The 72,089-nt window shown below is 34.6% G+C and overlaps 1 protein-coding gene and 1 pseudogene across 1 annotated transcript in view; one reads left to right on the top strand and one right to left on the bottom strand.

Annotated features, from left to right (window-relative positions):
• Nucleotides 1-586, bottom strand: part of LOC120184469 (protein LNK1-like) — a 5,341-nt gene extending 4,755 nt beyond the window's left edge. Inside the window, exon 1 of the mRNA XM_039188930.1 lies at nt 1-586. This exon is cut by the window's left edge and continues 54 nt beyond it. The gene's annotated coding sequence lies outside the window, so the exon portion shown is untranslated.
• Nucleotides 587-41,436: 40,850 nt separating this feature from the next.
• LOC120184467 lies at nt 41,437-59,007 on the top strand (annotated as a pseudogene).
• Nucleotides 59,008-72,089: the final 13,082 nt, after the last annotated feature.

The following is a 72,089-nucleotide window of genomic DNA, read 5'->3' as shown; positions in this document are numbered from 1 at the left end:
CAAATCCAATGTTTTGATCTGCTTTCATGTTTGTGGCAGACATTTATGTCTGGTTTAGCTTTCCCACACAGAAACAGAGTAATTATAACAGATCAGGAAAGCCCTTGAAAGAATTAAACCAGCTCAAATTTTTGAACCATAATTAAGTTTAAAATCTAAAGGCTGTGAAGACAAATCAAACAAAAATTAAATTATTTTAATCTGCAACTCTTATAGCATTGAATATATAATAATCTAGCATCTTCAAATTAATTATTTTTCATGTGCAAATCTATTCTAGCAACAATATATTTTTCCTCAACAACCAAACCGCAGAAGAATTGAGAAAAATAAAAATTCTAATTTAATTAACACAAAAAAGTAATAAAAATTGTAAGCGCGATAAGTGTCAGTTTACTTACCTTAACTTCTAGTTAAAAATATTAAATTCCGGTTCATTTCTTGCATTTTCTCGGCAACCACACAAAAACATATATCTAAAAGAAATCCAAATCTAAACAAATCAATTAAAACAATAAGTTTCAAAGAAAAAAAATAAATAAAACAGAAACGATCTCCGAACAAAGTCTCGTCTGAAACTGATAATTTTCACCTGAAAATCAAATACTCCAAAAAAAGAAGAGATTATTTCCACAACAAAGGTAAAACTTCACTGTAAAAGGAAGGCTCCGTGTTAGGTATGGCTCATAAATATACCAGTAAAGAGGACAGGAGATGGAGCGGAGTGAGCGAAGCGAACGCAGCGAACATCAACTGTCCTTACAAAGAAAGTCTCGTTGTGGGGTTACAAATTATGTGGGTTGGGGGTGCGGGGCGCAGCCCCCGCGGTACGATACAGGGTTGATTTTGTAATTATGTACCAGGGTTTTCTATTATAAATAGAGATGTAACCTAGACCTAAAAAAATCATTGAATAAAATTCTAGCGCCGCCTAGGCACCGAGGACGTAAGCACATTGCCGAACCTCGTAAAATTCTCGTGTTCTTTCGTTTTCTTTACCCGTTTTCGTCAACAATTGGTATCAGATGTCAGGAGCAAAATTCGAAGTCGCGAAATTCGATGGTCAGGGTAACTTCGGATTATGGCAAACGAGGGTGAAGGATCTATTGGCGCAGCAAGGGATCTTGAAGGCTTTGCGACCTACAAAGCCGGCGTCGATGGATGAGGAAGATTGGGAAGAATTGCAGCAGCGAGCGGCAGGAACCATACGATTATGCTTGGCGGACGAGGTCATGTATCACGTCATGCATCTATCGTCTCCAGACGAAATTTGGAGGAAGTTGGAAAGTCAGTTTATGTCCAAATCCTTAACGACAAAACTGTATCTGAAGCAGCGGTTGTATGGGCTGAAGATGCAGGACGGTCACGATTTGGCGCAACACGTGAATGTCTTCAATCAAATCGTTTCTGATCTGGCTCGGCTTGATGTGAAAATTGAGGATGAAGACAGAGCGATGATTCTGTTGTGTTCGTTGCCTCACTCTTACGAACACATGGTGACTACTCTTACATATGGGAAAGAGACTATCAATGTTGAGGAGATTACTGCAGCCTTGTTGGCTCACAACCAGCGGAAGCAGAATGCAGGGGAAAGCTCTCAAGCCGATAGCTTATATGTCAAGGGTAATCGAGATCGTGGACGGAAGCCAGAGAAGGCAGGGTCCGGGAAGCGGAATTCCAGATCCAAATCCAGGGATAAGAAGACGATTCACTGTTACAAGTGCAAGGAGGCGGGACATATGAAGCGAGACTGTCCGAAGTTGAAAAAGCAGACTGATGAGAAGCGTGATGGCTCATCCAAGTCTGTGAACGTGGTCGAGGATGATACTTCTGATTGCAGTGAGGGTGATATGCTTTCTATTTCAACGACACAATTGACAGATGCTTGGATTCTTGATTCTGGATGTTCTTATCACATCACGCCAAATAGGGAATGGTTTTTGACATACAGGCCGGTTAATTCTGGTTCGGTTTATTTGGGTGATGACCGATGTTGCAATATTGTTGGTATTGGTGATGTCAGAATTAAGATGCACGATGGCTCCGTTCGGACGTTGAGTGGTGTTCGACATATCCCAGACTTGAAGAAGAATTTGATTTCCTTGGGCACTTTGCACAAGAATGGTTTTATCCCTAAGGCTGACGAGGATAGGGAAACCATTCGGATTGTTAAAGGAGCATTGACTGTGATGAAAGGCAAGATGACTGCAGGGAATATCTACAGATTGTTAGGGAGTACCGTTGCAGGTGGAGTTCACTCTGTTGAGTCCTGTGATGATACGACAAAATTGTGGCATATGCGCCTTGCTCATCTTAGTGAACGTGGTATGGCAGAATTACACAAGAGAAACTTGTTGCATGGTGTCAAAAGCTGTAAGCTCGACTTTTGCAAGTATTGTGTTCTTGGTAAACAGACTAAAGTCCGTTTCAAGACTGCGAAGCACACAACTCAAGGGATTCTTGATTATGTGCATTCTGATGTATGGGGGCCTTCCACGACATCGTCTTTGGGTGGATCTAGGTACTATGTTACTTTTATTGATGATTTTTCACGGAAAGTTTGGGTGTATTTTTTGAAACAGAAATCTGAAGTTTTTGAGAAGTTCAAGCTGTGGAAAGCTGAGGTAGAAAACCAAACAGGACGAAAAATCAAGTGTTTGCGGTCTGACAATGGTACAGAGTACACAGATTCACAGTTCCTACAATTCTGTAAGGAGCATGGGATTCAGAGGCATTTTACAGTGCGCAAGACACCACAACAGAATGGTGTTGCGGAACGAATGAACATGTCGTTGAATGAAAGAGCCAGATGTTTGCGGTTGAATGCGGGGCTTCCCAAACAGTTCTGCGCTGAGGCTGTTAACATGGCGTGTTACCTTATCAACAGATCGCCAAGGGCATCGCTGGCTGGGAAAGTTGCAGAAGAGGTATGGACTGGTCATGATGTTAGTTTTGATAACTTACGGATTTTTGGTTGTCCTGCTTATGTGCATGTACCTGCTGATGAGAGATCCAAACTTGATGCAAAATCGAAGGAGTGCATTTTTCTGGGTTACAAGAAAGGTGTCAAAGGATTCAAGTTCTGGGATCCAGTTGCGAAGAAAGTTGTGATTAGTAGAGATGTCGTTTTTGATGAACAATCTATGTTGCAGCAGAAGCAAGACACGACAGTGGTAGATTTCGAGCAGTTTCCAGTTGAGAAACCAGAAACTTCTCAACCGACTTCTGGTGGTTCCACTACGGATGATTTGCAGGATTATAGTCTCGCCAGAGACAGGGTGAGACGGACGAATATAAAGCCTCCGGACAGATTGGGTTTTGAAGACTTGGTATCTTTTGCACTTACTGTTAGCAATGATGATCCAGTTACTTTTCATGATGCCGTTACTAGTCAGGAAAACGACAAGTGGATGGCAGCCATGGTTGAGGAGATGAAGTCTTTGAATCACAATCTCACATGGGAGTTAGTTCCCCTTCCTGAGGGTAAGAAGCCGATTGGTTGCAAATGGGTGTATAAGAAGAAACCAGCAGTAACAGAAAAAGATGGGGAGAAGTTCAAGGCTCGTTTGGTAGCGAAGGGTTTTTCACAGCAGAAAGGAGTTGATTATGATGAAATCTTTTCTCCTGTGGTCAGGCACACTTCAATCCGAGCAGTACTTGCATTGGTGGCTAGTTGGGATTTGCATTTAGAGCAGATGGATGTTAAAACTGCTTCTTTGCATGGTGATTTAGAGGAGCAGATCTACATGCGGCAACCTGAAGGTTTCACTCAACCTGAAAACGAGCATTTAGTTTGCAGATTGAAGAAATCTTTGTACGGGTTAAAACAGTCTCCGAGACAGTGGTATAAACGGTTTGACTCCTATATGATCAAGATTGGCTACAACCGATGTGAGTATGATTGTTGTGTCTATGTTAAGAGCCTTGATGATGGTTCTTTTATTTTTCTATTACTGTATGTTGATGATATGTGATTGCTGCGAAGAACATGGATGATGTTATCGGTTTGAAAACTTTATTGAGTCAGGAATTTGATATGAAAGATTTAGGTGCTGCAAAGAAAATTCTTGGAATGGAAATTTGCAGGGACAGAGACTCAAGGAAACTGCGGCTATCTCAATGGGGTTATGTTGAGAAAATGATAGAAAGGTTTGCGATGAGCAGCGCGAAACTAGTTAGCACTCCATTGGCGAATCACTTTAAGCTCTCATCAGAACAGTGCCCTAAGACAGATAAGGAAGCTGAAAATATGGCAAAGGTTCCGTATTCTAATGCTGTTGGCTGCTTGATGTATGCGATGGTATGTACTCGTCCTGATTTAGCTCATGCTGTTAGTCAAGTTTGTAAGTACATGTCTAAACCTGGTAAGCAACATTGGGATGCAGTCAAGTGGATCTTTCGGTACTTAAAGGGTACTGTGGGACATGGAATTGTTTTTGGGAGTCAGCGGGATAATCCTTTGGTTGTAGGATATGTGGATTCAGATTATGCAGGTGACTTGGATAATAGAAGATCTACGACAGGGTATGTGTTTACTCTTGGTGGAGGGCCTATTTGCTGGAAGTCTACTGTTCAATCTATTGTGGCCCTATCTACAACTGAAGCTGAGTACATGGCAGCGGCTGAAGCTGCAAAAGAAGCTTTATGGCTTACTGGTTTAGTGAAGGAGTTGGGTGTTCAACAAGGTGGAGTTCAGTTGCTTTGTGATAATCAAAGTGCTATTCATTTGGCTAAGAATCAGGTGTATCGTGCTAGAACTAAACATATTGATGTAAGGTTCCACAAGATCAGAGAGTTGGTTGCATCTGGAGAGGTTTTGTTTCAGAAGGTACATACTGATGAAAATGCCGCTGATATGTTCACTAAGCCAGTTACGACAGACAAGTTCAAGCATTGCTTGGACTTGTTGAATGTTTCGAGTTGTTAAAGAAGCAAGGTAACCCAACCCACATTGAAGTTTCCAAGGGGCAGGATATTCGCCAAGGTGGAGATTTTGTAATTATGTACCAGGGTTTTCTATTATAAATAGAGATGTAACCTAGACCTAAAAAAATCATTGAATAAAATTCTAGCGCCGCCTAGGCACCGAGGACGTAAGCACATTGCCGAACCTCGTAAAATTCTCGTGTTCTTTTGTTTTCTTTACCCGTTTTCGTCAACACTCCGAAATCCACAGCACAAAGCTATTTAGCAGTAAACAAAAACCGATGAGATTTGTTGGAGGTTCTGGGCAACAATCCAACAAAATAAGCACTCGTCTTATTTTTTTATGTATTGATTTCTTTGTTTTCTCTTCAGAATGGGAATAAAATAATATTTTAATTAATTTAATTTTTAAAGGATGAAACGTGGCGAGGAGATCCAAACAACGGCTGCACTAAAACGGGTAGCTATCAGAACTAGTGGACGAGAGTAAGGCGATCAGTATATTTGACGTGATTGGTCCACGTGGGCGTAAACTTCGGGATATCGACACGTGTCCGAAACACTTGGCGAGGAATTTTGAGAAGATGGAATTCACCGTTCACGTGGTTTAGCGAGAGAGATTTGCGTGGTTTGACAATTCTTTTTAATTACTTTTGTATGCCGACCCTTCAATTTTTCGATACTAACAAACTGCTGAATTTTTAGAATAATGCAATTGAAAAAAAATTATTGCTCGAATAATGGGCTGAAATTTTTTAATAATGCACTTGAAATAAATTATGGTGAATGTTATAGAAATCCCGAAGACGCGCTATAGTCTCGGCGTCCCAGTCGTGCCCCTCGAAGACGCATTGTCGTCGGGTAAGGGGGAGTTGCATGGCTTGTCATGCATCTCCCCGGGTTGCCACCGTCCCACATGTGCATGGTCCCCTTGCGTGGTCGAAAAAATCTAACGTGTCACCTTCTCGCATGGACGACAAAGTCACATGGCATGCCATTCACGTAAGTGCAGTAGGTAGAAGACATTCGAATTATAAAAGTTTAACCCATACCCCTATGCTATCCTAACTCATACCCTGTAATAACAAGTTGAACATTAAGAAAAATTTCCTTTCAACTATATATATAAGTGAAGACACTTAATTCCACCCGTTTAAATTAATATTATACAATATTGTTGAGTTAATTGATTGACTGAATCAGGCAAGAGGGGGTGAATTGGCAATAAAAATTTTGGTGGAAGCTTTTGCAGAAAATTGAAAGAAATTGCACAGCGATTTAAAGTGGTTCGACTTTATCAACCAAAGTCTACGTCTACTACCTTAGCTATCCACACTAAGGATTTTCCAACAAATTCACTAATTTGTTCTTTCTTTTGAGGCCAAAGAGATAACCTTACAACTCCCTCGAGAATATACCCCAATTCTTGAGAACACTCTTTTCTCAAAGAGAAATACAAATTTGCAAACTTACAAGAAAAACCTCACAAGGCAAATATGTTTGCACAATTCTAGAACAAAGAAAGAACACTCAAGAATAAATACAATTGAGCACAATAAGTGTTCTTGAAAGCAAATTGAATATTGAATGAAAAATAGGCTTGAAATGCTCAAACTTGAGGTTTGATGCTTTCTCTTTGATTCTCTCTTGATTCTAATTGCTTGATGTTTCTTGTTGTTGATCAATGGCTTCTAAGCTTGCTTAAATACACCTTGAATCACTTCTGAACGTTGGGGATAATTAGAGAAAATAATATAGCCGTTTTAGTGTGAAAACAATTAATAAAACAGTTTGGAGCGTGGGGGGAATCGGTACCCCCTATGGGGAATCGGTTCCCTAAGTGTAAAATTCAAATATTTCGACCGTTATACAAGGGGGGAATCGGTACCCCCTGGGGGGGAATCGGTTCCCTCCAAGCATACTGGAATTCTCGGAGCCAAACCATTCAGAGGGGGAATCGGTTCCCTCTAAGCAATCTGGAATTTTTGGCTTTGAAATGGTTCAAAATACTTTGTAAAATTATTTTGAAATTGTTTTAAGATTAAAACTTAATTTTACACTTTGAGTAAGGATTAAAATGATCTTTGAAAGATTTGGAGTAATGTTTTGATATTCGAATAATTCTATCGAATATACTTAGAAAATCATTTGGAAAATCTTAAAATTCATTTAACTTAATTTGTTATATCGAAATATCAAAATGTTTTCAACAATCTCCCCCTTTTTGATATAACAAAACATTTTAGTAATTTTAAGATTTTGAAATCAAGTTTTGAAATTACTCCCCCTTACTTTAACACTTCTCCCATTTATCATTTAAAAACACTTTAACACTTCTCCCCTTTTTGTTAAATCAAAAAGACATTTTAAATAATTTAAACAAGGTTTTGAAATCATTTAGCCAATTGATTATATATAATATAAGCTGCTAAGATCACAAGCAAGAGAAACGTTGGCCATTAGTTTCATAATCAATATTCATAATTAATGTGAAATGGCAAAATTGGTCATATATCTAATCATGAAGTAAATGATGCAATAATGAATAAATTTAATCACACCAAATAGATAATTTCTAACCATTCATAAATCCAAACAAATTCAAAGTCAATCAATCCACAAATTTAAACATTCCAAAATATTCAAAATGTTAAAACAATAAGTTTGGAGTTCAAAGCAAAACATTGAATCACATATCCGGATTAGGAGGAGGAAAACGAGCTCGCATAGCGGCCATTTCGTTAGTGAGGTCATTAATACGTGCGTTGGTTGCTTCATTATTTGCACGCATTTCCCGAAGAATTTCTAATTGTTGAGCTCCCATTGTGGATAAATAGGACTCTATAGAAGTAAAGCACGAATCCATAGTAGCGTATCAAAAATCGAATGTCTCCATAAAGGATTGGAAATATGGAGGCATTGGATGCATTTGTTGTGCTTGCTCTTCGGGCTGCTCAGGCTCATCTTCGGCTTCATCGATGTCTCGCATTAATTGCTCAAGCTTGAGATCTTCGTCAGCTTCGGGTGGAGCTTGTGAAGAACTAGCTCCCGGAGTATTTGCAGAAGATCGAACCCATTCACCGGTTTCCTTATCCTTAATCCATCCCGCTCTCGTTAAGGAAAGAAGGTTAATTTGTTTCTTAAGGGGAAAAACGGCATCTAGACCGACTCTAAGCCCAGCTTCGGAAAACAGATTACTCAAAATGCAACCGTAAACAAGAGATGAATAGAGTTTTTTGTTAGGAACAAGATTTACGGTTTCAACAATTTCAGCAAAAATAATCTGAGGTAGGTTGATTTTAATATTATTTTCGAAACAATGTAACCACCAAAGATCTAAGGCTCTAAGAGTAGAATAACGACCTCCGGATGGTCGAAACCAGCAAGAAATCATTAGATGAAGAAAACGTTCATGAAGGTCTAGGACACTTGCACTATCTCTTCTTTTATAACGAGATCCTAAAACCTATTTTTCATTTGAAATACCATCATTATCTAATCCGAATGTATTAGCCATGTAAGCCGAGTCAACATATAAGAATTGTCCTAGAAGGTAGGAACGAATTTCTATGGTTTCGGTTTCAGTTTGGTTTTTAACACAAACGGCATTAGAATAGAAAATACAAACAAGTTGATGGTAAACGATGGGTTCAAGGTCAAAGAGTTTATCAAATTTCCACTCTTGTAAAAGAGGAAGATATTTAAAATTGATAGCTAACATAGCTTGACGAGAAGGAATACGTTCTTCCCGGATTTTGTAAGAGTCAAAATATTGATAATACCAAAAACGATGATTTCTAGGACCAGGATGATTGAAACACGAATTTTGGATAGTCAAGTTAGGATCAATGGGATTAGGATTAGAAATTGGAATAGAAGGAGGATTTGGAGGTGGATTTGGTTGACGGTGTGAACGACTAGATGAAGACCTTGCACGTTTAGGATTGGACATGGTTTAGGAAATCAGAATAGAATTGATAACCTGCAATTTAGAAAACACATGTATGCAATTTAATCAATCCCAAAACTCAATTGAGTCCTCAATATTTCAAGGTTCTCTAAATCAATCCTAATGGGCAAAGTTTTTGAAAAACTTTTGAAAAATATGGTTTCGAGAAACAATATATGTATAGTTTTCATAATAACAACATAAATTAATCAAAACACAATAATTTGAAAATTAATTTTTTTTATTTCGAAAATTTAGAAAATTTTTGAAAAAATCTTGTGTTTTTGATGAAATTAGTTGTAATATCTAGTTTCTAATCACTAAATAATCAATGCCCGATCAAAAAATCAACCTAGAACTAATTAAAGCTAGTTCTATGTTCATAAATTGATAAAAAGAAGTTTTGGAAAAATACCTTGAATGATTTCGGATTTGAGTGAGATTAGATGAAGTTTGCACGTTTTTGATGATTCCAACAGGTTTAGAGGATGATATTTGAAGTGAATTCTGATTAAAAATGTTGATTTGAGGCAAGAATGGAGATTTGAGAGAGTAGAGGGAAGAAACGGCGTGAAGGAATAAGAGAGGGTTTGAGCAAATATTAGGTTCTGCCCGTGTTAAAACCAGAACCCTAGGGGGTATCGATTCCCCTGTGGGGGGAATCGGTTCCCCTTCAAAGGGGGAATCAGTTCCCTCAAGGGGGGATCGATTCCCTCTGCACCAAAATGCTAAAATCTGATTTTAAACATCCAAAATGCTAAATTAATTTCCTCTAGTGGTATTGGCAACTCATATAATGAAAATTAATCATGTTCAAACAATTCAATTAATCTTTAAACGATATTTGAACATAAAATTAATTTTTCATCAAGAATCATAAACTCCCCCATAACTAATAGCAATGAATGCAATCAAAAAGTACTATTATAAGCATTTTTCATTTATTATTAAAAGTGCTAAAATTATTTTAAACACTCAGTGAAGATAGATTGGTCAAACCTAGTTCTCTCCTAAGTGTCCAAATTCGTTCCTTGTCTAAAGGTTTTGTAAAGATATCCGCTAATTGGTGCAAAGTATCAAAAAATTCTAGAACTACATCTTCCTTAGTGACATGGTCTCTAATGAAGTGATGTCTTATTTCAATGTGCTTAGTTCTAGAGTGTTGGATGGGATTTTTAGTGAGACAAATAGCACTAGTATTGTCACACTTGATAGGAATGGTACCTATTTCAATTCCATAATCAAAAAGTTTTTGTTTCATCCATAAAACTTGTGCACAACAACTACCAGCTGAAATGTATTCGGCTTCAGTGGTAGATAATGCAACACAATTTTTTTTCTTTGAAAACCAAGAAATTAACATATTTCCAAGGAATTGGCAAGTACCGTAAGTGCTTTTCCTATCTAATTTGCATCCTCCATAATTCGCATCAGAAAAAGCATGCAAGCTAAAGCTAGAGTCTCTAGGATACCAAAGTCCTAAACTAGGAGTGTCTTTAAGGTATCTAAAGATTCTCTTAACAGCTAGTAAATGTGATTCCTTAGGACATGATTGAAATCTAGCACATAAGCAAACACTAAACATAATATGCGGTCTACTTGCAGTTAGATAAAGTAGAGATCCAATCATTGACCTATATAATTTAACATCTACACATTTACCTCCTTCATCTAAGTCAAGCTTTGTTGAAGAGCTCATTGGACTGTCATGAGGTTTCCCATTTTCCTGTCCAAACTTCTTGAGCATATCTTTGACGTACTTAGCTTGATTGATGAAGATGCCATCTTTTCTTTGCTTGATTTGGAGTCCCAAGCTCCCCCATCATGCTCATCTCAAACTCACTTTGCATTAGCTTAGAAAATTCTTGGCAAAGAACATCATTAGTAGAACCAAATATTATATCATCAACATAAATTTGAACTACTAATAAATCTTTAGCTTTATGCTTCAAAAACAATGTAGTGTCAACCTTCCCTTTTGAAAAACCTTTTTCAATTAAAAAATTTGACAATCTTTCATACCAAGCTCTAGGAGCTTGCTTTAAACCATAAAGAGCTTTTGTCAATTTTAAAACATGATCCGAAAAATTTGAATCTTCAAAACCCGGAGGTTGTTCCACATACACTTCTTCTTTTATAAAACCATTTAAAAATACACTTTTAACATCCATTTGATATAATTTAAATTCATTGAAACATGCAAATGCTAATAACATTCTAATTGCTTCCATTCTAGCTACGGGAGCGTATGTTTCATCATAGTCTATGCCCTCTTCTTGAGTATACCCTTGAGCAACAAGTCTAGCCTTGTTTCTCACTATATTACCACTCTCATCAAGCTTATTCCTAAATACCCATCTAGTACCTACAGTAGATTTATTACTAGGCCTTTCAACTAATGTCCATACTTTACTTCTCTCAAATTGATTTAACTCTTCTTGCATAGCCATAATCCAATGTTCATCATTTAATGCTTCTTTAATATTCTTAGGCTCTATGCATGAGATATATGCAACATAATTACAAATATTTCTAAGAGAAGATCGAGTTGTTACCCCTTTTGATGGATCACCTATAATTTCACCATCCTTGACATAGTTGTACTCTCTTGGATAAGATACTTCCCTTTCTTCAATGGTTGGATTCTCAAGAGGATCATGAGTTTCCTCATTTTTCGTTTCTTCCTTTGATGATGGTTCTCCAACGTCATGTCTAACGTCATTTGTATTTATAACACCTACATCATCATTCACACAAGAATCCTTCCTCGGAAGGGGATTATCATCGAAAACAACATGTATAGACTCTTCTACAACTAAAGTTCTTTTATTAAATACACGATAGGCTTTAGAATTTAAGGAATAACCCAGAAAAATTCCTTCATCACTTTTAGCATCAAATTTGCCAAGGTTTTCTTTATCGTTGTTTAAAACAAAACATTTACATCCAAAAGGATGAAAATAACTAATGTTAGGCTTTTTATTTTTGAAAATTTCATATGGAGTTTTCTTTAAAATTGCCTAATCATTACTCGATTTACAACATAACAAGCGGTATTTGTGGCTTCCGCCCAAAAATATTTTGGCAAATTATTTTCACAAAGCATGGTTCTAGCCATTTCTTGTAAAGTTCGATTTTTCCTCTCAACAACTCCATTTTGTTGAGGGGTTCTAGGTGCTGAAAAATTATGGCTAATACCGTTAGAGTTACAAAATTCAGTAAATCCAAGATTTTCAAATTCAGTTCCATGATCACTCCTAACACTAGTTATAGAGTAACCTTTTTCATTTTGGATTACTTTTGAAAACGTGATGAATTGTTCTAATGCTTCATCTTTAGTATTTAAAAATAGAACCCAAGTATATCTAGAATAGTCATCTACCAAGACAAATGCATATTGTTTTCCACCCAAGCTAGTAGTTCTAGTTGGCCCAAAAAGATCTAAATTGATCAATTGTAAAACTCTACTAGTTGATACATCATTAATGGATTTAAAAGAAACTCGCTTTTGTTTTCCTTTAGCACAAGCATCACAGATTTTATCATTATCAAATTTAAGCTTAGGCAACCCTCTTACTAGGTCTCCTTGAATTAACCGTTGCAAAACACTCATACTAGCATGTCCTAGTCTCCTATGCCATAACCAACTATCATGTTCATCCTTAGCAACTAGGAATAAATTAGTCATATCAAAAGAATCTAAATGCACCATGTATATGTTTCCTATTCTATGACCAACAAGCATAATCCGATTAGATGCAATGTCAATGACTTTACAACCATTAATTTCAAATAAGACATTGAATCCTTTATCGCATAATTGACTAATACTCAATAGATTATGCTTTAATCCATTCACATATAAAACATTTTTAATTTTTATGGAAGAGGTATTACCTATTGTACCAATACCTTCAATGTGACCTTTTGAATTGTCTCCAAAAGTCACTTCTCATCCATTTTTGGCGTTAAGCTCAATGAACCGGCTTTTGTCTCTGGTCATGTGTCTTGAGCATCCACTATCAAGGTACCATGAATTTGAATTTGTTTCTCGTGCCTTGTAGCAATGCTCCTTTCCCTACAAACATAGATTAATTTTTGATTTTTGGTACCCAAATTCTTTTGGGTCCATATTCATTAGTTTCCAAAATCCTAGTCCCCTTAGGTATCCATTTGTGTAGGATATTTTTATCTTTAGTAGTAATGAGTTCTTTAGGAACCCACATACTTTTAACGATTTTTCCATTAGAGGTTCTTTGGGGACCTCTATGATTGTAGTTTCTAAAACTTTTTCTAACAAAGTTGGATTTTGAATTTCCACCTTTTTCAAAATGTTTTGTTCCAACTTTATCAAAAGAAGTTTTAAGATCATCAATTTTCTTTTGATGATCATCATTGATCTTTGAAAGTAAATTTTGCAAATCTAAATTTTTCTTTTCAAACTCTTCTAGTTTGATTTGCAAATCTTTGATTTTACTTTCAAGATCGTTGTTGGTTTTGGATATGAGTTTGTTTTCATTTTTCAATTTTGAAACATCATTTTTATATTTTAAAAATAATTTCTCATAATCCGAAACCAACCCATTATATTCCTCTAATAACTCATCATAGGATAAATCATCAAAATCGGATGAGTTAGAGGTTACCTTAGAATCTTCCCCAAATGCCATCAAGCACAAGTTAGCTACTTCTTGTTCCTCTTCATCGAAACTTTTTTCATCGCTCCATATAGCCACATGAGCCTTGTGCTTATTCTTTGATTGACCCTTTTTCTTCAATTGTGGGTAATCATATTTGACATGCCCTGGATTTTTGCATTCGTAGCAAATGATTGGGTCCTTCTCTTTCGGTTCATTTTTGAGGCCTTCATTTCGTTTGAATTTTCTTCCTCGATAAGGTCTCATCATTTTTCTGAACCGTTTGGCAAACAATGCCATTTCCTCGTCATCGTCATCGTTATTCGAATCACTCTCATCTTTTGTGGATTTGAGAGCAACTCCAATGTTTTTCTTCTTCTCCTTCTCCTTTGGTGTCTCGTCAATCTTGTCGAGGTCCACCTCATCTTCGAGCATCATTTCATGAGTGAGGAGTGACCCAATTAGCTCTTCAAGAGTTAAGGACGTTAAGTCCTTAGACTCGATGATTGCCGTCTTCTTTGATTGCCATGATTTTGGGAGGGAGTAGACTAACTTCCTCACAAGCTTTTCATTTGAAATGATCTCTCCATATGATTTGAGACCATTGACAATCGTTGAAAATCTATCCGTCTTAGCTTTGATATCTTCATTTGGTTTCATCCTGAAATTTTCATAGCTATGTGTTAGAATACTAATTTTAGATTTCTTTACCTCATAGGTACCTTCATGAGTGACTTGAAGTTTGTCCCATATTTCTTTGGCGGTTGTACACGATGAAACTCTTTCGTATTCATCTGGTCCAAGAGCACAAAATATGATATGGATGGCTTTGGAGTTGAGCTGGAACATTCTTGTCTCTCCATCACTCCACAACCTTGGATGAGTGAGAGGTTTGATGTATCCTTCTTCTACAGTATTCCATGCTCCCATGTCACTTGCTTGAATGAAGTACATCATTCTATTTTTCCAATAGGCATAGTTAGCTCCATTGAATAAATGAGGCTTGTTGACGGGCATCGAGTCGAGACCGGAGTCGAAGTTTGAAGCGGAGGCCATTGATGACTTTGATTATCTATATAACTATTCCCGAATCGACTCAAGAGGTGATTAAACCTTCAAATGAGTTAGGCTCTGATACCAATTGTTGAGTTAATCGATTGACTGAATCGGCCAAGAGGGGGTGAATTGGCAATAAAAATTTTGGTGGAAGCTTTTGCAGAAAATTGAAAGAAATTGCACAGCGATTTAGAGTGGTTCGACTTTATCAACCAAAGTCTACGTGCACTACCTTAGCTATCCACACTAAGGATTTTCTAACAAATTCACTAATTTGTTCTTTCTTTTGAGGCCAAAGAGATAACCTTACAACTCCCTCAAGAATATACCCCAATTCTTGAGAACACTCTTTTCTCAAAGAGAAATACAAATTTGCAAACTTACAAGAAAAACCTCACAAGGCAAATATGTTTGCACAATTCTATAACAAAGAAAGAACACTCAAGAATAAATACAATTGAGAACAATAAGTGTTCTTGAAAGCAAAATGAATATTGAATGAAAAATAGGCTTGAAATGCTCAAACTTGAGGTTTGATGCTTTCTCTTTGATTCTCTCTTGATTCTAATTGCTTGATGTTTCTTGTTGTTGATCAATGGCTTCTAAGCTTTCTTAAATACACCTTGAATCACTTCTTAACGTTGGGGATAATTAGAGAAAATAATATAGCCGTTTTAGTATGAAAACAATTAATAAAACAGTTTGGAGCGTGGGGGGAATCGGTACCCCTTATGGGGAATCGGTTCCCTAAGTGTAAAATTCAAATATTTCGACCATTATACAAGGGGGGAATCGGTACCCCCTGGGGGGGGGGGAATCGGTTCCCTCCGAGCATACTGGAATTCTCAGAGCCAAACCATTCAGGGGGGAATCGGTACCCCCTTAGGGTGGAATCGGTTCCCTCAGAGCAATCTGGAATTTTTGGCTTTGAAATGGTTCGAAATACTTTGTAAAATTATTTTGAAATTGTTTTAAGATTAAAACTTAATTTTACTTTTTGAGTAAGGATTAAAAATGATCTTTGAAAGATTTGGAGTAATGTTTTGATATTCGAATAATTCTATCGAATATACTTAGAAAATCATTTGGAAAATCTTAAAATTCATTTAACTTAATTTGTTATATCGAAATATCAAAATGTTTTCAACAAATATTATAAATTATAATATACAAATATATATTTATTTACATCTTATTTTTTTGAACATGTCCATTACAAAGCCTATAGCCCAAACTCATTACAAATAAAATTGGCCCAAGGAACTAGTAGCCCGATCAGGTCCACTGGAGCTGGAACACGTGACCCACTTTGGAGTGACCCAACCTCGACCCGGTTTCATTGGAACCCTACCCGAACCAGCCTCTCAAACAGCCTGAATTAGCTAGGGTGTTTTAACCCTAGCTTGCCCATCTCAGCGCCGCATGAAGCCAACAACAAGGCCAAAACTTTCGCCGGTTCCCTCGCCCCACGCAACCAATTTTCTCGACAATGAACAACAAACCAGTCAAGAAACGTTCAAGCACTAAAAGATCGAAGTAGTTGAGTCCAAATCGGACTCTAAAAATAGCCAAATGCGAGGCTATAAATTGCATGTAAACTAGAACACAAGAACACACACAATATCACAAGATAGATACGAAACACTAAGAGAGATACAAAGCAACCAAATCATTTGTAAAGTGTTTTTGGAAGAGAAATAGAAGAAAGGTATAAATTTTTTACCTTTTTGTTCGATATTAGACCATGCATGTTGTTGGTTTTGGCTCGTTTTAACATGCAAGGTGTTCGGCCGAGGACCGGGGAGGGGTTTGTTTTCAAACTTTTTTTTTGATCCACCTCTCCCAAGGCCTTTTTTTAAAAAACTATTCCAATATTTAAAGTGGGGAGGGGAAGAGATTTTAAAAAAAGAAATTTTTTTTGTGTTTCACCGCCGATGAACGGCGGCCGGCAAGGCGGCGTAGGGCGGTTAGTTTCTGGGTTCGTCAAGACTCACGGATGTGTTCATCCTTTTGGATGAAAAGAGGAGAGAAAAATGAAGAGGGGAGGGGGCTGCGTTTTTTTCAAATAAAGGAAATGAGGATTTTAGGCCAAATTTTGGCCTTTATATAACCCATAAGCCAGACCCGAGCGGATCCCACGTGTTTTTTAGGAAAGTGGGTAAATGACCCTTTTGGTCTCTCTCTATTTTTAAAAGCTGATTTTTACCCCAATCGAATTTACATCTTGATTTTTGTTTTGAAATTTGGCCACCCAATTTATTTTATTCTCGATTTAGTCTTTTATATTTAGGTTTTAATTATTATTATTTCATTTATTTATTTTATTTTATTTAAACATATATATTTCCTTTATTATTCATATTATTTATTTTCCCCTATTTTCTTTTATTCTTTATTTAATATTTTTCTTTTACATTTATATATATTTTCTTCTTTTTATATTTTATTATTTTTAGGATGTATATATATATATATATATATTGTTTTTATTTATTTATCTGTTTATTAATATTCTAATATATATATATATTTATTTATTCATTTTGTGCGTGTTCTTTTATTTATTTTATATATACATATATTATTTTTACTATTTATTATTATTATTTTATTTATTTTATTTATTTGTATTTATTTTTTTCCTTCTTTTCCTTTATTATTTTATTATTTTATTTCTATTTATTGTACTTACTATTTTATCTTTGCTTTCTTTCTCTGTCTTATTTTTTTCATTTAATATGTTTTTTTCTTCCTTTTAATTAATTAATTTATTTCCTACATTTTTATCTAACATGGTTTTTGACCTTGTTAAGGGTACATTTTTAAAACTTTCAGATGTAAGTAATTGGGATCGTATTTTTACCTTTTTATTTTAACTTTCAATTTTCTTAATTAAAGACAAATGAAAATTACGTAGTACCGAAAGGGCAGTTCAAGGGCGTTAACCCTTCCTTGACTGTAACCGACTCCCGAATCCGACATATCTTTGGCAAGACACAGATCAGGTAAGAAATAAGGTATCCGATCAACCCATTTGTTTAAAAATAAATGATCAGTGGCGATTCCTAGTCCATTTTCCTAAGTCGAAGCCCAATTCCGGGCTCACCCGAAAGACGATTTTGACAGCTTGGCGACTTTGCTGGGGACTGGTAAGTGAGTTAGGCTAAGGTAATTTTCTGTTGTCTTTTTAATGAAAAGGGTAAGTTTAAGTTTTAAGGAAACGTTTCGATCCTTATTGCTTACTTTTGATTATATTTTCGAGTAAATAGTTGTACTGACGTTTTTTTTTTCAAATATTTCAGCCTTTAAAGCTTTTTTTCCATCTAAGGCTCTCTACCCGAGCTTCGAACCCTATTTAAGTGGGGGTGAAAGCGACATATTCGTGTAAATTTATTCATCGTGCAGGCCTAGCAAGTAGCCTTTGGGATTCATATACCTTATGTCTTCGTGTGAATTTATTCACCGTGCGGGCATAAGGGAATGTTTCCTCTTGAGTTTAACTTAGTCCACATAAGCTTGTAATGGGCTTAGGAATAAGGGTCTGACAAACCCAAGGGGACACTAGCAATGACAACTCGGGTACCATTTTTTAGAACCTAAATTGGGAGACTATGGAGAATTAGAGCCTACCCCAAAACCCCATTTCAAAACCTAGGATATTTTTACCCTAACCATGTTGTTTGTTTGTCTTTTTACTTTCTTTTCTTTCATTCATCATTTATATTTATATTTTACTAACTTTTTACCTTTGTGTTTGTTTTTTTAGCATTTGCATCATAAAAGAGGCTATTGATCCACTAAAACGTGTTTGTTAAACCCAAATAATCTGAATTAATAGACAAATGTGTTGTAATACAAGAGATAAAAAATGCCGAGGTGCTACTATGGTCTGAGAAGACTCAGAAAGAAAAGGGAGACAGTCTTCAGGGGAGCTATGTGTCAGAACTGGTTAGCTACGCCTCTGTCAGCCTGAAGTAGAACGATGTCCAAGAGCTACGGAGCATTTGGGATAGTTGAAGGGTGACCAAAAATAGAAGTTCAACCAGCGATATGGTGATATCACACTTTTGCTTTATGTCAAGACCCTGATCCGAGCATTGGTTCAATTCTAGAACCCAGGGTACAGTTGCTTCACCTTTAACCAGAAGGACATGGTGCCCACAATTGAAGAGTATACTACACTGAAGCACTGCGAAAGGATCAAATTAGAGAGAGCATACATCAAACACATCAAAAGTCATCCTTTTAAGAACGGACTAGCTAAAGTTGCAGGGGTTGATGAAAATGGGTAACTGACCAACTACGACCCAAAGGTAGCGGGAAAAAATTGAGTGGATTCATATCAAGCAACTGATGATGAGCCACCCCGATGAATGGAAGGCTATAGATCTCTTTGCACTGGGCCTGTACGGTTTGATTATCTTCTTGAAGACTTTGGGGTACATCAACGCAGCTGTAGTGGAAGTATTTGAATAGCTCCCGAGGCGAGTAAATCCAGCACCGACCATCTTAGGCGAGACCTTTCACTCTCTCAACCACTACAGAAGGACTGGAAATTACGAAGTATCGAGCATTTGATGGGACCAAGAGAGAGGTAATTGGAAAGATCGAGGTGACGTTAACATATGGAACCTTTTTATTTTAACTTTCAATTTTCTTGATTAAAGACAACTGGAAATTACGAAGAACCGAAAGGGCAGTTCAAGGGTGCTAACCCTTCCTTGATTGTAACCGACTCCCGAATTCGACACATCTTTGGCAAGACTTAGATCAGGTAAGAAATAAGGTATCCGACCAACCCATTTGTTTAAAAATAAATGATCGGTGACGACTCCTAGTCTATTTTCCTAAGTTGAAGCCCAATTCCAGACCCACCCAAAAGACGGTTCCGACAGTAAGAATGAAATTGGGGCAATTGCAATTGAGAAAATTGATAGAGGAAGCAGAAGCAATTGTAAATAAGATTAACCAAATGAGCATTTCAAAAAATTTGGTGTGTTTTTCTTTCGTTATTCTAATTTGAGTATGTATTATATCGTAAATTGGTTTACATTTATGTTATTTTGTCTGAAATTAGTGTAATAGTTTGTTAATTGTTTTTGTAGAACGAAGGTGAATTAAGTTTGAAGAAATTTTATTTGAGGTATTTTAATATTGATTATTATGTTAATATTATTTTTATAAATATTTTTATTTTTACGATTATTGTTATGTTAATTTACTTTTTATATTGTATAATATCAATTTTACGATTTATGATCATAGTGTACCATATTTGTTATTCTAAATACAAGTTTTGAATTTGTAGAGAAAATGAGCAACAAATTTTTCACGATTATCCATTATAATGGATATATTATGAAAATGAGGTCGGAGTTATTTTTCAGTCTGAGAGACCTATAAATATGATGTTCAAAAGGGATGTCACATTTGTAGAAATGAAGTATATGATAGAAAAGAAAATCCGAGCTACAGTTAATGGTTTGAAGTACAAGTTCATAATATGTCCCAATCCAGTTAGATATGCTGCAGTACCAGTTGAAGAAGATGATGATATTGGAACCATAATTGGATTACATGAGTAGACAAATATTTCAGTTATTAAGTTATTTGTTGATGTGCGTAAGATATCTGATGTTCTTGGGTCATCAAGAAATGTGGCTGGAAATTCATCTCAAATGGCTTTATAAAGTGAGTTTGAGGACCCGACAAACAAATCGATAAACAATTTTATGGTGCTATTGGAAAGTGGAAATGAAGTCGGTGGAACATCTGCAGTAGCAGAGTACAAGGAGAGAATCATATATAACTCAGAATTTACGGTTGATGTTGATGTTCAGAATCGATGCGAAGAAATCCATGATGATTCCAGCGAAGATGTAGAAACTAAGGAACCGATTTTGTCCAATGATGATAATTTTGGTTGTGGTGGTGCACCTAACTTGGCCACTGATGAAGTTCTGACACCGTATCAACCTACCTTTCACATGTACGAGATAAACTATGATGTGATGAGGGCACCAGAATTCCCAGACATACCACGAATATCTCCATACCACATGGTTGAATCATTCAAAAATTCTGGTGAATTTTTTATTGGGATGCAATTTAGAGGAAAAGATAAAGTTACGCTGGCGATTAAAGAGCATCAAATGCCATGTTGATGTCCATGTTGCAGAGTCCAACCAAAATACCATATATGTAAAGTGTGTTAAATATGTCCCAGAGTGTAAGTGGAAGATCAGAGTGTCCAAAAATCAGAGGCACGATGCTTGGGTCATCACAAAGTACAATGGTCCTCACTGTAATACCCCCGACCTGAATACGACTCTGAGATGTCACATTAACTTCCAACTCTTTGACTCTCTGAAAATTTGACTAAAATTTGACTTTTATTGGACAAATGAAAACATTTTTATAAAACATATTAAAGCATCTATAATTTAAACATTTATAGTACATGTCAACAACATTTCAATGAACAAAACATATACAAATTTACATTTCACTGATCTGATAGCCTTTATAGGTATGATGTACTTCCCTTCCTTATTCAACTTACTCCACGAAGCTCTTTGCATCTATGTGTGAAACAATCACATCCTAAGTCTATGACTTAGTGAGACATACTGAGTATATCAAAGCATTAACATTTATATTATTTTTAAAATAACATTAAGTACAAAAACACTAAACTCTTCATAATTTATAACATTTATTACTAAACATTGATTACTTTATATCTATTAACACTTGATTTTTACATTTCCTGAAAAACATTTCATATGAAATCAATAAACACTTCATTAACATTATAATATTCTTAATTATTTTTCAAGTTATATCACGTTTATTTTATTCGCCTAACGTATATGGCTGAGAACTCAAGGTATGTGAGAACATTGAGATTGTGCACTAATACAGTCACCACTGCTCACATAATATGCAACGAAGTGCCACATATTTGTCCCAAATGACCATATAGGTTTGTCCAAAAGGACCACATAGATTTATCCCGAAGGACCACATAGAACCCTCGACTCTTGGCATGCCAACTATACCCCTAATTCTCATAAAATATACTTTGGGCTTATTCCATATAATTAGATCACATTTATTATTCAAGAGGTCTTTTATTCACATAGATCACATTTCAAGTATAATAATTCCACATAACTAAAATCTCTTAGCACATATTCACATAGCATTTATTCACATAAAACATCTCACGTAAAACACTTACTCATAGCATATACCATAACATTATTCAAATTATCATTTTTTCATATAAAACATATACTCATAGTATTTCATGTAGAATTATTCAAATTATCATATACAAATAGTTTGGGTAATTTGTACCCAAAAATTATAACGAAATCATTTAATAAATCAAGTCATAAAAAATATATGTTATAACATAATACAAATCATTTATTAAAAAACATTCGAGGTTGGCTTATCGTAATCCGTCCTCCAAATATATATAAAATAAGTAAGTTGCACTCACCTTTTGCCTCACTTAAGCCCTAAGCAACTTCTTTTTCACTTTGTTCAGAATTTACTTTCGATCGAATCTACACATTACATAATCAATATAAATATCGGATCTCAAATAACATTTAACCACATAATCTTTACTTAAGCGAATTGAAACACCTAATTAACAATTTTCGACTGAATAGTATCAATACTCTAACCACAGTACTGATACTTCTCTTCTATGGTACCGATACCCACTTCAGTACCGATACACACTTCAGTACCAATACCATTTTGACATTATGTAATTTCATCTTTACTTATAGTATCGATACCTTACTATTGGTATCGATACTACTACCATTTAATATCGATATTGTTCATCCAATTCATATAATTCCATCCTAGTTAACCTTATAGTATTGGTACTGTTCTTCCAGTACCGATACCCTTACCTAAAAAGCACCTATTTCACTTCAAAAATTACCCAACTTTCACTTAAATCTCTTACTATTAACTCTATTTATACCTTTAAACTCATTTACACTTATTCCCACTAACTTATCTATATTAAAACCCCTTTAACACCTCAATTTATTTATAAAACTTTTGAAACTAAAATTCATATCATTTTTTCAAACATGTTTGTAATCCCTCCTAACACTCCAAATCCCTTAATTAAACCCTTGACAAGTTAAATATATATTTAAAAATCCAAATACAATCAATTCTCTTAAAAACCCATTTTACTAAATCACCATTAAATCCTTAATCTCTTGGTTTCAGCTCATCTTTAAACTTTATTAAGCTTCTATATCACTCATAGAACTAAAAACAAATCAAAAATGAAAGAATTAACCAACTTTAATTAACTTAGCTTAGCCATGGAAGCATACGGTGGAAGAGAAGAGAAGAAAGCCAAGCTTCCAGACTTTTCTTTTGATTTTCCTCTATTACCCTACATGTTATATATATCCATTTAAAATGAATATTAAATTCTTTTCCTGCTAAAAGACCATAATGCCCTTCTATCTTTCCATTTTTGATAAAAAAATCATGGACAACAATTTCCCAAATCAGTCATTGAACTTTTTAATTTATCAAAATTAAACCACCAAATTTTCAATCCTTACTCTTTAGTTACTGACCTGAAGTTTGCGGTGCTACACTCACACATGTTTTTCGAAACACAATCGAATAAGACCACCGACTATTGGACTCCGATGTAATATGCGAATACGTAAAGGTGTTGGTTGAGAAGAATCTAAGAATCCCTCGTTTAGTATTATTTGCATCTATTCGAAGCCAATTTGGATACCAAATAAAATATTGCAAGGTTTGGAATGTGAAAATGAAGGTAATGAAGCTGACATATGGAGATTGGGATAAATCGTACAATGAGCTACCACATTTGTTACAAGCAATGAAGCGATTAATCTTGGAACCATAGTGAAGTCTCAAACCATGTCTCTATATGACAAAGAAGGTCAAGTTGTTCCAGGGAAAAAATATTTCATAGGCTCTTTTGGGCATTCAAGTCATGCATAGAAGGATTTCCATTTTACAAATGTATGGTCCAAATAGATGGTACATGGTTGTATGGTCAATATAAGCATGTATTGTTGATAACAGTTACACAAGATGGTGAACGAAATATCTTCCCAATTGCATTTGCCATTGTTGAAGAAGCGATAACAGAGGCATGAGATTTCTTTTTGACCAATCTACGTCAATATATCGTTCGAGAAGATGGAGTGTGCTTGATATTTGATCAAGAAACATACATTTTGGAGGTAATTAAACGACCTTTGTATACCTCCATATGCATATCTCACATTTTGTATCCGCCATATTGGTAAGAATAGTATCGATTAGTTTCATAACTCCCACATTCGTAGTGAGATAGTAAGCATGGGTAAGTTTTATTGTCAACATGTGTGTATTAATTTATGTGGTTTTTTAGTTGAGGTTTAACACAATATATATATATATATACATATATATATATATTATAAAATAGGATACGAACTACGCCGACCAAATTTTGACAAGAGATTGGAGAATTTGAAGGTATTTTTAATGATCAGCGTGTTTGGAAGTGGGCTTCAAAAATACCGCGAGAAAAATGGTTGCAAGAATACGACGAGGGTCGGTGATACGGATACATGACCATAAACCTTATTGAGGCCATTAATTCAGTACTAAAAGGTACACACCATCTCCCAATAGCGAATGTGGTGAAGGAGATATACTTTAGGTTGACTTTGGTTTGATAAAGGAATGGAGATTAAGTGTCTCATAAATAGAGGTCAAACTTGGGCTCTTACAGTGGTGGAAGTAATGGAAGCAAACGAGCGATTGGCAACCTCAATGCTTGTTCATAATTTCGACCGAGTTGGTCATACTTTTGTTGTGTCATGCATACGCTGCAACGGAGGAGGAGAATGTCAAACATTTAGAGTTGATTTATGACTCAAATGTTGTAATTGTGGTCACTTTCAGGCATGAAGATATCCATGTGCTCATGCAGTCACTGCATGTATGCATATTGGTTTAAGCGCATATAGTTATGTTGATTAGTGATTTCACCTACATAGGATATTAAATGTCTACAGCTATGCGTTCAGACAGATCCCAAATGTATCATATTGGTCGAAAAAGGATCATGACAAATAACTGCCAAATTCAATGCTTTGTAGAAGTCCAAAGGGTCAACCTGAGTCCAGTCGTATTCATACCAGTATATATTTCCATGTTAGAGAGAAAGGTCAACCAAAGAGATGCGGATTATGTAGGGGTGAAGGTCATTCAAAAAATAAATGTCCAAATCTACCAAGATATAAACCTCATCAGTAATCATATATGTATTTGTATGTACGTATATATTTGAATTTTTTTTTATAATAATTAACTTGATTTTATAATAATTTATGTATGTATATATTTGATCTTATAATAATTAACCTGATTTTATAGCAATTTATGTATAATAATTAACTTTATTTAATAATAATTTATGTATTTTTAGTATAATAATTTATGTGTTTTAAGTTGAAAAATATATTTTATTTTTATCTTAAATTATTAAATATTTTTATCAAATAACAATAAATATATATTTTACTGTTATTTAATAAAAAATATATAATTTTTTTCTTATTTAACATAAAAATATATATTTTATCTCATCTTAACTTTTAAAATTTAATAAAAATTGATATAATTACAAATTATGTCATTTATACTCTATTAATTTAGTTGTATTTTTAAACAATTAAAATTAATTTATATATTGCCATTTTATCTCATCTTAACTTTTAAAATTTAATGAAATTGATATAATTACACATTTCTTCTCTTATACTTTTATATCCTATTAATTTAATATAATAATTAATTTATGTATTTTAACTTTACGCTTAACAAATATATTTTATTTTTTTATCTTAACTGAATAAATTTATTTTATTTTATTATCAAATTAAATTAAATTTAAATATTTATATTTTATTATTATTTATAAATATTTGAATTTAATCAAATTGGTCACTTTTTTTATATTACTTTTTAAAATATAATAAGAATAAATTTAAATATTTAAGTTAAGGTTAAAAATTTCTAAAATAATATTTACTTATGTTTACAAAATAAAATACTAATATAATTTAAATATTTAATTTTAATCTATAATAACATTTTATTTACTATTAATTTTTATACAAATCACAATTGAGTTTATAATTCTTGTCGATGTCGGGCTATTGTGGAATGATAATGTCGAGGCAGACGTCTTATGCGTTGTGGCTATTGCGCTTGCTCAGGAGTATTGTACTCATCCTCCTCATTCATTGGGGGCGTATCAGCTGGTGTTGTAAATTTATGTCCACCACCATGCTCTCCCATTCCACCACTTTGCTCTTCCATCCCTCCTGGAAACGTAGACTGACAAATAGTCATATTTGAAATTATAAATGTCATTTGCTCAAAGTCATACGTCGATTCAAACATTATAGAGTTGATGGGTGCATGATGATGCATCAACTCCGGCATGTATGCCGAAACAGAAGAATCATGAAACAATTATGATGCTTCTGCTTCATGTTGTTGAGATGAGCTCCCACTTCCACTTGGTATAAATTTATTGGGTGTACCAAATTTTTTCTTATATTTTTAAACTATTTCCTTTCTCCCAACGTCATCAGGTACGACTTTCCATGATCCCAATAATACTGAAGGTAAGCCGAAGTCTCAAAATTAAATTCAGCATCTTACATTGGATCAAGAGGTGGCACATATGAAGCTCTGTAGTTCCAAGTATTAATGTAGTCCGCGTGCTTCGCAACCAATTCACATTGTGCTTACCCCGTCCATCTAATTTGTGCAAGGGGTAATGATCCCATGGAATGGGCAGAATAGGTTGGTGGCACATGAACTGCCTCAACACTCGATCCGCAAACAATATCTCAACAATAGCAAAATTAATCAATGGTGTAATAGCACCCCGATTTTGACAACCCTCCAAAAGCTATGGCGACACACACGCTAAAACTTCTGGCTCCACGTACAGCCTCCAATTAAACTGTAAAATTAATATTTATAAAAATTAATTAGACGCAAAAATTATAAAATTATAAATAAATATTATTTATATTTATATTATAAAATTAGGCATCCAAAAATTAATTCATTATGCAAACTTATAAAATTATAAATAAAGAAATAAATATAAAAATAACTTAATTTAAATTAATTAATTTAAATTAAATAAAAATATTATTATATTATATTATAAAATATACCTTCTTTTTACTATAAATGTCGATCTTCAACCGAAACTCTTTGACATTATTATGCACTAGCCCCGTCCTTTCTATTTTATGCCTACATCTGTAAATCAAAAAATATATTTTTTTACTTCTTTTTAATCACAATAAATAAATTCTAATTAACAATTTAAATTAAAATAGAGAAAATAAATATTACCTTCCGGCAAGAGGAAAGTCAATTGTTGTTCGACGAATCGTTGTTAAAAATGGAAGTCTATGCCAAGCCCAAGATTGTAGCAACATCAGATATCCACATATTTCTTTTGTATTAATATTATTGACAATTATTGAGGCCTTGTACATCTCACGGTACAAGAACGCCAATATCGCAGATCCCCAACTGTATTGACGCGTATCCTCAAAATTTATCAAAAATGAGAGATATTGCGTGTGAACCACATTATTGGATTTATCCGGCATCAAAACTCCCCCAATCAACTACAAGATATATGCTCGAGTTGCATATACAATTTCTTCTTGGGTACTATTTTCTTGGAGTTTAAATTGATTCTCCAACCACGACAGCCTCAAACACCACCCTTTTAAATCTGTGCTTACTAACGTCTGCCCAAGAAACACATTACAAAGTGCTTCCACGGAATTGTAATCATTTCTCATCACCACCGACATTCCATTTATTGGAACCCCGAGTTGGAAGGCCACATCTTCTAGGGTTATCGTGCATTCTCCTCACGAAAAATGACATATATGTGTTTCTGGCCTCCAACGTTTAATCAATGCACTTATCAAACTCGATACCAACTTATAGTCTCGAACAAATGTAACATAATAAAATCCAGCCCTTTCCAGGTGATCTTCAATCAAAGGGTGTGGCTTAGCGGTAATATTGATCTGATTACGGAGGACTCACTGCTCATCTTCCTACAATTATAATATTCATGAAATTAATTAATTAATCATAAAATAAACATTAATATTTATGATATTTAATAAATAATTATAATATTTTATTAAATAATAATAACACTATTACCCCAAATGGCTAGAAACATGTTGAGCGTCAAGATGAAGTAGTTGATTTTGTTCTACCATTTGAACGAATCTGTAGAAAAAATTTAATAACATTAATAATTTAATAACACATAAAACTGTTGCTGCTCGGGGGAAATACTGCATAAAAAAACAAAATACTACTAACTACATCTAAGTATGCAACACAAATAAGAAACACATACAAGTTACATACAAAAGCAATATCCATCCATGCATCTAATTTAAACGAATTGGTTTAGTAGATTAAATGTTGAATAATGGCAATATTATAACGAATTCAATTTAAAAATAATCTACTAAATAACTAATTTAATTTAATCTAAAAATAATCTACCAAGTAACTAATTTAATTTAAACAAGTGAAAATTCATAAAACAACAATAATAACAACGAAAAATTACCTTGTTTTATTCTTCTCCTTTAAACCTAATATGCATTATATTTTTAAGTTAAATTCAAGATAATTTATATTTTAAAACTAAATTCCATTCTAACTCAACAACATTAATTAATTAAATAATTACTTTAATAAATCGAATAAATTAAAATTTATTGTCTATATTATTCATATTATTTTATAAATAATATAGATATTAAAAAAGAAAACTAATTGTATTAAATTTGTCGAATAATGTAGCATAAACTGACTTTAACTTTCTTCTATTCTTCTTCTTTCTTTCTCTTTTCTTTTTTCTTCTTTTTCTCCCATTCTTTCTTTCACTCCGGTGTAACCCTCCCTCTATACACCCCCACATATATATATATATATATATATATATTTAAAACCCATTTCTAATGACTCCAACCCCAATCCCAACCCTCAACCGTCCCTCCCTCCCTCCACTATTATTGCTCCATTATTGTTGCCCCATGCAAGACACAATCTGTATGCATGACAACCTTCACGTGGTTAATTCACTGGCATTGTTCACGGGTGTAGGGCGGAGTCACATGGATTACCATGCGTCTTCGGGTGGCCGGGAAGTCGCATGGATTTCCATGCATCTTCCAGGGTTTTTGCAATATGGCAACATGTGATGGAAACATGTTGTGGTAGTAGTTGCATGGGGCATATAGGGGGATTTCCATGCGTCTTCAGGGGGAGATGCCGGGAAGACACGGTGACTCCGGAGGGGGAGACGCTGAGAAGGCTCGACGACGTCGGCTCTTGATTACTTCCTAAAAATGATACTTTTAAGGTATTTTTCACTTAAGTTATTGTTTTTTTAAAAGCTCAATTTAGTCATTTTAGGATCATGTAGTTGAATATAGTGTCATTTGTGGTTGTATTATTGTTTTATCTCTTAAAGGTGTTGTATGAGAGAAAGGTGCAGTTGTTTGTGGTGTATAGGAAATAACAAGCAAAAGGTCTCTTTGGGAAGTAATGATGTGGCATCACACGTTGTTGAAGCAGATTGAAATGCCTTGGCATTTTTGGTGCAGAAAACGACAAAAAGATATTTTTGTACGATGACAGTAGGCTCTACACATGAAATTATGGCTGTAACCACCTGCTAGGGGACCACTGCCACCTGGAGGATAAGGTTACACACATATGATTCTAGGGGTATGAGGGGTATTTTGCACCCAACATCATCATCATTACCCCTAGATATTTTTATTATATATTACACCTCATTGGAGGTAAGGGAAATATGGGGGTAGTGCAGAGAGGAATTTCAACTTTATTTTATTTTCTTTTTCCCTTTCTTCTTCCTTAAGTGGTGTTCCTCCATTGATAAAGCTCCAAGGAGTGGTGAGCTAGGCGTCCGAGAGGAGCTAGCGAGCTAAGGCGTTTCGTTGTGGCCGAGGAGACCTTCGGTGGCACACGTCGAAGGCTTCTTCTCACATCCTTTTACTGCTATTTTTCTATTTATTTTTGGGTTGTTGGATTGAATATTTTCATGGCTTGTTCTATGGATATTTTGAACCCCACCATGAACTAATCTTATTTGGTGGGGTTGTTTAGATGGATGTTTAAACTTTATTTTAATGGTAGATTTATGTTTATCTTTGGTATTTTCTTGCTTTGCTTATGTATGCTTCATCATCTAGGCTTGTAAGAGGCATGAGAGTGTCCATTTATTAAATGAAGGTTAGGTGTTCGAGAGAAACTTAGCTAAAAATACTTGTAGTATTCGAGAGAAACACAAGACAAGATCCTCATAAGCAATGGGCTATAGTATTTTCATAAGCTTTGAACCGTCCTATATCCTAATCCCTTAGTACTTGAGAGAGACTAAGATAGGATTTCAATGACTAAAAAGGGTATTTTTATCAATAGTGTAGGCTGCCACATCGAAGAGAAAGAGCAGATTCCATTGCATTCTATTCTGTTAGGTACTTTTGACTAGAGATAGCAGGAGCACTTTCGGCAAACCCTGTCGAGCAAGTGAAATTTAGATAGATTAAATCTACCCGAGAGATATGTTTAACATCCTTCAATCAATCCCTACCATTCATTCCAGTGGAAGCTTGTCGTGTAAGGATTATCAACTTATTATTTATTTACTTTTTTTCATTGTCTTGACATTACAACATTTTCAACATTAAAAATATTTTTTTGTCACTGCATTTCCATCTGCTACTCCATCAGTCTTACAATCCATATCCATCACATACACTTTCCATTTCTGTGACATTGTACATATCAATACTAACTATACATACATAGAATAGTACTTTGCTTTGGTTAAGCTTTTGTAATTTCACCCAATCCCTGTGGAGACGATACTCACTCATCACTTTATTACTTGAGCGATTGTGTATACTTACTCATTATTTGTTTATAATTTTATAGTACTCACAACACGCAACAAGTTTGTGGTGCCGTTGCCGGGGATTGGCAGTATGAAGTTATTTAGTTTTGCCAGAGCATTCTATTTTTGCATCTTTATTTGTGTATTGTTTACTTTATATTTTTGTTTTATTATTTTTCAGGTTTATTTAGTGTATGCCTAGAAGACATTCTGAAGAGTCATTGGAACCGATAGAACCTGAGATTGAAAGACTCTTTAGACAAATGAGACGTACTCAACGTGCTCGAGGAAATATGCATCAAATTGGAAACCAAGGCATTGGTCAAGACGACAGAATTTCGAATGTCACGACATTAGAAAATGATGAACCTGCTAGTAGGCTGCGTGTTATTCGATATCATTTAAATCTGATACTGGATGATCTGAATCCTGGGATTATGGCACCTGAAATTCAAGCTGCACATTTCGCGCTTAAACCAATCATGTTCAACATATTGAATTCTATTGGGCAGTTTGGGGGTATGCCAACTGAAGATCCCCAGGCAACATATTCAAAAATATATGTAAGTTTGTGATTCTTTTTGCCAAGAAGGAGTGCACGAGGATGGTTTGAAATTAAAGTTATTTACGTATTCATTGCGTGATCGACCAAGGGCTTGGTTGAATGGTGTACCATCTGGTTCAATAGAATCATGGGCCGATCTTTACAAGAGTTTCTTATTGAGGTATAACCCACCGAACATGAATACACAGCTAAGGAATGGCATAGCATCCTTTCTCCAGGGCGACAAAGAATCCATGTATGAGTGTTGGGATTGTTACAAGAGTTTGCTTCGAAAGTGCTCAAATTATGGATTTCACGATTGGACTCAAGTAGTTATGTTATATATTGGAGTCAATGCACCCATGAGGATGATGTTAGATGCCTTGGCAAATGGGACATTACTGGATAAATCACCTACTAAGGCGTTTGCTATCTTGGACAGAATTGCTAATAATGATTATCAATTTCCTTCCTCAAGGCTTGGGAGTGGGAGGAAAGCACCTGGAGCATTTGAGTTAGATACCAAGGATTCGGTGTCCGCTCAACTCTCAGCTATCACTAACATGCTGAAAAATTTACAACATTCCACTGATATGAAGGAAGTGAAAGCAACTAGATTGGCATGTCTGTTATGCCAAGGCAATAATCACGAGAGTGAATGCCCTACCAATCATGAGTCCATCAACTCTGTAGGTAATTTTAATCGAGGCAATAAAAATCCTTACTCTAACACTTATAATGTAAGATGAAATCAACATCTTAATTTCTAATAGGGAAATCGATGAGCCCATAGTGCTAATCAATCCACTCGGGAGTAGAATCACAATGAGCCTCAAGGTTACCAAAATGTTATGCCATGGCATAATACTAACAAAGGAGCTTCATCTTCAGTGAGCATGAGCTCATTGGAAGCTACGATTCAAGAGTTCATATCTACTAAGAAGATAATGTTGCAAGACCATTCTGCTTTAATTAAGAATCAAGGAGCTTTACTTCAATGTCAAGGCACCATACTTCAAAGCCATATTTTGTCTCTTAGAGCTTTGGAAGGTCAAGTTAGTCAGATTGCTACAGTATTGCAAGAGCGTCAGCAAGGACGTTTGCCAAGTGATACTGAAGTCACTAAAGTGCATGGAAAATAACATTGCAACGTGTTAACTCTTAGGAGTGAAACACAAAACAATCAACAAGTCAATGCTAGTGGGGTACAACATGATGACTCTACTCCCACTACTGACAATGGTGAAGCTGAATTATATGATGATAGCATTTCTAAGAAGGACAAGGAGGAGGGTTTTATTAAGGCACCAGAGCAATTCCTATTCCTGCAGTTAAGGAAGCTAGACTCCCACCACCCTTCCCGCAAAGATGAAGAAGCAAAATGATGAAGTTCAGTTCAAGAAGTTCGTGGACATTCTTGATCAGCTACATATCAATGTACCTCTATTGGAAGCTATTGAACAAATGCCGACGTATGCCAAATTTCTCAAGGAAATCTGTACTAAGAAGAGGAGAGTAGAGACTTATGACACTGTTGCCACGAAAACAGAATTTTGTTCTTCATTGAGTAAGTTGCCGCCAAAGTGAAATGATCCAGACAGCTTCATTATTCCTTGTTCGATATAAGCTAATTTTGTTGGAAATGCACTATGTGATCTTGGTTTAAGTGTCAACTTAATGTCGAAATCTATATTCTTGAAGCTTGGCAGAGGAGAGGCAAGACCCACCTTGGTTATTTTACAACTCACCGACAGATCCCATGTTAGACCTGAAGGGAGAGTCGAGGATGTCATAGTAAGGGTGGATAAGTTTGTGTTTCCAGTCGACTTCTTAATTCTGGACTGCAAAGTTGATGCCAAGGCACCCATTATTCTGGGGAATCCTTTCCTAGCCATAAACGCATTTTGATAGACTGTGAAAAAGGTGAACTCACCATGAGAGTGGCTGACCAGTGTGTGACTGTCAATGTGTTTTGAACTCTCAAATATATCGATGACACTGAGGAATGCCAAGGCATTTCAGAATTGAACTCAGTGATTGAAGAAGAAACTGAACATCTTTTCCAGAACAATTTTATTCAGCTGGCAGAGAAGGAATATTGGGTGGATGATGAAAGCTTAGTGGGTATGACAACTTCCCAATTTTGGAGGAGCAATCTAGCTTACTACAAGCTAGATCAGGTATGAATTTTGAACATCTGAATTTTGATGAATTCAATCCTCCTAAGACTTCATTATTACATACACCTACTCTAGAGCTTAAGACTTTTCCAGGGCATCTTAAATAAGCTTACTTAGGTAGCGATATAACTTTACCGATGATTATTTCCACTAACTTTACTGCTAACCAAGAGAAAAGTTTGTTAAGTGTTTTGATGCAACATAAGAAGAAATTGTTGGACTATGGCCAACTTGAAATGAATTAGTCATACGATCTGCATACACAAGATTTTGTTCGAAGATTGCCATGGTAATTCAAGAACCGCAAAAAGACTCAACCCTGTTATGAAAGAAAGTGGTAATAAAAGAAATTATGAAATGGCTTGATGCTGGAGTAATTTACCCTATCTCCAATAGCTCATGGGTGAGCCCTGTCCAATGTGTTCCGAAGAAAAGAGGCATGACGGTGGTTACTAATGAGGATAATGAGCTATTACCCACTCGCACTGTTACCGGATGGAGGATATGCATGGACTATCGAAAACTCAACAAAGCTACAAAGAATAATCATTTCCTCTACCTTTCATCGACCAAATGTTGGATCGATTGGCCGGTAAAGTATTCTATTACTTTTTGGATGGGTACTCGGGGTACAATCAAATTTTCATCGTACCAGAGGACCAGGAAAAGACTACATTTACTTGTCCCTATGGCACTTTTGCCTTTAGGAGGATGCCTTTTGGACTCTGTAATGCCCCGGCAACATTTCAACGCTGTACGCAAGCCATATTTTCAGACATGGTTGAGGATTTCCTGGAGATATTAATGGAAGACTTTTCTATATCTTAGATGATTTTAAACGATGCTTCAGCAATTTGGCAAAAGTCTCAAAAGATACGAGGAGGCTGATTTGGTCTTAAATTGGGAAAAATGTCACTTCATGGTGACTGAAGGCATTGTGTTAGGCCACAAATTTCTCAAAAGGGTATTGAGGTAGACAATGCGAAGATTGAAGTAATTGAAAAGTTACCACCACCAACTTCGGTCAAGGGTATAAGAAGTTTTCTTGGACATGTTGGATTCTATAAAAGATTTATCAAAGACTTATCCAAGATTTCTAAGCCCTTGTGCACATTGCTTCAATAAAAACCAACCCTTTGTATTTGACGAGTTATGCCTCGGCGTATTCACTGACTGAAACGAAGATTGATCTCGGCACCCATTGTAGTTCCTCCCGATTGGACATCACCATTTGAGCTGATGTGATGCAAGTGATTATGTCGTAGGAGCTGTTTTGGGGCAACACCGAGGTAAACTTTTTCATGTTTTTATTACTCTAGTCTCACATTGAATGAAGCACAATTGAACTACACTACCACTGAGAAAGAATTACTTGCCGTGGTATTTGCTTTTAATAAATTTAGACCATACCTAATAGGCACTAAGTTATTGTTCACATTGATCATTCGGCTATAAAATACTTAATGAACAAAAAAGATGCAAAGCCTAGACTTACTTATTGACTTAGAGGTGGTAGATAGAAAGGAATTGAAAATCAAGTTGTTGATCACTTTTATAGGCTCAGAACAATTCTGAATGCCATGACACTATAGATTTCAAGAGGAATTTCCTGATGAGAAAATTTTATATGCTACGGCAATACTGTGGTACGCTGACCTTATTAATTTTATTGTTATAAATATTGCCTTTTGATTTAGATAGCCAGTGCAAAAAGAAGTTCAAGCATGATGCAAGACACTATTTTTGGGATGAGTCATATTTGTTCAGCATTGTGCCGATCATCTCATTAGACGATGTACTTGAAGAGGAATAACATGATATTCTATACCATTGTCATTCAGCCCCAAGTGAGCCATTTGGTGGAAAAGGGACTGCTGCTAAGGCCTACAATCAGGCTTTTATTGGCCAACTCTATTTAGAGGTGCTCAAGCATTTTATAATCTTGTGATCGATCAGCGGACTGGAAACATATCCAAACATCATTAAATGCCACTGCAAAATATTTTGGAAATAAGTTTTTGATGTGTGGGCACCGATTCATGGGACCATTCCTATCTTCTGGAGTAAATCTATATATCTTGCTTGCTGTGGATTCTATCAAGTGGGTAGAAGCATAAACACATCAAGGAATGACTCTAAAACTGTACTCAAGTTTTTTGCACATATATTTTCACTCGTTTGGAGTACCTCGTGTTATCATTAGTGATGAAGAAACCCATTTTGATAACAAGTTGATTGCCAAGGCATTAAGGAGATATAGAGTTTGACATAAATTACCACGACATATCATCCGCAGACAAATGGCCAAGCTGAGATATCCAATCGAGAGATCAGCAGATTTTAGAGAAAGTGGTGAACCCAATGTGTAAGGATTGGTCGCCAAAGTTAGATGAAGCACTTTGGTCTATAGAACGACATTCAAAACTCCTTTGGAATGTCACCATTCAAGCTCGTGTATGGGAAAGCTTGTCATTTCCCGGTTTAAACTTGAACATAAAGCATATTGAGCCATCAAGCAATTGAATTTTAATGCTCAATTAGCTGGGGAGTAGAGATTACTAGAACTTAATGAAATTGAAGAATTTAGAGCACAAGCATATGAGAATAATTGGATATACAAGGAGAAAACCAGAAGTGGCATGACCAGAAACTGATGCCATGGCATTTTCATGCGGCCAACAAGTATTTCTTTATAACTCCAGACTTAAATTTTTTCCTGTGAAGCTCAAATCTAGATGTTAGGCCATTTTAGGTGCATTATGTCTATCCCCATAGAGCTATTGACATCAAAAATATTGATGGGATGATCTTCAAAGTCAATGGTCCGTCTGAAAGGCTATATGGAGTTCCCCCACTATATAACAAGGAAGTGTATTTGCATGATGCTAAAGAGTGCCCAGTTGAGAACAAATTTCGATCCACGACATTGAATTTTGTTACTGTGCATAAATATAAATTTAATCTTTCCTTTATTTTTATTTTTATTTTTAATTTTTATTTTATTTTGTAGATATTTTTGTTTTGATTTGTAGGACCATACTATTACAGCCGTGCAAGGAGCGTTACCAAGGGAGAAAATGACAAGTAATTAATTGGGGAAAAGATTCTTTTTGATTTGTTTCTTTTTCTTTTATGTTATTCTGATTTTCACTTTTTTCTCTCCGCTGTTTTGTCCCATCATCATCATTACTTTGCAGGTTACTTTTTTTCCTTTCCCATAAACCCATTAACCCCCACCCCTCATTTCTTTTAACCTTCCTATCACTCATTTCTCTCTCTCATTTTAACCTTTTCTTTTTCTCTTTCTTTTGTAACTTTTTCTTTTTTCTCTCATTCTTCATTTTCTTTCTTCATTTTCCCCATAGCCGAAAATCCTTCAAGCTTTCAAAGCTCTCAAAGTTTTTTCCTTTTTCATTTCTCTTGCTTCACAAATTGGAAAAAATGGTGCGTACAAGACCAACTGCAACTGAAGCTTCCACTCTGAAACACTTCGAGATTGATGAAGCCAAGGCACGTTTCAAAATTTCAAGAACAGAAAACTCTTCTTTGAGTTGGGTTTTATTTTTACAAATGAAGTCGACGGGGACGTGATGGAGATTGTTACTCCGCACAAATGGAAGAAGTTTGCAAGGCATCTGGGTTCAGTGAATGCTTCACTGGTTAAAGCATTTTACGCCAACATCTCCAAGCTGAACCAATACTCCATTTTCGTCAGAGGTAAGCACATCCGTTTTACACCATCCACAATTAATAGATATTTCATTTGCAGGATGTTGAGGACCAACATGCCAAGTTTGAAAATGATGCTGATAGCACCACTTATGATGAGATCTTGGAGACTTGTGCTTCATAAACACTGCATGGAATGGTCGCCAAGCCATCGATATTTGGTCAACTGTGAGCGTCCACAACTGTGCGCCACGTTATGGAACCATTTTCTCAAACACAAGATTATGCCTAATTTAATCACTGCTTTGTGACGTAAAAAAAGGTAAATGAGAATGCTTTTGATGAGATTTTATCTAGAATTTCGGGCATTACTAGGGCTAGATTACCACTGCTATTGGGAATTGAAAATCCAAATCTAAGGACCCTGCTCATGAGCAGTCTGTAGGTACTGAACAATCAAATTATGAGGCAAGATTGCTTGCTCTCAAAGAAGTTGTGATACAGACTCAGACTCACCTACATGCTTTACATGGTGACATTCGTATTTCTTTGGCTATGTTAAGTAGAGAGATGATGTGGTAGAAACGATGTTCTAAGAGATCATTCCACACGTTCAACATAATTTCCCAGGCTTTCCGGATGAAATTCTATCGGCATTCAATGCCAAGGCATCTCCCGAACTAGAGCAAGATGAATTCGATCCTCCAATTACTGAACCGAATCCAGACCCATAACGTTCTGAGACCCTGAATCACCTACTGCACATGTTCAAGAAACACCCAGTCTCGTTCTTGTATCCGATCCCTCCTACACCACGTAGTGGCTGACGCACCAAAACCTCGACTGGACTCATCAATATAGTGTGTTACTACTCTAGTTCTTCAGAGTCCATCCCAACACCACTACGTAAATGCACCAGACGAAGAGCTCTAGTAGTTCCAAGGCAACAACACCACGCCAACCATGAGGTACCTCACTTACATTCATTTGCTTTATTTTACATTTCTTTGCATGCATATAGTTTTTATTTATTTTTGTTCTCTTTAAGTATTGAGGACAATGCTTCCCTTAAGTTTGGGGAGGTAGTTTCTCAGTAGAGCGTATGCATGATAGCATTAGAATAGTATTATGTCATGGCACCAATAATAGTAGAACAGTTAGATAGAATGTTTTGAGGATACCCGATGATGATGAACATGTTAGGCTAGAAATTGAATATAAATGACTGTTGAGAATGATAACTCACTCTAGGGCTTGATGCTTTGTGAATTATTTGCACGATATGTATGTTCTCTACTTAGAAAATTTAGAAAATTTTTATGAAGGAACTGTAGTTAGTTTAGGCATTGAAATTTAGTATTGTGCTTAAAAGATAAATAAAATAACTCTCTTATATTTGAGACTAAGAAAATGCTTAGGCATACTGTAGAAGGACACTCCTCTTTGTTGTGGCCTTGCCTGGAACTCTCTTAATAAATGGCTCCTCGTGTATATGAGTGAATAAAAGTAGTCACGTGATGCCTTTACTTAACTAGCTCGGGGTGGAAGGTATGCTCCCTTTTACCTAGAGTGTGGAAGAGTAGGTGTGATGAGCTGACTCCCTTTGTAGTACCATTTGAAAAAAAGTAGTAAAAATATGCTTAATGAATGAGTAAATGGCTTGGAAAACACTAGGGGACTTGATTAGAAATTGTCTAAGTTTTCTAAGTATAGATTGGGTACAATCATGCACACACTACTATACAAAGGATCTTGACCTAGGGAAAAGTGCTTGAATTCTTGATATGTCTAACATGTTGAAGCCTAAATTTTTCGAGGGTTGAAATTCAATTTCTGTCATACTTTTCTATTATTGAAAATTGCCATGACATTAAGCTTATGTAACTATCCATTGCTTGAGGACAAGCAACAACTTAAGTTTAGGGTGTGATAACTTCCTAAAAAGGCTACTTTTTAATGCCTTTTTCACTTAAGTTATTGTTTGTTTAAAAGCTCATTTTAGTCATTTAGGATCATGTAGATGCATTTGTGGTGGTATTGTTGTTTTATCTCTTAAAATTGTTGTATGAGATAAGTTACAGGAAATAGCAAGAAAAAGGTCTATTTGGGAATTAATGTCAGGCATCACACGTTACTGAAGCATATTGAAATACTTGGCATTTCTGGCGCAAAAATGACAAAAATATATTATGTACGAGGACACTATCTCTGCACATGAAATGATGTTAACCGCCTGCTAGGGACCACTACTACCTGGAGATAAGGTTCACGCACAAGGTGTGATTCTAGGGGTATGAGGGTATTTTGCACCCAACATCATCATCATTACCCCTAGATATTTTTATTATATATTACACCTCATTGGGCAAGGGAATATAGGGGTAGAGCATAGAGGAATTTCAGTTTTTTTTTCCTTTCTTCTTCCTTGAGTGGAGTTCCTCCATTAATAAAGCTCCAAGGAGTGGCGAGCTAGGCGTCCAAGAAGAGCTAGCGAGCTAAGGCATTTCGTGGTGGCCAATGAGACCTCTGGTGGCGCACGTCGAAGGCTTCTTCTCACTTCCCTTTGCTTCTATTTTTTATTTATTTTTTTTGTTGAAAGGAATATTTTCATGGCTTGTTCTATGGATATTTCGAACCCCACCATGAAATAACCTTATTTTGGTGGGGTTGTTTTGATGGATGTTTAAACATTCTTTTGATGGTAGATTTATGTTTATCTTTAGCATTTGCTTGGTTTGATTATGATTCATCATCTAGGCTTGTAAGAAGCATGAGAGTGTCCCTTTCTTAGATGAAGGTTAGGTGTTCGAGAGAAACCTAGGTAAAATACTTGTAATATTCGAGAAAACACAATACAAGATCCTCATAAGCATGGGCTATAGTATTTTCATATGCTTTGAACCAACCTAGAAATACTATATCCTAGTCCCTTAGTACTTGATAGAGACTAAGATAGGATTTCAATGACTAAAAAGGGTATTTTTATCAATAGTGTAGGCTACCACATAGAGAGTGAGAGAAGATGCCATGGCATTCTATCTGTTAGGTTCCTTTGACTAGAGATAGCATGAGCACTTTCAGCAAACCCTGTCGAGCAAGTGAAGTTTAGATAGATTAAATCTGCCTGAGAGATAAGTTTAGAATCCTTAAATCAATCCCTACCATTCTTCCAGTGGAAGTTTGTCGTGTGAGGATTATCAACTTATCATTTATTTGTTGTTTTTACTATTTTTTCATTGTCTTTACATTAAACCATTTTCAACATTAAAAATCTATTTTTTCCACTGCATTCCATCTGCTACTCCATCAGTCTTTCAATCCATATCCATCACATACACTTTCCATTTCCATGACATTGTACATATCAATACTAACTATACATAGATAGAATAGTGCTTTGCTTTGGTTAAGCTTTTTTAATTTCACCCAATCTCTATGGAGACGATACTCACTCATCACTTTATTACTTGAGCGATTGTGTATACACGCAACATTCACCCCATTCGAGCATATAATCTCTCAGGTGCATTATTCGAACAATTTATTTTTTCCAACACAATATTCTAAAAATTTCAGCAAAACAAATTAATCAATTGATCAAGGTTAATTTTTTAATAGTTAAGGGACTAAAACACCAACTTATGGGACGGACCATTTGTTTACTTTGCTCATAATTAATGGGTCAATAATCATTTAGTAATTTTTAATAACATTAATGATCAACTTATAACTTTTTAAACTTAAATGATCCAATTAAAATTTTACAAATCAAATGAGTATCTAAACAGTGACCTAACTTTTTTAAAACAAATCTGAATAGTTGCTATTTGTTTTTTATTTGCTTTCTATCCTATTTACTTCTTTCATTTTGCAGTTTGAACCTCCCAATTTTCTTAAATTTCTTTCATACTCACCCCCGTCGCATCTTCCACTTCTTCGTTTATTTTGTTTAATTGTTTTTTGCTTAATTGTTTTTGCTGGACGAGAACGTAGTTTTTATGGTTAATTGTTTTACTAAATGGATGTTATAATCTTCGTTTATTTTTTGTTGGTTTTCCCTTTCTGCAAACAACTTTCCCCCGATGTTTTCTATAGTTTTTCCAAGGACACAGTTTGGCTCACCATATTTTTTTTTATTTGTCTGACTCAAAAACTTCCATATGCTTGGTTTCAGTCATGAAAGAATTCGAACAAGATACCCTTTTCATTGTAACAAATACCGGTCTCAAAACGATCAAATCTACTCTCAAGGCTTGGTTGTTACATTGTTTGAGGTATGCTTTTAGTTTAAGTAGTTTAGATTCTAATACTCAAACATTTATATTGTACTTCCTTTCTTTTCTTTTTTGGTTGTGCCTTGAAATGATATAGAAAACTTATTTTTGTTTTCCCCTTCTCTGTACTGGATAAAGTTTTTTAATTGTCAGTTTCACTTGGGTAGGTTCAATGGAAGTTGATGATGACAACAGTCCATCAACTTCAGTTGCAGTTTCTGATGGTGAAACCACAGTGTCTACATCTGATAACACCTCAGTTCAGCCTATGGCTCCACCAGTGGTCACACTCACAACTGTTCCATCTATTGCTACAATACCTACAGTTCCTCCAACCCTTGTTGTCAACCCATTGGCATCTCTCCCGAGTCATCCTTCCGTCTTTAAGTCGGCTATGTTTCAAAATGGTGAGGTGAAAACTGGTGACTCAGACTCTGACTATGAGGATGATAGGCGAGCTACTGATGGTGAATATGAGATCTCAGAAGATAGCATACTAGTTAGAGAGCGGTAAGAAAAGGCATGTAAGATCTTCTGATGAAACGACGTGCTGCTGTACTACCAGTGCCTACTAATGACATGGTTGTCCGTACTCGACTTTGCCAGATTGGTGAACATATAACTCTTTCTAGAGAAAGAGATATGGAAAGGAGGGAAATGTTGCGAATGATTATGGTAAAGCTGGATTCCAAAGGGCAACTGGAGAAGTTGATGAACACCCACGAGGAGAAAGAGTGATAGGGAAGCGGTGGCGGGTAATGAACGTTGCTCTTGTTGAATCAACCTAGAAAGCTCTAGACTCGATGAAGAACAAATGAATGAATAGGGATGGTGGTGGTAACAACTAGGATTCTTTAGGGTTTTTTAGGTGTTGGTTAGAACAAAATAAGCAAAAGATAAAGAAATTGAAAATAAGATAATAAAGAATCAAAAGTTCTCCCTTATGAAGGTGGACGGTAAAGATGATGGTACAGATGGATTTGTTGAAAATAGATGGATAAGTGTCCTATCGAACCCTCCTAGTCGCAATGAAAAGCAACTCGATAATTACTCTAATTAACCCTCCTAGTCGCAATGAAAAGGCAAATTGGAGTGTGAAGATTAATCTCCCTCACAAGAACTTGAAAGAACTCTAGGAGAAGAAGCTTCGAAGGAACAAGGCAATCAGTACTTGCAAAAATGAACTCTCGTTGTATTATTTTAAAGAAATCTATTTTTACGAAGTTGAATGAAGCCTCCTTTATATAGGGGCTGAGTTCTAAAGGTCCTAAATAACAAATGAATAAAAAATAACAACTAAATATTTCTTAACTTAATTCCTAATAAAATAATAATAACTATAATTAATATTTTAGCTCAACCTTAATTCCTAATAAAATAATAAATCTAATCCTAAAAGATAATGCATTATCCTATATTAATATTACAAATAATGAATATATATAAAAATTCGTAATATTTACAAAACGTATTAATCTCGTATATGAATTTTGCATGTGTTATCTTCACTAAAATGAATGTATCTTCAGTTTCTGATATCGGATTGATGCGATTCAAGAACCGTTGAAAATCTAAGAGATAGACGGGTGTATACCAGAAGACATGTTGACCAAATAAGATTAGGATCCCATTCAAAAGTCATCATATGTAATACCCCAAAATTTAGACAATGACCAAAATGAAAATTTTGAAAGTTTGATGGTCAAGTATAAACTTGGGAAAAGTTTAGGGAATTAAGTGATAAATTTCCTAAAATTTTTATTTCATAAATATATGGTTTACTCTTGAGATTAGAGTTTTATGGAAATCATATTGTTGGATTTGGAATTTAGTAAAGAAAGAGTTAAAGCCGGTAAGGAATCGGTAAATTCTGATCGAATCGGATTTTATAAAAATTTGAAGGATGTTATAATGGTTGGAAATATTATTGTAATATTTTAGATCAGAGAAAGTTGGTTTCGAAATGTGCAATTTTTCAGATTTAACCGAAACAGTGGAATTTAGTGACTAAAACGCAAGATTTGAAAATTCAAGGTGAATTTTGGAAGTCAAAGACAAAATAAATTATATTTGACTTTGAAATATGGTATTGATCAGATTGCTAGGTTTGATGATGAATAAAATATTCATTAAGGGTGTTTTGGTCTTATTCCAAATAAATGAATTTTATTCATTTATAGTGGAATATAATTCAAACAAAGATGAAATGCTTCCTAAATTTCATCCAAATTTGCTCTCTTCTTCTCCAAACATATGTTGTCTTCTCCTAAGGTAAGAGCAAGCCTTAACTCATTTTTCAAGTAATTTCTTTAGGATTATGAGTATGATGAAATAGAAAATGGTTATTTGCGAAAAACACTATCATTTGATACCAATATTGCATGATAACTTGCTTGATTCAAATATCCCCAAATCTGGAAATTTGGGTTTATTCAATGGTTTTTGAAATTGATGAAGAACATAAGGATGAGGTTAAAGAAAACAGTTTAGATTTTGGGAATTATAGGTTCGAAATTCACCAGAAAATATATAAAAATAATTTGGAGGTATTTTTATATTGTGTTCATATATGGATCTAGTTTTGTTTAAATTAACGGGGATCAGTTTCAAGTTGTATACAAATATATATGAATTTTTAACTGAGGAAAGGTCAGAAAAGTCGGACAACAAAATTCTGTACAAACAGATTCTGTTGGTGAACTTTGAAAATCACCACAAATTGTACAGAATGAATTAGAAGGAGTTCTTATATGGATAGATTTTTATTCGAGTATAGTTTTTAATGGAAGAAACGGAATTGAATTCCAGTCTATATCAATACAGAATAATGATTCTTTAAGGGTAGTGTGAGTTGTCTGAATTCTGGAAATTTATGGGTTGTTGTGTAAGTGTTGTATAATTGATGTACTATGCTGGAAATTGTTGTTGAGAATTGAAAAGTGTTAAATGTGAAATTGATTATTTTGGGAAGATTGAAATGATTGGTGATTTAAGTACAACAATTGCATAGTTGGGGTACTTAAATGTATTTATGCTTTTGTAAAAGCATTTGAATGGAAATAATTTCAATACTGGAATTTTTGGTATTAAAAATCTAAGTGATAAAAGGGTGAAGGACCATTTGAGTAAATTGAAAAAGTGGGTTCCAATGTTAAAGGAATTCATAAGTACTGAATTATTTGGTGGAAATGAGTTTGAAGTATGCTATGGAATTATTTTGGGATATGGTTATGTTAGTACAACTAACATATGTATTATTATAAATTTGTGATTTATACAGATCATGGTTGATTTCCAATTGAAGTAAGTCAAGTATAAAAAGGGTATATTGTGGACAATAGTGAGGCACAAATATTTTGAAAGATATAAAGTGTCAAGGTGAGTGCAATACATGCATGAAATTACATGGATGTTTTATACATCATAAGGAAGACTTGCGATAAGTCGACCTTGTTTATATCGGCATGATTTTATCATTTTATAATTGACATTGATATGTCAGAGTATGAAACTAAATGCATTGATCATGAAAAATGTGATATTTTACCATGAATGTTTTCGGGTATGAACTGCACAATGTTAAATATTGATGATATACTTTGCCATGGATGGATCGAATAAAATAGACTATATGCCCAAAGTAAGTCATTGAGGGACAGGGTATAGTTTGCATGCCATAGAGTATAGCAGCTGCAGGTTTATATAGCACTATAGTGTGTAAGGACACTAAGTGTAGGTTTATGTCCGGATTAGCACTATAGCGTAAGCTTAGTGTAGGGTGGGTACGACCTTATGTATTGTCTGGATTAGCACTATGTCGTAAGCTTAGTGCAGGTTTAGCACTACGGTGCAGGTATTTTACTCGTATACCCAGGGTCCTCAAGGTTTAATATTGGGCTATTGGCTATGGATTATGTTTTATTTGTTAATAAATGGTAACCATGCAAATAAGCTTATGAGCTTACAGAATAATGGCAAGTATATTGAAAAAAAATAAGCTTACGAGCTTATGGAATTTAATGGTAAGTATTTTGGTAAAAAGCTTATGAGCTTATGGGATAAAAGGTAAGAAATTTATATTATTTTGATCATGGTAAAATATTGAAGATGCTATTAGCATGGTTTTATGACATTGGATTTGAAATCTAAATTCATGCATGAATTATATTGCACTATATATTGTTTTAATTGCCTCACTAAGTTTATACTTAGCGTGTGATGATTTTTACGCATAGGTAAAAAGCAAAGAATAAAAATAAAGAGTTCAGAACGACAACAAGCATCGAGAGGTTATTTAAATATCAGTAAGACATCCTACGATGGATTTTTGATTTAGATAGTGGCATGTAATTTGATAATGTTAAATTATTGTTGAATAAATTTTGGAAATTGGTATAGTGATGAAAGGTTATTTTTATGAGATTTATATGAAATTTTCGAAAGTTACTGTAGCTGAACAATAATCCCATTTTTAAGCAAAAATTTCCAGTATGAAAAAGGGGTACCAATTCCCCTGCTACAGGGAATCGATTCTCCCACTGTTCACTGTTCGGGTACTATTCACTATTCATAATTAAAAAAATATTTTGAATTAAATTGTTATAATGAAACGTAATTTTATATGATATGATATTTTTATAATATCATTTACTATCTTAAGAAAATAAATTTTAAATCTTTTTCGAATAAAGATAGTTTTAAGAGCTAAAAAAAATAAAATGGAAAATTCGGGTGACATCCGTAATCTGTATAGGTATAATTATACGGGTTACGGGTGTTACATTTATTGGCACCAGAGCTACAGGTTTAGCCGATTCTATGACTAAACCGAGGTTGTTTTTGAGTTAAAAAGTGTATACATGCCACTAGGATCAAAAGTTACTGATATTTGTATATATACTGTGATGATGTTTTTGGGAGTAAGTTACTTTTAATAATGTATGATGATTCTGACTATGTTCAGATGTTGAAATTAAGACAAAGGTAATAAAAATGGTTGAAAAATGTCGAGATTGAAATCGACAAAAAGGGAACATAAAGACTTATATAAAACACCTTAGAAGGGTGGATGTTATAAAGGATTTTTCTCCATTTGTGGAAGAATTGATTTAAAAGTTTGAATGGCTTACAAGAAAAGTCGAATCGGATGAGGATCCAAAGGAGATTTTTGAATCTGTGATGATTCTAAGGTTTATCCAAGTAAGCTTAAATAAGTGAGAAATATTTAAGCTAAGCATTAAATTATTTAAATCATTGATGATTTGAGTAAGAGAAATTGAGTAAGCGGTAAATGATTTCCGCTAAAAGTTTAAAGAAAGTTGAATTATTAGGGAATCAATGAGAATAATATCAAATCCATAAAATTGGATAGAGTTACCTTGTGAAGGTAAATATGTGAAAATGGATTGTCCAACTTTCCATGCTACAATTAATTATTGTTTAGATTGAGATGGATTCTCAAGAACTTTAAAAGTGCAAGTTCGTAATGATAAGAAAAGGAGTAAAATTTGTTTTACTAGTGTGATTTTAGCATTAACTGATATAAAGTTATTGCTACAAATTTATCAAGTTTTCTTATTGAACGATGTGAACATTAAGACTTTCCTTGGAGATGGAAAAGGTTTTAATTATTGAAGAATAATTTCTATGGATCTGGATAGGTTATACAAGTTTCCTTAAGAAGAAATAAGGAATTCCAAAGTATAGATATTCAATTCTACTTGATATCGAGTGATATTATTGTGGAAGACCTATGGGTCATGGTCATGGTCACGGTCATGATACAAGTAGTCGACAAATAGTAAATGATCGATAAAGATTCAGAAGCTTTTGTTATTGATGAATCTGATGGGATTATCATTAAAGAGTTTTAGATCATTTTGATCATAAGTTGGTGGTCTCTGTAATAAGGTTGGGTTAATGGTCGCAAGAAATGAAAAAACAAAGTGTAGAAATTAAAATTTTAATGATTGATGAAAGTGAAATCATCAATAAGTGATCAGCAATGGTTACATTAAGAGATGTAAAAGGATGCGTAGCTTTCTAGCTAAGGTAATAGATACTCAAGTATCTGAAGTAAGATCAAATGATATTTCCATAACTTGGGAATTTCCATATGTCTTTTAAGATTTATTTTATGGTTACCTCCAGATTGAGAGGTGGAATCAATATTAAGGGTTATTAGGCTTGATCTTGTATCTATGGATCATATCGAATGATTGTGATTGAGCTAAAAGAATAAATAACAAATGCAAGAGCTGAAATAGAGGATGCATTAGACTGAATATTTTATGCCTTGGGTAAACATGTATTGGTTATAAAAAAATGGATATGCAACTATGCATAGATTATTGAAAAGATTATTGATAGTTAAAAGTAACTATCATAACAAATATCCTATTTTGAGGATTGATAACTTGTTTTATCAGCTTAAAAGGAGCAATAATGTTTCTAAAATTGATATTCGAATGGGATATCACCGGTTAAATTTTAAAGAGGAAGATGTTCCAAAGATAGTATTCAAGAAACGGTATAGACACTACGTTCGTAGTAAAGCCGTTGGTTTGAAAAATGCTCAGGTAGCATTCATAGACTTGATGAATCAAGTATTTCAATTTACTTGGATTAATTTGAGGTGGTTGTATTGATGACATTCGAGTATACTCGAATACAAAAAAGAGCATGATGCTTATATTCATACTATATTCGAAATACTTAAGGATAAAAAGGTAATGCTAACTGTCAAAGAGTGAGTTTTGGATATCAGAAGTTAATTTTCTTAGTCATGTTGTCTCTGAATATGTCATAAGAGTTAAAAAAACATATATTAAGAAGAAGAAAAACAAACAGAAGAAGAAAAAAATAGAAAACGAAAACGAAAACGAAGAAGAAAAAAATGAAAATGAGAAAGAAATAAATAGAGAAAAAAAGAAAATGAAAAAAAAAATATTTCACTTGTGAAAAAAATGCGAGACTAAGACTTTGAAGGCAACTTTGATGGAAATTGTTGAGGAAGAATTTGTATTCCTCATAATGATGAGTTGAAGAAATATATTCTTTCTAAGGCACATTATAGTCTACTGACTATGCATACAAGTGGGAACAAAATGTATCAGGATGTAAAGAGTTATTTTGGTGGCCAGGTATGAAAAGAAACATTACTAAGTTTGTTGTTACATGTTTGACATGTCAACAAGTAAAAGTTGAGAATCAAGTGCTTTCGGAATTATTACAACTGATTGCTATTCCAGAATGGAAGTGGTAAAGAGTCACTATGGATTTTGTTAGAAGACTACTTTTGACATTAAATAAAAAGGATTCCATTTGGGTGATAATGACTGGTTTATTAAATCGGAACATTTAATTCTGATGTGGATGGACTATGCATTGGATAAATATACAGAGTTGTATATCAAGAAGATAATTCGACTACATGGAATGTCAGTTTCCATTATATCGGACAGAGATCCAAAGTTCACTTTAAGATTTTGAAAATATTTGCATAAAGTTTGGGTACTTGATTGAATTTCAGTGCGATCTTTTATCCACAGACGGATGGTAAGTCAGAAAGTTCTATTCAGATATTAAAAGATATGCTGAGAGCATGTGTGATTGATTCTAAGGATCATGGGAAAAGAAAAGTAATTGTTTTTAGTAGATTTTTCTACAATGACATTATTAAATTAAGCATCAAGATAACTCCGTGTGAAGTTTTATATGGGAGAAAATACCGAACACCTATGAATGGGTTCGAGTTAAAAGATCATAATCTTGTTCGCTCAGATTTATTGAATTAAGTTAAGATAAAGTAAAGATAATCTCAAGATGATATTGGATCGACAAAAGTCTTATGTAGACTTGAATTGAAAAAAAAAGATTGAATTTTCATGAAGGTGATAAAGTTTTTCTTAAAGTATCACCTTGGAAAAAGATGTTGCGCCTAAAATGCAAAGAAAAACTAAATCTAAGATTCATTGGAATTTATGAGATATTAAAAAGAGTTGGACTGATGGATTATCAGTTAACATTACTCTGGAGGTATTTGGGAACCAGAGTTGGACAAAGTATACAATATTTTCATGTGTTGATGCTTAGAAGTATCGATTGGATATTGCATATGTCATTTCATCAGAGGAAATTAAGATACAAACGGATTTGATTATAAAGAAAAACCAGTTCGGATATTAGCTCGAGAAATCAAAGAAATGCGTAATAAGATGATTCTTCTAGTCAAAGTGATTTAGCAAAATCATAATGTCAAAGACGTTACATGGGAAAGAGAGGATGATATGAAAATGTGTAGATTTTCATAATAGGTTGAAGAAATGAATTGAACAGGTTCAAAATCTAATGATTAGCATGATCTTCTTAAAATTATCAAATTAAGGAGGAAAAATCGAAATTTAAGAAGTTGGCAAGACCAAAAGGGAGTTATGAATTTTCAAGGGAAAAAGAGGAGTTAGTGTTTTCATAGAAAGTTTTAAAATTCGAGGATGAATTTTCTTAAGGATGGGAGAATTGTAATACCCCAAAAATTTAGACAATGACCAAAATGAAATTTTTGAAAGTTTGATGGTCAAAGTATAAAACTTGGGAAAAGTTTAGGGAATTAAGTGATAAATTTCCTAAAAAGATTTTATTTCATAAATATATGGTTTACTCTTGAGATTGAGTTTTATGGAATCATATTGTTGGATTTGGAATTTAGTAAGAAAGAGTTAAAGCCGGTAAGGAATCGGTAATTTTGATCGAATCAGAATTTACAAAAATTTGAAGGATGTTATAAAATGGTTGGAAATATTATTGTAATATTTTAGATCAGAGAAAGTTGGTTTGGAAATGTGCAATTTTTCAAATTTAACCGAAACAGTGGAATTTAGTGACTAAAATGCAAGATTTGAAAATTCAAGGTGAATTTCGGAAGTCAAAGATAAAATAAATTATATTTGACTTTGAAATATGGTATTGATCAGATTGCTAGGTTTGATGGTGAATAAAAATATTAATTAAGGGTGTTTTGGTCTTATTCCAAATAAATGAATATTATATTCATTTATAGTGGAATATAATTCAAACAAAGATGAAATGCTTCCTAAATTTCATCCAAATTTGCTCTCTTCTTCTCCAAAACAGACGTGGTCTTCTCCTAAGGTAAGAGCAAGCCTTAACTCATTTTTCAAGTAATTTCTTTAGGATTGTGAGTATGATGAAAATAGAAAATGATTATTTACGAAAAACGCTATCATTTGGTACCAATATTGCATGATAATCTTGCTTGATTCAAATATCCCCAAATCTGGAAATTTGGGTTTATTCAATGGTTTTTGAAATTGATGAAGAACATAAGGATGAGGTTAAAGAAAAACAGTTTAGATTTTGGGAATTACAGTAGGTTCGAAAATTCACCAGAAAATATATAAAAATAATTTGGAGGTTATTTTTATATATTGTGTTCATATGGATCTAGTTTTGTTTAAAATAAACGGGGATCAATTTCAAGTTGTATACAAATATATATGAATTTTTAACTGAGGAAAGGTCAGAAAAGTCAGACAGCAGAATTCTGTTCAAAACAGATTCTGTTGGTGAACTTTGAAAATTCACCATAAACTGTACAGAATGAATTATAAGGAGTTCTTTATATGGATAGATTCGTATTCGAGTATAATTTTTAATGGAAGAAACGGAATTGAATTCCAGTGTCTATAGCAATACAAAATAATGATTCTTTAAGGGTAGTGCGAGTTGTCTGAATTCTGGAAATTTATGGGTTGTTGTGTAAGTGTTGTATAATTGGTGTACTATGCTGGAAATTGTTGTTTGAGAATTGAAAAGAGTGTTAGATGTGAAATTGATTATTTTGGGAAGATTGAAATGATTGGTGATTTAAGTACAACAATTGCATAGTTGGGGTACTTAAATGTATTTATGCTTTTGTAAAAGCATTTGAATGGAAATAATTTCAATACTGGAATTTTTGGTATTAAAAATCTAAGTGATAAAAGGGTGAAGGACCATTTTGAGTAAATTGAAAAAGTGGGTTCCAATGTTAAAGGAATTAATAAGTACTGAATTATTTGGTGGAAATGAGTTTGAAGTATGCTATGGAATTATTTTTGGGATATGGTTATGTTAGTACAATACTAACATATGTATTATTATAAATTTGTGATTTATACAGATCATGGTTGATTTGCAATTGAAGCAAGTCAAGTATAAAAGGGTTATTGTGGACAATAGTGAGCACAAATATTTTGAAAGATATAAAGTGTCAAGGTGAGTGCAATACATGCATGAAATTATACATGGATGTTTTATACATCATAAGGAAGACTTGAGATAAGTCAACCTTGTTTATATCGGCATGATTTTATATCATTTTTATAAATTGACATTGATATGTCAGAGTATGAAACTAAAATGCATTGATCATGAAAAATGTGATATTTTACCATGAATGTTTTCGGGTATGAACTGCCCAATGTTAAATATTGATGATATACTTTGCCATGGATGGATCGAATAAAATAGACTATATGCCCAAAGTAAGTCATTGAGGGACAGGGTATAGTTGGCATGCCATAGAGTATAGCAGCTGCAGGTTTATATTAGCACTATAGTGTGTAAGGACACTAAGTGCAGGTTTATGTCCGGATTAGCACTATAGCATAAGCTTAGTGTAGGTGGTGGGCACGACCTTATGTGTATTGTCCGGATTAGCACTATGGCGTAAGCTTAGTGCAGGTTTAGCACTACGGTGCAGGTATTTTACTCGTATACCCAGGGTCCTCAAGGTTTAATATTGGGCTATTGGCTATGGATTATGTTTTATTGGTTAATAAATGGTAACCATGCAAATAAGCTTATGAGCTTACGGAATAATGGCAAGTATATTGAAAAAAAATAAGCTTACGAGCTTATGGAATTTAAATGGTAAGTATTTTGGTAAAAATAAGCTTATGAGCTTATGGGATAAAAGGTAAGAAATTTATATTATTTTGATCATGGTAAAATATTGAAGATGCTATTAGCATGGTTTTATGACATTGGATTTGAAATCTAAATTCATGCATGAATTGTATTGCACTATATATTGTTTTAATTGCCTCACTAAGTTTATACTTAGCGTGTGATGATTTTCACGCATAGGTAAAAAGCAAAGAATAAAAATAAAGAGTTCAGAACGACAGCAATCATCGAGAGGTATATTTAAATATCAGTAAGACATCCTACGATGGATTTTGATTTAGATAGTGGCATGTAATTTGATAATGTTAAATTTATTTTGTTGAATAAATTTTGGAAATTGTTATACTGATGAAAGGCTAATTTTTAAGAGATTTATATGAAATTTTCAAAAGTTACTGTAGCATGAACAGTAACCCCGTTTTAAAGCGAAAATTTCCAGTATGAAAAAGTGGTACTGATTCCCCTGCTACAGGGAATCGATTCCTCTACTATTCACTGTTAACTGTTCGAGTACTATTCACTATTCATAATTAAAAAAATATTTTGAATTAAATTGTTATAATGAAACGTAATTTTATATGATATGATATTTTTATAATATCATTTACTATCTTAAGAAAATAAATTTTAAATCGTTTTCGAATAAAGATGGTTTTAAGAGCTAAAAAAAATAAAATGGAAAATTCGGGTGACATCCGTAATCTATATAGGTATAATTATACGGGTTACGGGTGTTACATCATAAGTCTGATGTTGTTCTGATCTTCTTTTCCAAGGCTTGGATGAGTGGATCATTTGGAAGAGTTATTACTTCTTCCTTTGATGTGAGCCTTGCGATGCATATATCGTTCTCCCTTTCTTTAAAAAGATTCGACCTTGAATCTGAAACATTAAAGGGAGCAACATTAGAATCATTTAATGATTCATTCACATTATGTTTACCGAATAGATATGCTTTGAATCTTCGAGACTTTGTTCTTCTAATAGGTTCGAGTAGAAACATTAGTCCAAAGAAGCATTTACCAGAAACTCCAAGAGAAAGAGAATTAGATGTGTTGAAAGAAAAACTTGTGAAACATTTACCAGGATCAATGTGATGTGTCTTTATGCGTTTTAGTTGAGGTTTCTTCTTTGAAGGAAATGATTTCTTGTAGTCTTGAAATCCTCTTTTGCATAAAAGTCTTGTAATATGATGTTTAGGTTGAAATTCAACATGACGCCGACCCCTGTTGGCTTTCTGTATGATTGCTTCAAATAATTTCTCCATGGTTTTATTCGTGTGTGGCGAGAATGAGTGTTTAAAAACCATGTCAACTAGTTTGTTAAAGTAATCCCTTAAGTCTCCTAAGTGTGATTCATGAATTAAGAATTCTCGGGAGGAGATTTGTGGACTGTAGAACCTGTTTAGTTGGCATGGAAACCCATATACAATATAAAGCTCATTAAAAGCACGTTTAAAGGTATGGGTAGAAATATCAGAAATATCCGAGTTATTGTGATATACATCTTTGATATGTTCAATTCTCGGAATAGTAGTATGCGTTTGATAGGTAAGAGTATATCTTCGTGGTAGTGCATCGTCTACTGTGTTTTGCTTACCTCGGTCTTTAGACTCTCGTAAATCATGACTCTTCATTGAAATGGCATAGTGATTAGGGCTTTCAGGTGGTAAACCGTCAAAAGGGTCACCTAGCACTATTCGACAACACTTGGTGATGGAAGATGGTGTGGGCCAGTCTCGTGTTGCTTTTACTTTTCATCATTTACATGGATTCCCTGTGCATAAACTATAAAGCCTATGGAGTTGTTCAAATCCTGTTTCGTCATTAAGATGGCGTCACGACTAAGGCTTTCCTAGATGTAGCCTTTTTGTAACAAACCTAACTTTTTTGTTTCTTCAAGATTGTATGTTTGACGAGGTATGATGAAACCTTGAATTAGATTGGTTTGGTGTTGTTTTTCTCTTTCCAGTGGTAATCCTTCAAGTAGATCACCTAACACTTCTCGAAAATCCTGTAACAAATATGAAAACACACTAGCCAAATCCTTGTTAATGTTAGAAATCGAAACAATTGATTCCCAAAGCGAACAAGGATGGAAGGTTGTTTGTAAAGAAGGTTCTCTCTCAATTCTTTTGTACTCACACATAGATTTTGAGTCATTCTTTTCTTAACTCTAATTCCTAATAAAATATAGGGGCTGAATTCTAAAGGTCCTAAATAACTAATGAATAAAATAATAACAAACTAAATATTTCTTAACTCTAATTCCTAATAAAATAATAATAACTAAAATTAATGTTTTAACTCAACCTTAATTCCTAATAAAATAATAAATCTAATCCTAAAAGATAATGCATCATCCTATATTAAATCATATTACAAATAATCAATATAAATATTGAAAATTCGTAATATTTACAAAATCACGTATTAATCTCGTATAAGAATTTCTGCATGTGATGTCTTCACTAAAATGAAAATATATTGAGTTCTCGATATCGGATTGATGCAATTAAAGAACCGTTGGAAAGATAAGAGACAGACGGTTGTATATCCAGAAGACATGTTGACCAAATAAGATAAGGATCCCATTCAAAAAGTCGTCGTAAATCTGTTGTTGTTCCGATCTTCTTTTGCAAGGCTTGGACAAGAGGATCATTTGGAAGAGTTATTACTTCTTCTTTTGATGTGAGCCTTGCGATGCATGTATCAAAGAGGCTGCAAATTTTGCTAAGGCAGAGGAAATCGAGGAAGATATCGAATATCCCTTTTATACTGAGGGTCCAAAAGAGCTTTTGGATGCTAGGATTGATATTGCAAAGTACTCTATTGTAAAGGCAACTGCACGTCTTCAACGTGGCCAGAGAAAAAGGGATGATTCAGATGAAGATATGAATGCTGAAATTAATTGGGCTCTAAGGAAGGCAGGGGGTTTGGTTCTTGATTGCAGTGAAATTGGAGATGATAGACCACTTTCGGGTTGTTCTTTCTCATGCGATGGAAAACTTCTTGCCACCTAGTTTGCTTCTGACTCTTTGTTTTTGTCTTCATTAAAGAATAAGGCTTAGTATTTATGGATTTTTTTCTCTTTTCTTTACAAATTTGTTTTTTCATTGTTAAAAGGAGTGAACACAAGATAAAAGTCATGCAAATTTCCCATTATTCAGAGTGATAAATTTAATCCTCTTAGGGTAGTTATAAAATATGGTTTTGAGACCACTAAAGATGACACGATTGTAAGATTGTAACTAGATTGTTTCCCTATTTTTCAGCTCTTTGAGCGGAGTTGCTAAGTTGTGGTCAATGCCTAGGCTAAGCAAGGTTTTTGCCTTGAAGGTTCACACAGAACGTGAAACTGATGTTACATTTTCTCCTGTGCATTATCATTTAGCCACTGCTTCTTCTGACCGAACAGCAAAGTTGTGGCGCCCTGATGGATCTCTCCTGAAGACATTTGAGGGCCATTTGGTCGCCTTGCACGTATTGCCTTCCATCCTTCAGGGAAGTACCTTGGTACGACAAGCTTTGATAAAACATGGAGACTGTGGGAAGTGGTGTGGAGTTGCTTCTCCAAGAAGGTCACAGTAGGTGTGTCTACGGAATTGCCTTCCACCAAGATGGGTCTTTAGTAGCATCTTGTGGACTTGATGCACTTACTCGTGTTTGGGATCTTCGCACTGGGAGAAGTATTCTTGCTTTGGAAGGCCATGTGAAGCCGGTAAGACATCATAGTTCCATGGTTCTTTCACTTTTTTTCAGTCATGGTTGCCAAATGCTATATGCAGGAGCAGCATATTGTGGTGCATCTCTAGTAGAAATGGTTCACTTAAGTAGCTAATGTATACTTGGTAACTCCTATAAGTTTCACATGGATGCCTTACAGACTTGGGTTTGGTTATGCATGGTAAATTATAGTTTTGATTGTAGCACATATGGCCTTCATACTCCAAAAGGAAGTTTTTCGGATCTTCCACCAGATTCCCAAAATTTGGAGGCTATTTTTCTACAATTATTTTGAAGTTTTAAGGGTTGGTTAGGCAGGTAGAAAGGCATTGGCTTGTTATAAATCTACAGAAATTTTAGGAGAAAGGAAATAATTTCTGTTACCTGAAATATATTTGATAGCTAAAAGTCTGCAAATTTTTGCCGCTCTTTCCAGGTTATTGGTGTTAGTTTTTCACCCAACGGCTACCATTTAGCCACAGGCAGTGAAGACAATACTTGCTGCATATGGGATTTGAGGAAGAAAAAGTCCCTGTATATCATACCAGCTGACGGCTGTCGTTTCGGATGTCAAAATAATTCCTTATTCTCAATCAATAAATTAAGGAAATGCGTAGCAAGGAGAAGTAAGGGTCGATTCCACAGGGACTTAGAAAATTATAAATTTCTGTCTGAATTATTTATGTCAGGCGTGAAACAGTAAAAATGGGGGATTTTAGTAAAAAGATAATAAAGTGATTAAATAAAAGTAATTAAAGTAAAAATAAGAAGATGAAGATTGTGAATAAATACGGTAAAAGTAGCCTCAAGCTTCGCTTTGATTCAATTTCCTTTAGATCATCGAATAAGATTTTCTCTTCGGGATTCACGTCGGTTACTTTGTCTACAAGGGCTATCCTTGTGACTCTATCTTGTATACCGAATACCCAAGGCAATCTTTGATTCCGGCTTCGGTAGTTGATTCTAACAACATCTATTGTCGTAGATCAAATACCGTTTAAGTTCGTGGCGACCGACTCGGATTGTTGTTTCTATAACCGTCAATTCCGATCTCAATTCCCTCTTGGCGAAGCTATCTCACCAAGTGTGTTCCCAGGAAGTCGAATTGCTTTCTATAACCCGAATCTTCCTCCCACACGTTTAATCGCAACAACTTCTTGACCAAAGTCAATCTTCGATTTTTGAAAACTATTTTGATTTTGAAAAAATAAGCGCAGAGATTGAGAGAGAGATTCCGAAGATATTAAGGGACCGTTTCAATTCTCCCGTTGGAATTGAATCATCGCGACAGCTCTCGGCTTATGAAAAGTTTAGCTAAGCATGACAAAAGTCATACTTAGCATAAAAATAAAACTTGAAAATAAAGAAAAATAAAAAGAACTTGAAAAGGAAAAGAGAAAACTTTTATAAAAACTAGAGAGAAAAGAAGAATGTATTCTGAATGATGAGTTTAGGCTTATCCTAAGTGGGTATTTATAGCCTCTCAAAGCCTAAAGGATAAACAAAGAAAATAATAAAATAATACAAAAGATAATTGTTTTTAAATTTAAATTCAAACTTAAACTAGTCTCCTAATGCAACTCTGCTCGTCAATCTTCCAGAAGGAGTGCAGACGAAGTCTCCTAGAAACCGCCGCTGACTGGATCTTCTAGAAACTGCCATGTCAGACCGCGTCGTGCCCAGAGTCGTGCCCATGTCTCCCGTGACCAAATAATAAAAAAAATACAGAATTCGCACGTTTTGTCACAAATTCTGGAAAACAATGACCTATACGAAAACAAGCACAACACGACCAAATCAACAGCAATAAATCCACAAAATCAAAAAAATAACTAGCAAATATTAACTATTCTGAACACTCAGCCCATTCAAATCTTATATCAAAAGTGAAGTTTGAGCCTCAAGAGGGATATTACTTGGTCACTTCTTTTTATGACATGACTGAAAAGGTGCACCTCCTTTCTGAACACAATTGCATTTATATTTGAAGTATTTCTTTTAGAAAATACCATCTAAGCTTTGTATGTGATTTACCAGGTTTGGTCTGGCACAGATTTTTAGCCCATAAAAACCTTACCAGGTCATGAAGCGGAAGTCACTGCTTCAGATATAAGTGAAGACAAGTTTCTGAATTTTGAATAAATAATGCTTGAATCTTCCCCCCCCCCCCCTCTTCAAATATCTAGTCGTATACTGCTGGCTATTACCCTTCCCCTTTACCGGCACTTCTGAAACACAATCAAGCATTGGTTTCAAGTATTTTGGCACCTTACCATGTATTATGATATTAGTGGGACTGGTACATCAAAGGCTGTACATTAGCAACGCAGCAGTTGAAATTTTTGCGACTCCATTTTCTTTTTTGTTCATGATTTTGTCTTCTCTTTTCTGCCATCCTCTGAGCTATCAGGACTCCAAATTTAGTAACTGAGGGAAGGGAAAGGGGGTGGTTAATTAGCCTTCCCTTATTTGTTTCTACTGGTGATATTTAGATTAAGCAATTAAAGAAAACCCCAGACCCTTCATTCATTTTCTTTCCCCCTCCCCCCCCCCGGCCCCCCAAAACTTGGAGGGTGGAGAAAAGTGTAGAGTGATCCATTTTCTTAGTTTTGCTTTTTACCTATAATGATTTCTTCTTAGCTTTGTTTGATGGAACATTTGGTGGTCATTTCATTTTGTTCTGTTTTTTGCATTATCATTAGCATTAACATGTTAACATCTCTTCATTTTTTGCTATCCTCATTCCTCCCTATTGATGATAAAATATCCAGCAAATAACAATACAATTGATGATATTTTAGAACACTGAGCATCCATTTGTTTTTGCATTGCAGATTAGCGATATATTGCGACAGTCTCTTGTGATCGATCTATAAAGCTATGGACTGCTGGTAACATTGAAAAGGAAGATGATATGGAGATGGACTGAGGTGACTTTTGAACCGTTGATTTGGAGAATGTTAGGTGATTTTTGTAGTAGAACCGTTGGATATAATTTCTAGTGTACTCTTTGAGTTTCAATATCGGGATCTCAATCTTGAAACCGCCCTAGTGGATTACGATCCACACTTACCAGTTTCGGTATCGGCTGGCTGTAATGGTCATATAGACTCACCTCTTAAATTTGAAATAGAACTTCTATGTGAACATTTAATGCTTGCTTTTAATGTTTAACAACGACTAGAGTCAACCCAGTGATTCCAAATGATTAAAACTTAATTAGAGAGTATTAAAGGGACTACTAAGCAGTTGAACTTCAATAAGAATGTCAATACCAATATTCAAGTGCAGTGTTAAAAAGGGTGTAAGGCACACTAAGGCGATAGGGGTTTTATAGCCAAGGCGCACCTTATTGAAGCGAGGCACACTTTTTGAAAATAAAAGATTTACATTTTTTTCCAGTTGCATAGTGAAGCAAAAAAATAACAGTTCATGTAATGCAAACACAACCTGACCTGATAAAATAGGATGGGTGTTCAAACTAGAGCCTTACTAGGTTTTTTATCCTAGACTTTTATCTTCAAAATACTTATCTACTAAGAAGATAAAAACTGATCATAAAATACAAATTAAAATAGACTTCTTATCTCTTCTGGTTTCTACCTAAACATCTTTAGCTTTTGTAAATTCTTCTCCCTTAATTCTTTCTTCTCATTGTAATACCATGGGAGTCAAACCAGACCCCCAAATACATGAAGATGGATGAATCCTATCATAAGTTAATTTTCCACATCATAGAATAAAGTTGAATAAAAAAGTCACCTTCTAACTACACCAAGAATTGGAAAAAATATACAAAATACAGTGAAGTGGGAAGCACACTCTTTATTAAGATGCCAAGCGACATCGTGACAGTGGAATTGTGTTTTATCCTAATTACTTTGCTTACCCACCTATAAACAGCAAGGCAAATGAGCGTATAGCATCAATTGTAGATAATAAATGAGCAGAAAAGAGAGCATATAATATTTTTTTAATAATTCTTTAGTTATTATAAAACTGAAGGACTAAATTTATAATTAAACCAATTATATTGAACAGTAAAAACACAGTAATAAAAGGAGCTGTTAGGATTTCGTGATATCAAATTTTACTTTTCTCTTTCTCTTCCCACACTTCCACTCTTCTCAATCTTCCTTTCTTTTCCTTTACGCCGATCCATCTTATCTTTTTCTTTACCAAAATGCCTATAAGAAGAATCCATTGACCCTACCATCGACGACTGGAAAGATCAACCCTATATCATCTTCATTACCGCCCCTTTCACCCCTTCTCCTACTGAACTCTTACCTATCTTTGTTTTCTTTGTTTTTGCTATGATGGGTTTTTGTTTTCTTTGCTTTTATTGTGATGGGTTTCTGTTTTTTTGGTTTGGTATTATGGGTTTCTGTTTTCCTGTGATGGGTTTTTGGTAACACTGGTTTTAGCCCAAAAAAATGACGAAAAAAAAAAGAAAAATTGAAAAGGCGACGCCTTTATACGCCTCCACACCTCAACGCCTTAGGCGTGCCTTGCTGCGCTTCATTATAATAGCCTCGCCTAAACCCAATTAGGCGCTTCATTCTCGTCTCGCCTAGCGCCTTTTTAAACATTATTCAAGTGTCAAACATTTGTAATCTATACTGAATAGCACCTGATACATTTGATCCCAAACGTCTTCCTCAAGTTCTCAATGCATGTATAAAAGGAGATGATTGGTGCACGCTGTCCAACATAAACCACAACTCTTGCATCAATTCTAATGAAGATCCATAATTATATATATATATATATATATATGATGTTGTTCATTTTAAAATTTTATTTGTGCTCGTATCATTAAAAAATTGTCATATTAATATATATGTATATAGTCTAAAAATATTTGAGTAATGTACATAAATGATTTTTCGATTATAAGATATTATTTTGTTGAGTCCTCCGATTATTAAAAGTTACAAAATGATCATCGACAATAGGGTTGTAACCTCCTAGACATGTGCTGGACGTTATGCCCAAATCTAGGCGGTCATATATCGCATTCAGAAATTATTTTTATACTTAAAACAACGTGAAAACCCATTAAACAATATAATATGAAATTTATCCATAATAAGGATTCATACGATAAACATATATATATATACATATATCAGAAAATTGTATAAAACATTTACGGAACAAAATACAGGTAATACAAATATATCAAGACGGTAGCAAAACATGTGTCACTAAAGTATAACAAAGACATATAGAGATATACAGTAGTACAAAAGTAAGAGTAATCGATCCTTCTTATGCCAAGTCTGCTAGCCTAGTTTACTATTATCTGAAAAGTTTAAAATATATAGAATGAGCTAAAAAGCTTAGTGTGCCCCTTACGGTGTATAAAAACATACATATAAAATATCTTAGTAAAAATTAGTTCATCAAACATGCTTTAAAAACATGAACACTACCCTCGTCCGATCACCAGAATCAGTAGGTTCCCCAAAACCATACACCTAGTAAGGGCTTACCCTGTGCACAAAGCAGAGGAGCCTTGTAGCACCCCTAACCCGTATCCGACCCGGATCCGAATCCAAGATGTCACATTAACTTTTTAAAACATTTATTTTATAAATTAGAGCTGAATTTAGACATACATTATAAATAAAATTTGTGGAACCTTTGATCCAAAAGTAAATATACAGAATTTAGCTTATATTGAAATTAAAAAACTCAATAACTTATATAAATATAGTGTATGTTTACATAACTATCAGAGAATATGTGGTTCAAAACTTTAATTACATGCCAACACATTAATACCACAAAATAACATATTGTATAAGTTGTTTCTGATTTGATCTTCTCGTATTGGTATGTTGTCTTGTCGGATCTTAACTTTGCTCGTCTGACTTCTTTGAACCTACGTGTGAAACACTCACACGCTAAGTCACAGACTTAGTGAGACATATAATACATAAATGAAACATTGAAAGATAAAATCATGTACTTAACATTTATAATTACCGTGTGATAAAAAGACAATCATGCATTACACCAATCAAAAGAATATATGACATCTAGCAATATTTATTCATGTTATTTGTTTATTAGCCCATGGTACATTTATGAGAACTAAATTTATGTGAGTGCATTGAGGTTGTGCACAAATGTTGTCACCACAGCTCGTATAAATTGCTCCGAAGTGTCGTGTAGAAATTGCACCGAAGTGCCACATAAATGTCTCTAAAGACCACGTAGAAATGTCCCAAAGGACCACGTAGAATTATCTCGAAGGACAGCGTAGAACCCTCGACTCTTGGCATGCCAATTATACCCTCAGCTCTCATATTACATACTATGGGCTATATCACTTATATATTTCACATAACTTCACATAAACATGTATTTACGTAGATCAAATTCACAGAGCTTATACCTTGTTATCATATAACCATATAGCTCATGATCACATATGATAACATGTAACACATAGTCCATGGATAACAATGCATATAACACATAGGCATATGATAGTATTCATGTACACATAGAAACCATATAAACAATATGTTTGTATTCATAGAATCATGCAATCAAAACATTGGAAATAGACTCATCGCAAGTCTCATTTCCATAAACACCATATACATATTAGTATGCACTTACCTTAGCCTCATTAGTCATACAAAACACTTAGCACTCTTGATTGATCTTAGGTCTTAGGATCTTCCTGAACTTGCTTTCGATCGATATCTACACAATAATATGATTGGTATAAATAACAGAATTCATATTATTAAAATAAATCCTTGTTAACATAAGCTAGTCAAAGCATTAAATTCCCAATTTTAACTTGAATAATATCAATACTCAAGGTACAGTACCGATACTTCTTTATTGATAGTATCGATACTATACTTCAGTATCGATACCTATTCTCGGTTCTGAAATTCCATCTCTAAAAATGGTACCAATACTTAAACATTGGTATCGATACCCATGGTATCGATACTACTACTTCGGTATCGATACCAATGTTATCGATACTACTTGTTCGATATCGATACTCTTTGAATAAATTCTTCAACTTTTGACTTATGGTATCGATACTATTCATCCAGTATCGATACCCAAAACCCTGACATCTCACATTTTGCTTTGAAGTAACGATATTGTTCATCAAGTACCGATACGCTTGCCCAGAATACACTCATTAAACCCAAAAATTTACCAAAACTTATATATAAATTCCATACTTTGAACTCCTTTCAGTACTTTAAACTCAACTCCACTCACTCAAACCATCTCATATCACTATAACACATCATAATCTTCAATATCTCACCATAACACTTGAAACTAAGAATCTTACCAAACTTTCAACATGCTTTAAATCAATTTCTAACACTTTAGACCTCTTATTTCAACTTATGACAAGTCAAATTTCACTTCAAAATTCATTTATTAACTCTTTGTCAACAATTCATTTAAAAACCCTTTATGTTCAATCCCCCATAACTTGTCCATCTTTTAGTTTCTATAACTCCTTAAGCTTTTTCAAGCTTCCTTAATACCCCACTAACCAAAACCAAACCAGAATTTCAAGAAATAATTAGCTGAAAATTTCTTACCTTAGCTATAGAGTCTCGGTGGAAAGGAGGAAGAAAGGATGAAGAGAATTCTAGATATCTCTTTTCTTCATCTCCACGTGTATATATTACACCACTAAGATATTTTAAATTCCTTTCTTGTCTATTGACTCTTTTGCCCTTATTTCTTTCAATTCTTGTTAATCAATCCTACACAAATAATTACCAAATAAATCCCTAAACTTTTCAATTTATCTAATTTGATCATAAAATTTTAAAATCTTACAATTTGATCACTAACCATGTTTTTGGGATGTTACAAATCTTCCCCTTAAGAAAATCATCCACGAATTTTTAATGCACAAATAAATGGGGAAATTGTCTATGCATATCTTTTTCACGTTCCCATGTTGCTTCTTCAACTTTATGATTTCTCCACAAAACCTTGACCAATGGAATCTTCTTATTCCTTAGCTGCTGAATTTCAAATACTAATATTTGTACCAGTTCTTCCTCATAGGTTAAGTCAGGTTGAACTTCTATCTCTTTCGGTGCAACGATATGAGAAGAATTCGATTGATATCTTCGAAGCATGGATACATGGAAAACATTATGAATCTTTTCAATTTCTGGTGGCAAGCTAATTGATATGTCACTGGTCCCACTCTCTTAACAACCTCATAAGGTCCAATAAACCTGGGGCTAAGTTTTCTTTTCATCCAAAACGTAGCATTTTCTTCCAAGGAGAAACTTTCAAGAATACTTTGTCTACAACTTGGAAATTTATCTCTTTTGTCTTTAGATCAGCATATACTTTCTGTCTATCGGATGCCAATTTGATATTATTTTGAATCTCTCGAACTTTGTCTTCTACATCTTTAATCAAATCAGGACCAATAACACTCCGATCTTTGAGTTCATACACGTTCAATGGCGTACGACATTTTCTCTCGTATAAAGCCTCATAGGGAGTCATCTTAATGATTAACCGGTAGTTATTGTTATAGGCAAATTTAGCGAGTGGCAAATAATTCTCTCATGATCCCTTGAACTCAATCACACATGCTCTTAGCATGTCTTCCAGGATTTGGATAGTCTGCTCAGACTGTCCATCTATCTGAGGGTGAAAGGTTGTACTAAAGTTCAATCGAGTTCCTAACACTCCATGTAAAGCTTTCCAAAATCTCGATGTGAATCGAGGATCTCGGTCAGAAACTATCGAAACAGGCACACCATGCAATCAAATAATCTCTTTAATGTACAACTCAACATACTTATCCATAGAGAAATCAGTTCGAACGGGAATGAAATGTGCTGACTTGGTTAATCGATAAGCTATCACCCATATAGAATCTCTTTTATTCGGAGTCAGAGGGAACCCCTTCATAAAGTCCATTATCACGTTCTCCCATTTCCACTGAGGAATAGAGATTGGTTGAAACAATCCTGAAGGAACTTGATGCTCAGCTTGACTTGCTTACACGTCAAACACTTGGACAAAAATTTCCTGATACTCTTTTCATTCCTGGCACCTAGGTGCATAGTCTACGGACTACAATGTGCTTTTGTCAATAAATCCCTATTCAATTCCTCATCGTCTGTAATAACCAGCCTCTCTCTATAATACTGATGACCATCTAACTTGACTTCAAAATCCTTATTCCTTTCATTATTTACTTACTTCATCCTTTTCAAACACATCTCATCTTTGTTTTGTATGTCTTTAATTCAATCCAACAAAATTGGCTTCAGCTTTAATTCTGCAAATAATGCACCATTTATACTCATTGAAAATATCGCATCTAAAGCTCGCAAAGCTGCAAATGTTTTCCGACTCAAAGCATCAGCTGCAAAATTTGGTTTCCCAAGATGGAAGTCAATTATTACATCATAATCTTTGAGAAGCTCAATCCACCTTCGTTGTCTCAGATTTAATTCTTTCTGGGTCATCAGATACTTCAAGCTCTTATGATATGTATAGAGATAGCAACGTTCACCATATAAGTAGTGACGCCAAATCTTAAGAGCGAACACTACTGCATCCAACTCCAAATCATATGTTGGATAGTTCTTCTCATGTGGTTTCAATTGTCTAAATGCATATGCCACCACTTTCCCTTCTTGTATCAGTACACATCCCAAGCCATTATGGGACGCGTCATTGTAAACCAAGTAGTTCTTATCAGACTCAGGTTGGACCAACACTGAAACTTCTATCAAAATTCTCTTTAACGCTTTAAAACTCTCTTGACATTCAGAGGTCCAAACAAAAGATACAATTTTCCTTAATAATTTGGTCAAAGGCAAAACTATCATCGAAAAGTTCTTAACGAACCTTCGATAATAACCTACAAGACCTAAGAAACTCCAAACTTCTAACATATTCTTTAGAATTTTCCAGTCTAGTATGGCTTTTATCTTCTGAGGATCTACTCGAATCCCCTCTACAGAAATCACATGCCCCAGAAATGCCACCTCATTTAACCAAAACTCATATTTAGATAGCTTGGCATATAACTTCTTATCTTGTAGAATTTATAGACTATTCTAAGATATGCATCATGTTCCTCATTGGATTTTGAATATACCAGAATATCATTAATGAATACAACCATGAACTTATCAATATAGGGTTGAAATACTCTATTTATTATATCCATAAATATAGCAGACGCATTAGTCAACCCAAACGACATAAAAATAAACTCCTAATGACCATATCTTGTCTTGAAAGTTGTCTTTGGAATGTCTTTTTCTTGAATCTTCAATTGATGATACCCAGATCGTAAATCGATCTTAGAGAAGACCAAAGATCCTTTTAACTGATCAAACAAATCATCGATTCTTAGGAGGGGATACTTATTCTTTATAGTCACCTTATTGAGCTGTCTATAATCAATGCAGAGACACATTGAACTGTCATTCTTCTTTACAAATAACACTAGAGCTCCCCAAGTTGACACACTAGGTCTGATAAATCCCTTATCCAGTAATTCTTGCAATTGAATCTTTAACTCACTTAACTCTTTTGAAGTCATTCTATAAGGATCTATAGCAATAGGTGTTGTTCCTGGAAATATTTCAATTTGGAACTCAACCTCCTTGTATGGAGCTAATCCTGGCAACTCAGCAAGAAAGACATCTGGAAACTCTATATTCGTTGGAATATCCTCTATTCCACTTTCTTTGACTCGAGTGTCTATCACATTAGCAATAAAGACTTGGCAACCTTGTAACAATAACTTCTTTGCCGACATTACTAATATAACATTAACTAATGGATTAAAACTCTCACTAATCACAATCACTTCAAATCCCTCCGGACTTATCAAAATTACTCTTTTCAATCTACAGTCGACATTTGCATGATAATGATACAGCCAGTCCATTCCCAAAATCACTTCAAATTCATTAAAGGGTAATTTCATCAGATTATCAAGGAATTGAATTCCCTAAATCCTTATGGGACACCCTCGACACACTCGATTTACTCGAGCATTATGCCCTAAAGGATTAGTCACTATAACATCGTTACTTGTTGCTTCTAGTTGGATTCTCAACGTTTTCACTAACTTGCTACTAATATATGAATAAGTGGAACCCAGATCAATCAATACTAAAACAATTTATCAAATAACTGGAAAATACCTGCAATGATCTCTGGATCGTCGCGATCTTCATTGGTCTTTATGTTATAAACCTGGGCAGTTGAGCACACTTCCTATTGGGTGGAGGACTCAGACTGATTTCTCACTCTACCTCTTCTTCTTCATGCTGAAGCAGATCGTTCAGACTGTGCAATCTCTCCTATCATCATTGGACAATCCCGGATAAAATTTATGGTGTCCCCACATCGAAAACAAGCTCTGGAGACTATTTGACATACTCCAGAATGATTCTTCCCACAATACTGACACTGTCTTGATTGAACCTGATTAGTCTCCCAGTTCCAGACTCTATAGATTGAGTCTGTCTAGCTCTCATCTGATTTGATCCTCTGGCAGAGGATCCATCTTACTCAGACCTCGCCTTAGATCGGAAACCAGAATCTCTGACCCAATTTGATGGTGCTAAACTCGAGGAAGCTGTAATTTTCTTAGACATCTGAGCTTTTTGTTCTCCAAACCTCTCATTCTGAGCTCTCTCCAGAGCTTTAGCACGATTAACTACCTCTTGGAATGATGACAGATTTGATACTATCAACATCTCTTTCAATCTAGGTTGCAAGCCTTCAAAAAACCAATCGCAAGCATCATTCTCAATTGAAACCAACTCAGTAGCAAATCGACTCAATTTATTAAACTTGCACTCGTATTTATACACGGTGCAATTCCTTGCTTTAAGCTCATAAATTCTTGTTTCATTTGTATAATAAAGTGGTCTCCAATATACTTGTGCTTGAATTCTTCTAAGAATAAGGATCAGGTCACTTGATCACTTGTCAATCTCATGGTGACATTTCTACATCATACTCTAGCTTGACCACGCAATAGAGAAACTATTCTATCTAATTTCTCCACTTCAGAGCAGTGGAGTAAATCTAACATTATCTTGACATCGTTCAACCAAAGGTCCGTAGCAACAAGACCTTCTTCAACTTCACCCTTAAACTCGGGAGCTCCTAACCCTTTCAATTCCTTAGCTACATTCACTCTAGGAATTGAGGAAGCAGGAGGTTGAAATACGTCAGGATAGCATCCAACATCCTAAAGAACATCTCTTGGTTTTATACAGACACTCCCTGAGGTGTATGTTCTTTACCTTGCCTGGCCAGGACAGGTGAATTGCTACTTCCCTCATACCTATCATCTCCCGCTTCACTTCGGGACCTCTCATGGTTAGACATCTAATAAGATATAACCAATTAATTCTATTAGCAAGACAACATACTCATTATTCTATCAGATCAAAAAATTTCACTATTTTATTGGCATGTATCTTTTTAAAATATTTTTAACTTTGGTTTATGCCTAGAATCGGCTAAATCATAGTTCTGATACCATTAAATGTAACACCCTTGGCTCGTATCCGACCAAGATCCGAATCCGAGATGTCACATTAACTTTTTAAAACATTTATTTTATAAATTATAGTTGAATTTAAGCATACATTTGAAATAAAATTTATGGAATATTTTATCCAAAAGTAAATAAACATAATTTAGCTTATATTAAAATTAAAAAAAACTCAATAACTTACATAAATATAGTGTATGTTTACAAAACGATCATATCATATGTAATTTAAAACTTTAATTACATGCTAACACATTCATACCACAAAATAACATATTGTTTAAGTTGTTTTTTATATGATCTTCTCGTATTGGTATGTTGTCTTGTCGGACCTTAGCTTTGCTCGTCTGGCTTCTTTGAACCTATGTGTGAAACACTCACACGCTAAGTCACAAACTTAGTGAGGCATATAATACATAAATGAAACATTGAAACATAAAATCGTGTACTAAACATATATAATTACCATGTAGTACAAAGACAACCATGCATTACACCAATCAAGAACATATAACATCTAGTAATATTTATTCATGTTATTTGTTTATTAGCCCATGGTACATTTCTGAAAACTAAAGATATATGAGTGCATTGAGGTTGTGCACAAATGTTATCACCACAACTCATATAAATTGCACCAAAGTGCCATGTAGAAATTACACCTATGTTCCACTAAGTGCCACATAGAATGTCTTGAATGACCACATAGATGTCCCGAAGTACCTCGTAGAAATGTCCCGCAGGACCACGTAGAATTGTCCTGAAGGACCGTGTAGAACCCTCGACTCTTGGCATGCCAATTATACCCTCAACTCTCATATTAATACTATAGGCTTTACTATTTATGTATTTCATATAACTTATCACATAAACATGTATTCACGTAGATCAAATTTATATAGCTTATACACTGTTATCATATCCACATAGTTCATGATCATATAGGGTAACATGTAACACATAGTCCATGGATAACAATATATATAACATATAAATATGCTATTATTCATGTACAGATAGAAACCATATACACAATAAACTTGTATTCATAGAATCATGCAATCAAAACATTGGAAATAGACTCATCGAAAGTCTCATTTCTATAAACACCATATACATATTAGTATGCACTGACCTTGGCCTCACTAGTCAAACAAAACACTTAGCACTCTTGATTGATCTTAGGTCTTAGGATCTTCCTGAACTTGTTTTCGATCGATATCTACACAATAATACGGTTGGTATAAATATCGGAATTCATATTACTAAAATAAATCCTTGTTAACATAAGTTAATCGAACCACTAAATCCTCAATTTCAGCTTGAATAGTATCGGTACTCAAGGTACATTACCGATACTTCTTGACTGATAGTATCGATACTATACTTTAGTATCGATACATATTCTCAGTTCTAGAATTTCATCTCTAAAATGGCACCGATACTTAAACATTGGTATTGATACCCATGGTATCGATATTACTACTTCGATATCGATACTCTTTGAATAAATTTCTCAACTTCATACTTATAGTATCGATACTGTTCATCTACTATTGATACCCAAAACCCATATATCTCACATTTTGCTTTGAAGTATCTGTATTGTTTATCTAGTACCATGACCCCTAGCCCATAATACACTCATTACACCAAAAAATTTACCAAAACTTATATAAACTTCATACTTTGAACTCCTTTCAGTACTTCAAACTAAACTCCACTCACTCAAACCATCTTATATCACTATAACATATCATAATCTTCAATATCTCACCATAACACTTGAAACTAAGAAACTTACCAAACTTTCAACATGCTCTAAAACAATTTCTAACACTTTAGACGTCTTATTTCAACTTATGACAAGTCAAATTTCACTTCAAAATTCATTTATTAACTCATTCTCAACAATTTATTTAAAAACCCTTTATGTTTAATTCCCCGTAACTTGTCAATCTTTTAGTTTCTACAACTCCTTAAGCTTTTTCAAGCTTTCTTAATACCCCACTAACTAAAACCAAACTAGAATTTCAAGAAATAATTAGCTGAAAATTTATTACATTAGCTATGGAGTCTCGGTGTAAAGGAGGAAGAAAGGATGAAGAGAATTCTAGATATCTCTTCTCTTCATCTCCACGTGTATATATTACACCACTAAGATATTTTTAATTTCTTTCTTGTCTATTGACTCTTTTGCCCTTCTTTCTTTAAATTCTTGTTAATTAATCCTACACAAATAATTTCCAATTAAATCTTTGAACTTTTCAATTTATCTAATTTGATCACGAAGTTTTAAAATCTTATAATTTGATCACTAACCCTATTTTTGGGATGTTACAAGCCTACAGTAAGGTATTATCCTATGCATAAAGAAAAGGAACCTGCAGTAAGGACTTACCCTGAGCAAAAAGCTGAGCAAAAAGCTAAGCAAAGCATCACTATAGACAGAAAAATCTTTCCAGACTCAGGCTGAATCAGCACTGGGGCTTGAGTCAGAACAATCTATAGTTTCTCAAAGCTAGCTTGTTGGTTCTCAGACCAGACAAATGGAACATCTTTCCTTAACAATTTCGTTAGAGGAACTACAGTAATGGAGAACCCCTCAATGAAACGACGAGAGTAACCAGCTAAGCCCAAGAAACTACGAATCTATGAGACATTCTTGGGTTGCTTCTAGTTTAGAATAGCCTCCACTTTACTCGGATCCACCCGGATACCCTCAACAGAAACAATACGTCCAAAAAAGTCACTTACCTAAGTAGAACTCACACTTGCTCAACTTGGTGAATAACTTATTTTCCCTCATAGTCTGCAGAACAATCCTTAAATGCTCATCATGTTCTGCTTCAGTTCGAGAATACACCAATATGTCATCGATGAACAACTCTACAAATTGATCCAAGTAAGGTCAAAACACCTTATTCATCATATCCATAAAAGCAGCAGGGGCGTTAGTTAACCCAAATGACATCATTAAAACTCGTAATGCCCTTACCGAGTATGGAAAGCAGTGTTTATTTAAAAAGACCTCAAGTCTATATTTAAAAAGATAAAAGCCCCTCTAAATCGGTCATACAAATCATAGGATATTTATTTTTAACCGTGAGCTTGTCAGTTTCTTGTAATCAATACAGAGTCTCAATGTTCCATCTTTCTTTTTGACAAAGAGAACTGGGGCTCCCCACAGTGAAACACTAAGTTGAATGAATCCTCTATCCAACAACTTATGGAGTTAGAATTTCAGTTTCTTACGCTCCTTTGGTCCCATACGGTAAAGAGCAATCGAAACTGGGGTAGAACCAGAATAGACTTCAATCTCAAAATCAACTTCTCTATCCGGTGGAAATCTAGGCAACTCTTCGGGAAAAACATTAGGAAATTATTTAACAATCTAGATGCCTTCAATGTCAGATCGGGAAGCAATAAATGCCTCAGAACCCTTTCTGATCATCCTCTCAACTACCAATGCTGACACAACATTCGTCTGGAATCTATGACGTTCC

The sequence above is a fragment of the Hibiscus syriacus genome, unplaced genomic scaffold (assembly GCF_006381635.1).
Source record: "Hibiscus syriacus cultivar Baekdansim isolate YM2019G1 unplaced genomic scaffold, ASM638163v2 tig00112910_pilon, whole genome shotgun sequence".
Classification (NCBI taxonomy): domain Eukaryota; kingdom Viridiplantae; phylum Streptophyta; class Magnoliopsida; order Malvales; family Malvaceae; genus Hibiscus; species Hibiscus syriacus.
Note: the sequence above shows the minus strand (reverse complement) of the source record. Positions and strands in the feature narration are given on the sequence as shown.